Genomic DNA, 61,037 nt, shown 5'->3' with positions numbered 1-61,037 from the left:
ATAGCTGATTTCACACATGAACTCCTGACATTGTCCGGAGTTGCCCGCTCATACAGCCGGAAACATTTTGTATCAGATGCGTTCCCACCTACTAGAAATGCATACATGTGGCACACAGCTGGTTTAGGTGAGAGGTGGCACTTGGGTAGAGCATGCGGGATGTGGGACAGAAGTTACTGACAGAAGTTCCTGAATCTCTCCAGTTTGCCGTGTTCAGTGGGGTCTTCCTGTAAATGACCCCTCTTCTTCACCCTCGGATGAATGTATTCTTCTGTTAACATGCCAGTTGCATGATAGAAACATCATCAACAAGCCCACTCGCTTGCAGGGAAATCTCTGGACCATTTCCTGTTCTATTCACACCTCAGTTGAACATTACCCAGACTTCGTACTAGGCAGCTAGCAGGGTAAAGTCCATTTAATGTCCTGTATGACTGGACATTTGCAATCACGCATACAGCCCCTCTGGGTAACACCTAGAAAAGTTCAGGGTTGCAGTGCATGTCTGAAAAGGGCTTATGAAAAAACTACATACGTATAATACATTTAAAAACTGTGTGTGTCTGTGTATGTGTGTGTGTGTATATATGTATGTCTGTATGCATGTATACATAGTTTTTGCTTAGGCAGCCTTGATGGGACAGATGGACTTGCAGTCAGATATTTTAGACCCCCCTGGAAGCCAGGCTTCTCTGCACAATACAGGATTAACTACCAATAACATTAATGCTCATGACTGTCACATTGTGTTGGGTGGCTGTCGTTGACTGATTGGATGGAGTATATGAACTCTTGCGTTTTAGCCTATACAAAATGTACAGGACTCCAAAACGGTTCAAAAAACCAGCCTAAATGTTGTTCACCCACCGAAAGCAATTTTGACCCACAAAATCATTCAAATACGGCCAACTGGGCGGGTTCCCAGGACACTGTTCTGCTAACTTCATCGGAAAATTTCGGCCCTCGCATGGCATCATCTGATGCCATCTAGTGGTATGCATAAATAAATGTTATTTTACCCAGCATTCTCTGTGCGACCAAAGGAAAAATCCATGCGTGGTGTAACACAAAACAGATACACTGGGAAATTAATTAACTGCACTGCTGAATTTAACACGGATTCCCTCTGTGCTCTCCCGGGAAAGTATTTTGATCGGGATTCTTCTCATAAGCCATTGTCAGCTCATCAAATTCATATAGGCCTACGTGAGATATTCTAGTGGCATTTGAGTTTGTATGGGTTAATGCAGTGTGTTATACTGTACCATGAGGGTTATGCCACCAATATGCGAATGCATTTGTATTGGAAATAACTGCGACAGAATACTGACTTCGTATGGAAACTAGATACCGTTGTCTTTTAAGGTGGGGGAAAACCTGGAATTAGTCAGTGGAAAAAAACACAGGAATAGTTATTCACCAGGAAACAACCAATAATAGTAAGATTAGGGCAATATTGTACTCTAAGTGCATGTATACGTCTAATCTTTCTGTAGTAGATCTATTGCTGTTAATTTTCTATTATTAAATAGCGTGTCTTTCATATTATTGGTTGATATCCACGTGTTTTCATGGATACGTGTGAACTCAGCTGTGTCATATGACCGTTTTGATCCGGTCGACCCCCCAGGCACCGGTGAGAGTGAAAGGCAAGGCTGGAGCACTCCCATGAGCCAAGTCCCCCCTTTCGGCTCACCGTCGACCCCCCGAGTGACTGGCAAAGCGAGGCAGGCAGAAGCAGGGCGTTACTGCTTAGAGAAACTGGACACGACTGCACAGACTATTATAAATTGGTGTGATAAACCCCTGAGCTGCGGTAAATTATACAGACTGACTAAACAGCAATGAGAAGACAGGCAGGATGACATCCGGTACACTGCTGATTACCGCTTAAGTGGGGATGGTATTCCGACGTTGTACATCGTCTTCGTCTATGTAACCGTGACTGTTTAAATAACCACGATGAAAGTTTGATTATATATGGGTATTGTGAGATAATACTGCTTCTTTGCATTGGTTGTATATATTATACACACAAAAAGGCTACATTCATCTAAAGACTGGGGCGATATTTATGCAATGCAGTACAGCACCGTGACACCTCCAATGCATGATGCATCACGCCAGCGATGATGGCTTCATCCTGCATGTGTGATCAGGGAACCGGTCAGCAGGCAAGCAACCTTGACCCAGCAAGCATTATGGGTAAAATGCAGTGAGTAGAATAGAAAAACCGACTGAAACATAATCAGCTATAGCATTAAAATAAACTGCAAATGGGCGGCGTGGTAGACCGAACATATTAGTGGTAGTCACATTAATATTCATTTCTGATAATGAAACTCATTTTTGTTGTATACAACAGATTGCTTTTTTTCATTAGACTTAGATCAGCTTCTAAATCAATGGCAGCATAAGCAGAAATGTAACTAATGGCATTAATAGTTTTCATTTAAATTTCACGATGAAAGATGGTCTAATCTAAGATTTATTCTCTCATCTGATTGCTTGCATTACCCAGTGCAAATGCTGCTGGTCCCCTGCCCTTTGCCCTGTGATGGACCCACATCCCGTCCAGGGTGTCCCCTGCCCTGTGATGGACCCACATCCCGTCCAGGGTGTCTCCTGCCCTGTGATGGACCCACATCCCATCCAAGGTGTCTCCTGCCCTGTGATGGACCCACATCCCGTCCAGGGTGTCTCCTGCCCTGTGATGGACCCACATCGCGTCCAGGGTGTCTCCTGCCCTGTGATGGACCCACATCCCGTCCAGGGTGTCTCCTGCCCTGTGATGGACCCACATCCCGTCCAGGGTGTCCCCTGTCCTGTGATGGACCCACATCCCGTCCAGGGTGTCTCCTGCCCTGTGATGGACCCACATCCCGTCCAGGGTGTCCCCTGCCTTATGCTCTTTGCTTGCTGAGATGAGCTCCAGGCACACGGTGACCCTATACTGGGTAAGTGGTTATGGAAGATTAATGGAGTGGTGTAGGCATAGTCCGGCTTTTTTTTTTTTTTATGTTTGCCTATACCAATACGGGGATATCTACTGTACACATGACACTAACAAATAACAGCAGTATGGCAAATAAAAGGCACAAAATGAGATGCCAGCTTTCACAGCTCAGCATCTTTCCCTGATTGTTTACTTCTTCATCTTTCACCAAACAAGCTCTTATGAAGCTGAAGCTCCCCCTAGTGGGAATAAGTCTAATTTAATCATTTATCTCTCTTCATTATTGCAAGGCAACATGACAGGGGGAAAAATGCATAATACATCTTACCAATGGAAATAAATTTGACTAATCAAATATAAACAAGCAACAAGAACATATGGGGGTTGAATTGCTATTTTTGCTTATATGTGTACTACTGGTATGTAATGCATGGTGTCTTCTGTTCCATGTCTTGTGCTTCCTGAGGATAGGCTCAATACTTAGGACAAATCTGTATTAGATAAGTGATTATGGAAGATAGATGTGTGGATTTAAATGTGCTTTATCTCCATTATGCTATTGTGATGTTGCCATCCTGAATACTATTTCACCATGCATGGATGGTTCTGTTCAAGCTCTTTTTATGAAAGTGGGTATTTCTGAGTTATGGCCTCTAACCATTGTGTGTGTGAAGTCAAGGATAAATGTGTAGTATATGTATTTTTTTGTTTTATTGGTGAGGATTATGATATTACTCTGCTTTAGTTTGTCTTGTTGTACTTGCGGTAAGCCTTGCTGGTCAATAGATATGACTAACAACTGCTTACTTATGCAGCTCTGTATTTGTTCATAGGTGTTTATTGCCTGCGTTGTCGCAGTGAGACTCAGGCCAGGGCGCCAGGTGGGCTGCCAGTCGGGATGCCAGTCCATGATGTGGCACATGCTACCACCCCAGGAATACTCATTAGCCTGAATGCAGGGAGAACATGCAAATGTCATACACGCACACACACACATGCACACACATACAGACACACACACAAATACATAGACACACACGCACGCACATACACAAACATAGACACACACGCACACAAACACATATTATCAGATACACGCACACAAACACATACACAGAGATATACGCATGCACACACTTATACGCGCGCATACACGCACAGACATACACTGACACACATATATGCACACAAACGCACAAGCAAATATAAACACAGATACACGTACACACACACATTTACAGATGCACACACACACTCACAGGAATTGAGCCCACGGTTCTGGAAATGTGAGGCAGCAGTTCTCTCCAAGGTCATTCCTGTGATCTGAAATGTGCAATCGATGAAGGAATTGAAGAGATTTTATTCCCCATTGCATTAGTGTTTTAATTAATTCCCTCTTAACACTTTTGGCTGTTATAATAAAAGTTGGCTTTATATTTAAATAAAATCAATAAAATAAGCACAGCAATTTTACCATTTCTTGCATATCTCCTTTTGCTGTGTTTCACACAGACAATCTGTGAGGCTTTAGGCTTTGCTCTTTTACTCAGCATTACAGCATCGTTTACGGAGTGCATGCTAATCTATGAATTACAGTTTTTTGCGATTGCTTACACACTAAAATTAAAACTTTTCCACAATTACCAAAACCAAACTGTCAAGGAGCAAAACACCAGCCCAGATCTGCACAACTATAAGCACATTAACAGCTTCACACTTTTTGCAATACATTACACACAGTGATTTGCAAAACACTAAACACACTTATATACCTTTGACACTGAAATCGATCATAATGTTACTTCCTTGCAATATCAAAGCAAAGGCTTTCATATGAACACACCCATGAACCAATTAGTTAAACACAGCCACCAGGTGTGCACACACACAGGTGAATAATTATAGACACAGGTTCAAATAGCAACTGAAAGCATCAAAATACAAAATGCTACAACTACGTTAGTAATACTCATGGTAAGTGGTTGCATGACGAGGTGCAGTAATTATGTATGGTCTATGGAAACTCGTAACACATGATAACGTTACTTTACCGTATGGAGATGCCGAAGCTAATACCTGCCTCAGCATCCCAATAACGTGTGTCGCTGCGTTCTGTAACTTTATCTGTTTTATATTGACGGGGAAACAGGCAAGGGGGCAATGAGAATCGGTGAAATTATATTTATAACATAGATAGACTTCATCTGCCAATAGCGTTCGCTGTCAGAAACGGCATGACTCCGCCCCCAAACTGTCAAAACCTCCCCCCGGCAGAACGCGAGCGCAGAAATTTCCCTCGAGCGCAGAGAGCAACCGTAGGATATTATGATGAACGCACATGCAGCTCTTCGTCCTGTGGTCGCGAGTTTCACTTTAGCGCTCGCGAGTGGCATATTTACGCGTGTGAGTTTTGACTTTGCGCTCGCGAGTGGCATATTTACGCGTGCGAGTTTTGACTCTAATTTGACGCCATAGTTAGGCTTAAGGTTAGGCTTTGGGGTACTACATTGTTTATCAGAGGCACGTACGATGGAAGAGCAGACTGGGTCTAATGTTTATATAAATCTGTGGGCAGACCTAGCAGCTGCTGGCTCTGCCTTCCATAAATCCGGAGCGTGCTATCATGTCAGTGAACAGATGGGGATAGGCATGGTGGCAGATGGCGTGATCGATGATGGGCTGGTTCAGGCACTGCAGAACTTGTGGATACTGTACTGGTGAATGGAAAGTCATCGTTCTAAATAAAATATACCATGTTCTAGTGCCAGTTAGATGTATGTTCAATGAGCGCCCTTCCCTCTCTGCCCAGCTGCACTGCTGATGGTGTTCCCGCATTTCTCATCTGCCTGAGCTTCACATTCTGATTGTGCTGGACTGGCTGGGCCAACTTGATGAGCACGATACCCCTGCCCAGAGTCCCGGTGCCCTCCTCAGGGGGTGAGTCACAGGTATAACGCCAGTGCATTTGCAGGACAGGCACATCACCTGTGGGACCATGTCACTGTCAGACTCACCAGACTGATCAAAGTGGCAGCCAAAACGGTGAGCCTCAGGTCTGTCTGCTTATGTGATAAGCGTGAGCTGGACGGTTTGTAGCCTCCCCTCCTTCTACATCCCAGGGATGTCTGGGAAAGACCACCATTCCCAGCAGCACTCTGCTTCCAGCTTTTTCACCAGAGGGTTTATGAGATTTTGGTTGGGGAATCTCCATGAAAGATGCACATATTGGCAACCAAAATAAAGCAGAAAGCAACGTCCAAAAAATTATGATGCTGAATTTCATAGTAATTCCATCCCCAAGGTTCACAGTAGAGTGCCTGCATTGGCAAGTTCAATGTGGGACATTGTAGATGTGATTATATGGGTAAAGTTCAACCCACGTGTGGCAGTATCATGCTGTAACTGAACTTGAGTTTTAATTATTGAGTAGTTTATAATAAATAAAAATTTGAAGATGACCTTTAGAGTTCTGAGATACATACAATAGCGGTTCATTCACAGTTAAACAACTATGCCTTAGAATCTCCATTTGGTTTAGCATCCTTTTATCTTTAATGCCTTCAGGTGTTTGGCATGAGACTGTAGTATAGATCCTCCAGCTAAGGCTAATGGCCAGTTTGTTCCTCACTTTTGCACGTGCGCCTTTCGGGCTGTGGATGGTCACAGGTGGTGCATGCAAACAGCAGTGATATTCCACCAGACCAGCAGAGGGGAGATGATTTGTAACAAACACAGATACAAACAGTGTAGTGAAGCGGGTAAACTTTAATCAACAGTTTTAAACATTTGTTTGTGATAAATTACTTTTTTTCATTTTGTTATATAGTGATCATCAGGTCCACTGGTGTCTCTGTCTGCAGTTGTAGCAGAAGCAGTTTCCCTCTGGGATCAATAAAGTTATTTCTGATTATAATTCTGATTCTGCAAAGTTATCAGGCAAGGCTTGAGTATTATTATGGTAATATGGAACACTGCAGTATTTTGAAATCTTTGACAGAATTAGCCAGGACTCACCCTGCTCAGAGAATTTTATCTCTGGTATTTCAAAATGCCGCAATAGTACCGTATACCTAGTGGACTAGTATAGTATACTAGTACCTAGTATAGTGTTAGGAAAGTATGAACAATTACAGTTGCTCACCATAACTACTACAATAACAACAACTATTTTTCCTCAACTCTTTCATCGCTGACTGCTGATCTGTTAAAGTTCACACTGCCACCTACTGGAAATACCTAATCCATTATTTTGCACGTGTGGTCAATGTGCAGGGTTGTGCAAGGTTTCAGCTAGGCATAAAAATCTGGGCTACACGTACTCCAACCACAGCTGTCCATAGCAAATCCCTGATGATGAAATGTACATCATGTCCCCTTGTCCTCAACCGAAAGCGCATGTGTAAAAGTGAAGCATGAATTGGCTTTAAGACTCAACCAACCTTTAAGACCTTCAGAACAAATTTGTGGATTTTCACAGGTTCTCAAACTATGGTCCATGTACCCTTGGTGGAGCACAGGGTCCCCTCTACTGGTACGCAAACGAATGTACTTAAGCATCAGTTGTAATGGTGACACATGGGCAAGGGAACACCTCCATGGTCAACAATTGTCATCACCCTATACTCCGGGTCGATAACTTTGGTACATGGAGAGACTAATATTTTCTAATATGGTACACAATGTAAACATTTTGAGTTCCAGCTTAAAAAAAAACCCTGGGACATCATGATTACCATTTTAAAGAACTGTAAATAACAACCAAGACTATACCTTGGAGAATTTCTAAACCAGGAAACCTACATTGAAGTTTGCAGGTAAACAAGACAACACCCTGAGGTTTCTAGAACCAAATGGAAGGTTTCTCCCCATTTGGCCCCAGAGCAGTCGTGAAGGGAGGAGTGAAGCAGGACAGTGCCCATTGCAGGCAGGTTCAGAGAACGACCGCTGCCTTCTGCCAGGAAGCTTTATCTGGGAGGAAAGTCTGAAGTGAGCCGAAGCACAGTACTGTGGCTGAAGAACAGCAGCTGCGACCAATGTGTGACTGTCAGTCTGCGGAGATGACAGTATCCCTGAAGCTCGCGAGGAGGAGGAAGCGTTCTTATATATGGATGTCCTACACTGGTGGAAACTTCCCAGAAAGATTTAGGGCAGTAATTCAAGACTAAGTTAATTATTGAGTCTGTATTCAACTTGTATTTTCAAATTATTTTTTAAGTCTGAGCATTTGTTTTACACATTACATATTTTGCACATAATGCATTTTGTTTTAAACGATGTGGAGGCTCACTATACACACTGCATATGGAGAAATACTGGAAAATTTCATATGGTAAATGCATCCATCTGTCCAACCTGGACACGCCTTCTCAGTGCAGGGTCGTAGGGAGACTCTGTCCCAGGGAGCGCACGTGAGAGGCCACAGGCAGCTGGATGGACCACAGTCCATCTCAGGGATTATGTAATGGTGCATACACAAATTATTTTAAATGATTTTTCAAAGGAGCTGTTGGTTTTCAACAAAAAATGATTATAAACGAATAATTTATTGCATAAATTATTATTGAAGTGTTTTTAAAATTATAATTCTAAATTATAAATTAAAATTATAAATTATAATTATTGAAGTATCTTCATAAATTTTCAGTAAATAACAATCTTCATGGTGCATAAGATAGTACTTTATACAAATACACTGATTTATTTCTATAAATGCACTTTGTTAGAAATTAACCAAAGCAATGCTCTTTATAGATGTCAGATGAACAGCATGTTTTGCACAACAATGGGTGTCAGAAGCAACTCACAATTTTCTGCTGCATTTACATTCATTGCATTGTACATGAGTACCCTTTACTGAGGTGGAGTATTTGGTATGCTCATGGCAAGTATTATTACTCTCACACTGATATAGGGTCAGTGTTATTGTGTCACTCAGTCATGGCTGGAGGTTACGAAAGGTCAGCATGTTTAATATGAGACTCTTGGGTACTGAGGGGCATCAACCTTAGACACATGATCTTGTCCAATGCGTAATGTCCTCTGGTTGCTGTGTAGGAATGGTTGTGTTGGGTGTCTGAGAGAGAGGAGGGTGGCCGTGATACGTGCTGTGCAAGCAGATGTTAATGGGTGTAGAATAGGTGGTACACCTGGTCCTGCAAGATGGCTCCATAGGTGGTCACAGCTTTGGTGGTGTCATCGTACATGTCCCTGGGAAGGGCAAAGCACACACACATTTACCGATTTTTAAAAAAATGTGCTACATATTTCTGTCTGTGACTCATTGATCTTTCTTGGCTCTGCTACTCATCCATTCATTCACATTTTTTGGCATTTGTAACTTTTTATGTATGGGTATTCAGTAATTAGTAACCTTTATATATCACCTATCTTTCACCATGAGTATAGCCCTAGCTGCTTGCATGGTGCAAAAACTAAATTAACTGACAAACTAACCTTAACCTTAACCTTAGCTATCATAAATGGCTACCTGTCCAAAATATGAATTGGTCCAGGTCTATGGTATATAAACTTTAGTTTTCTAGTCTGTGGGTCTTTTACAGTATATCTAGTTTTAACAGTGTATAACAGTGTTTCTTGGCCTGCTTCTCAGGGATGTGAGCAGGGTGGGAGCAAAAAACATGGACTGTCTTATGGTCACCGAGGACCAGCTCAGGACAGGCTGCTCTATAATATGGATTATATGCTTGGCTGAGTCTTACTTGGCCTTTTCGTCCAGCTTCCAGCCCTTGACTTGTTCCATCCAACCATTAGCAGTCTGGACTGTGTTGTCCCAGTAGGACCAGAGTGTGTCAGTAACTGCTGTCCCAGTCTCCTCCGGAACTTCTCTTATGATACGTAAGCACTCAGCATCTGAAATCAGTGGGTGTCAGCCAGTGAAGGCGGAGTAATCAGAGCAGCTTCTGGAATAATATGACGCTGTGCTACCTGTCAACATTTCAGTGGAATTTATTTTATTTATAGTACTTTGTTGCCTTTCTTGAAGATCCCTCTCTCTCTCTCTGTCTCTCTCTGTTTGTCTCTCTCTCTCTCTGCCTGTCATGCTTGCTTTCTTCCTAACCTGTAATCTTCCAGAAAAATACAAACACCAACCGGAAACTGGCTTGTTTCCAAAGCGTCATGCAGCTGAAGCCCACGCCAAACTTTGTTTAATGGTAATACCCTTCTTAATTACAATGCATTCTCTCTCATGATAAAATACTGGGAATCTTAGGTGTATGATGTGTCTGTGGTACAAATTGCTGCTAAGTAATTAGCTAATAGAAAATTGTGCTGCTTTTTATTATTAGGTCATTTAAAATCATTTAAAAAACAAAGGCCAGTGCAGATATTGTAGTTACCGTAGGAGATCACAGCAACAAGCACAGCAATAGCTAGTAGCTTGTTCATGGTGAAGACTCTCACCTGGGGAGACAGCGACAGGTGGCTTACAGCATCATGGGTAAAGACGTGACACTTCCTTTGCCTGCCCACTAGGTGGCAGACCTTACTGCACTTCCACCACCTGCCTACTGTACGTCAACTTTTGTCCCAGAACCTGATTTTCACATACATACTCAGTCCCATTTTAGTCTTTATAGCTTCATGCCTGTCCAGTATTGATACTAAAAGATGCCAATGGTTGTTTTATACTCAGCTAGTATTCATAACATTTAATTATTAGAAAGGAATATAAATTTGAGGTGATAAATTCAAATTTGAAAATATATAGCTAATTCAACCTTTTATTGCCATTATTAGTACCACAATATAAAGAAAATTGTCAGGTAGACAGTGACTGATTGGCAGAGTGTACCATGTTGATATTACATTGTCAGGCAGACCGTGACTGATCGGCAGATTATACCATGTCAATATTACATTGTCAGGCAGACTGTGACTGATCGGCAGAGTGTACCACATCGATATTAAATTGTCAGGCAGACAGTGACTGATCGGCATGAGTGTACCACATCGATATTAAATTGTCAGGCAGACTGTGACTGATCGGCAGAGTGTACCATGTCGATATTACATAGTCAGGTAAACAGTGACTGATCGGCAGAGTGTATCATGCCTGATATGGTATTACATTGATAATAAATTGACAGTAGCTGAAAATAAGAGGGGCTGTAAATCTCCTTGGGACATATTCAGTGCCATTAATCTCCATTATATCTTTGTCTAAGTGGAAGAATAACAGGTCTACTTACTTTTCCCTTTTTCCTTCCCCGGAAACGTAATGGAAATGATAGCAGCCGAGAGCGATCAGTAGCTTACCCTATATATATATATGAGGCCCCAGCCGTTGACCTGTTGAATCCTAAGTCAAAGTGCATCAGTTTCTGATAAACTACTAGCTTATGACTGTTTTTGTGGTGTCTGCATGTGGATTGCAGCTCAATGTACTTAAGTACTGAACAGTGGGGGTGTGGGGGGGTGCAGTTGTTGATCACATTTTCAGGGAAACACATCTGTTTTGTCCAGATAGCCACAGTTCTCTTTTCCAAGCAGGTCCAGGTACTGTCCTGGTGATTAGGTGACGTGTCTGTGGCGATTTAGACTTAGGACTGCTGTGAATCAACATCACCCCGCAGTTAAGTAACAGCTTGGTGTGCACTTTAGGGGAACGGCGGGCAGCTCTGTGGAAAAGCACCCGTAGTGAACGGTGGCACTTTGCTCCCCAGCTGAGGCCATAGCTGTCAAGTCTCCCGTTTTGGCCAGGAAACTACCATATTTTACCCCTCTTTCCCGCCGTCCTCCCATATTAATATTTTCCCGTAAATCTCCCGTATTATAATATCATTAAAAAATTCCTCTGCCTCTCCAAACTGAACTGTCAGTAGCCTCGCGAGAACTGCCACCTGCAGTAGCCTGCAGGTCATTTACATTAACCAGGTCATAAATGCGGAGGTTAAAATGGCAATGCTGTGTGCCAAAAACAACGTTATTTTCACCTTCTGTGACAACTTCAACAAGGATACAAAGTCTGCAACAAATCTGTATAATAAGTCATTAGTGAATGCCAGAGAGCCACATGAGTGAACATAAGAAATTAAAAGAAAATGTGTAATGAAAATAAAATGTAAATGACAAGTGGTTATTTTAGATTTCTTGTACACCTGTCTTAAAATGTAAGGGATACTGGAGCTTGGTTGGGGTGGTGGGATGGCTCGCGGTGGGTGCCGGAAAATTTCCCTTATTTTCAAATCCAAAACTTGACAGGTATGGCTGAGGCTGAACAAAGAAATGATCTCTGCATGTCTCTCTTTCACTGGCATCACACAAGCAGCATTGCTTAGAAAATCCCCTTTATTTGGTGTAGCTACACCGGTGAATCTGATATCTGATAGTGGAATGTTCTGGATTGTATATCTCTTCCTCTTTGGCCCCATGACTTTGCCATTATTGGCCTGTTTACTCTTGCTTCTGTGCAAACCTCAGAGTCACATGTCTGCCTACTTAGCAGTTCTTAGCTGTTATGGATTTGCTCCAACATTCACATCACCCCCCCCCCCGCCCCCCCCCAAAAAAGAGGGAAAAAAACAGGTCATGACTGCACCTCACTCCTGGGCCTAGAGACTGGTACACAGGGCTGGAGTGTTAAGCAGCATCACAAAATCGAGTGCTGTTTGAAATTTCACTCGGTCAGCTGAAGTACTGCAGTGAAGCACCTTTTTGTAGTCGGTGTATAGGAAACCTCTGCTGTGTCTCTGCTTAAATGTCGGGCAGGAAGAGGAAACTCAGAGAAACCGTACAGTTTATGTATGACGTTTGTTAAGCAGCTACTTATTGTTGACTATGTTGAATCACAGAATAATAAATGATTTAATAAATTGTCAAATAAAGGATAAATTCATGGTTTAAGTGAAATTAATCTTTAAGTGAATGTTTCAGTTTTGAAAAATGAAATGAAATGAATGATTTTAAACTGAAGTATTTGAATATTAAATGTATAAAAGACAGAAAAAATAAAGGATGATTATAAAAATGATTCAGTATCAGTTTTGCACAATTCTCTCCATGCTAAATATTAATCAACCAGTGTATACCTTTTTTGTCAATATCCTTTATGTGAGTTTTCCTGCATAATCTTGCAGATTATATCTGTTTTACAATGAGAAACATATTTTTAGTATTCCAGGATTCCAGGAGAAAGGGTTCACTTTCACGTGTCATATCAAGTTTGTGCGACTGTGCATGAGATAAGCGGTTATGGAGGATGCATGGATGTTACATCAGGTTTTTGTGGCCCTGTAGAGGATAAATGTTTATGAAAGGTGGATGGATGTTACATAAAGTTTTGGGAGATAAATGGATGATACCTCAAGCTGTCTTTTCTCAAGGCACAAAGTGTCTTCAGTAGAGGGATATTCAAATTTTGCTTGTCTACCTCCTTAGATGGGATTATTTGGAAAAACATAACACAGCTATTAAAACAGTTTGCAGTTTGTAATTATTTTATTGAGCTCAGTATACAAATACAAATGACCTCTATTGTTGTTTCTCGCTTCATATATGAATAGGAAATAAGCATTTATGTACATGCACAATGTAAATTGCATTCTTTTGAGAAATATGGAAATTGCTGTAATTTCTAATATTATTTCTGTTATTTCCCTTTTTATGCATGATTGTTGGCAAGAGATTTAATAGTGCAGAGCATAGCCTTTTGTGCATTTTAAATCAGATTCTGCTATCATTGGGAAGTTGTGTCGTGTAAAACTGAAGCTATTGATAAGAAGTTCCTGTAAGCGGCGACAGATCCATTTGCTGCTAGGATCTCAGTGCTCGGCTGGCCACACGCTCTCCAGAGTAGCCCGGAAGTTCGTGATGCACTCGTCCAGGAAGGGTCCAACGTAGGGACGCACGTACTTCCCATAGAGCCCGAGCCCGGCAGAGCGAGCCTTGTCCACCAATGGCACGACTTCCTGGGCCATACCCCTACATGGACGACATCATCAGGGCACCTCATAATGCCTCTCTTACACTCCTATGCCCAGTTCCAAACAGAAACCTGAAGCAGTCAGGGAACAGCACTGCAGCTGCATGCTGAGCTGTGTATCTCCAAAAACAATGCATATATAAATAAATCCATGGATAAGAAGAAAGATGATGAGTCATACACAACAACATTTATTTTTATTGCTAGATAACTAACCTGCATTGAACTATACATTGCTAACAAGTAATTTGCCGTACTGAAACGTGAATTTATTAGCTTAAGAATTACAAAGATTGGGAGTTCTACAGTGTTTTGCAGATTCATTGGAAAAATTAGCGCTGTCGCTTATTTATTACCCTTTATGTTTACAGTCCTCGGAAATGCATGTCAGCTAGGGAGCGAAATAAGGAGATACTCACGTCACAATCTTAACTCCGCTCTGGACTTGGGGACTACCGTGTACTTCATCCACGTAGTCCTTTGCCGCCTTCGCATATTGACTTTCCTCCAGAAGGGGAGAGATGGCGGAGTGAGCCTTGTTGTACACCTGTGTGATCCTCTTGATAACAGCCCCCTTCAGCTCGTCATACTTGTTCACAAGCTCCTTGTCAGGCTCCGGGAGGTCGCACAGGCAAAGGGACACTGGGGGAAAAAGAGAGGCATGCAGATCACTAAGGGGTCCAAGCTCCTGGGAGGACTTGGCATGGAGGACGTGGCAGGAGATGCACAGAGCCACTCTTACCTTGGAGCGCGAGCAGGAACGCAATGGCAAATTTCCCTGACATCTGTGCGAAAGAGAAGGAGAGTGTTACCTGCAGCCCTATCCATTAGCATGCACAACTTAAGCACCAAATCACTTAGCGGAGATAAAGCGTGAAATCTTTGTGTGAATTATTCATGGCTGAAGTGAAGCCAACCTGTGAAAATAATGAGGGCCCAGAAATAAGGTAAAACAAGATTTTTTTTGTTATAAATATGGATAATGGTACCCATTCCAAATTGCCCCAAATACCTTTGAGATGATTGAGGATTGCAACGGATGACCAGGTTGATGGATGTGGTTCCAGTCAGTGCCCAGGTTTGTGGCAGAGTGGCCCGGCAAAATCTGCACCGTGATATAAGGGAAGTGTGTAAACAAACGTCACCTAATGAACCGCGAAGCTCACGGGGACCCACTGTCCTGGCCTAACAAATAGCTGCAGTCTGGAAGTTACACCCACACAAACACCCAAAGTCCACTCCATGTCAGACAGACCTGTTAACCCCCTGACGCTCCCAAATGCTAGATACTCATGTACTCGTATGTAACTCCTTTGTGATGCATGAAATTCAGATGTGGAGGAAAAGGGGGATAAGAAATATTTCATCAGTGGTGCAAAGGAACAGGCACCTGGTTTCTGCACCAATGCATAAGCAGAACCTTAAATTTTGGCCCCATTTGCTCATGTAATATAGGCTATACTTAACACAGTGTTTCATATTAGTGAGATTTGCATGTTAAAGGCTCACCACCATGTCCAGTTTTCTCTTGAATGTAAATTATTATATTTTAGAGATGGGTGCAACGTTTATGGGTGACATTTCTGTCTGCTTTTGTTTGGTGAGCATGTGCCAAAATCAATACTCTTTGTCCAGTGCAAGAGCACAGTGGAACAACCCAAAGGTCATCTGCAGATTTCCACATTCACAGAGCCAAGCTGCCCTCCCTGCTCTGCCCTTTGCTCTGAACAGCTCAAGCTCTCCGCCTCTGTCAGATCAGCAGCCTCCGCTCTACTGTTTACCTGTTACCTGTTTGTATTCTTATGTTTCTGCTTCCTTGTGAGCTGAACACAGAAAACTGCAGTGTCACTTAGTAATGCCACTCCAGTGATTTAAAGGATGTTATGTGGGAGTACATCATATGTAGATTATGTGTAGATTCAAGATTCAAGATATTTATTTGTCATGTACACATGACCCTGGTCATTCTGAGCAGCTGTGCATGATAAGAGAATGCCAAAATATACAAAATAACAATATAAAATAAAAAATATATGGAATATGTTCAGCTGTACATAATTTATACATAAGTGATAAGATAAAAGTGATTAAGCTGTGCAATATAAGTGCAATGTGCAAGAGACCTGAGAAATGTACTGACAATTTGGACAATATGAACTGAATGAAAACAGCGCTCATAGGATTGTGGGTACTCGTACACAGTGTGCACAGAGTGATGTCAGTGTTACAGTGCTGAAGAATCACTGTAGAGTCCAATGGGAGACCTAGGGGCATTGAGAACTGTCCTGGTTTAGGAGCCTTATGACCTGGGGAAAAAACTCCTCTTTGACTTTTCAGTTCTGGTCATAAGGCTGCGGAGCTGTTTGCCTGAGTTCAGCATGCAAAACAGAAATTTATTGGGGTGGGATGGGTCCTTGAAGATTTTTGTTGCTCTGGTTCTACAGCGGCTGGTGTAAATGCCTTGTAGGGAGGGCAAGGCAGATCTGGTGCAGCGCTCAGCTGCTCTAACCACCCTCTGCAGGGCTTTCTGGTCCTGGACAAAGCAGTTCCTGAACCATGGTGTAATGCTCATGGTAGTTATGCTCTCTACAGTAGCCGAGTAGAAGGCCTTTAGGACAGCAGGAGAGACCTTAAACCTCCTCAGCTGCCACAGATGTAGACCATCTTCATTACATGTAATCTCCACACACTCAGCATGGGGACATGTGATTTCCACAATCCCAGCATGGAGACCTGCGACCACTGCACACCCAGCATGGGGACCTGGGGACCTGCGATCTCCACTCACCTACATCGGGACATGTGATCTCCACCGATGCAACATGCGGATGTGCAATCCCTGCTCACCCAGCATGGGGACCTGGGGACCTGCATTCTCTGCACACCCAGCATGGGGACATGAAATCTCCACACACCCAGAATGGAGGCAGGATTCAGGTATGAAGGCAACAGTGCTCCCCAACGTAAATGTAAAACACTTGTTCTTTATCTATAGCTAGCCCTAATGATCCTTCATAAGCTGTAAGTGCTGTCTTACAGGTCTGCTCCTAACGTGAAGATGTTGTCCTGTTATTTGAACCTTTTGCTGCTCTTCCTAAATTCATGTGCGAATTAATCAGTGAGTTGTAGTAAGGTTTGAGTGTGTGCTGCAAACGGATTAGCTCGAGGGCCATGAGGATGTAATTCAAAGTACCTCCCCATCCCCATTGTGCTTCTTCTGTTGGCTGATGCCACTCATAAATATTAATAGGTGCCGTCAAGTCAATAGAGATCTGGAAGTATGCTTTGCTGCACGCTTGGAAATAGCTTTCCTGTGGCATTAACTGGTGTTGCTTTTTAGCTTTGACAATTTAAATTGGACAAAGTACTGCTTATCATCTGTAAGCAAATCTTTAAGCTTTAACAAATGTTTATGATACATTTCTCATATCTATCACAAAGCTTAGGCTCTTCCTTGGGAAAATACACATTTGTTTTATACATTTTTGTATGTTTATATGCTGATACTGTAAAAGGAAACAGGCAATAAAGGTTCAGGCGATCACTGCGTTGTAATGTGGTTTCAGGCTGCATGAAGGAAAAAAACAACTCGTGGAACATAACAACTGGTTTAATTAAGACAGAACAGCAGTTCAGCTGGCACAGAACCAGTAATTATAGATGAAGAGGAGACTGATTTACTTATATGTTCATATGTTCCTGATTCCAGGAACATCTGACTCAAAGTACGTTGTTCAGCAGGTTTGATGGTGTGCAAGGCAGTCAGGCTCAGAAAGAACTCTGATGCGTGACGTTGAATAATACTGCATAGTTACAACATACTCTTTAAAACCTGTAGGAATAAAGTAATGTGTATATGTTGCATTTCTGACCCAATTTTCAACATTCTTTACCTTCTGTCTTTGTCATCGGCTGTGAACACACTAAGGAATATGGTGAGATACCAGTCTAAATGAGACTTGTCTGAATGGCTCTGTCATAGATATGGGGGGAGCAAGACGTATTGCGTATTTCTGCTACTGGCAACTAGTTTTCATAATATTCCGTCCATTTCTTGGATATGCGCTCCCACATGGAGTTTGTGGTGTCAGAAGCCAGCTCAATGCATTTGTCTGCCATGGACTTGATATGGTCTTGGTAATACATCCTGCTGAAGTCTAGCAGGGTTTGTCCAATGTCCATTGCTCTCGTCGTGGCTGTCCTGGGGCACAAAACAATGCAACCGAAACAGTCAGGGATGCGAAGCAGCCAGTTGTATCACAAAACTCAATGACTCTTCATAATGGCTTTGGAAGGTGAAAATGCATAGTGAAGATCATAAGATAAAATAACACCACATGGTTTGCTGGGAAGGACTGAAGGCGGTTCTAATATGCTAAGAGTATTCTACACTGCCACTAAGGGAAGCCACTCACTTATCTACATGCTTATGGTGTAGATAGATAAGTATCCCTAAACTTTGTAGAATGGTTCTTAAGCTGCCTAGTGATTAAGGCAGTGCAAGCCAAGGTAAGGCGGCTTCCAGCGTGCCCCATCACTTTGCACCTCCTGGCGTATTTTTTACTTGTACAAATGGTAAATAAAGCATCATTCCATTTTCATTTTAAGCATCATCACCACCAGAAGAAGGGGATTGAAGATGGATAGATGATAGCACAGCTTATGAACAAACCATAATGTAGCTTGTATCCTTCATTGTTCCCTCTCCCACCCATCTTCACTGAGCTGCGGGAGTATGCAGGCTATGGTTCCTGAATGACTGTACCTGTAGTGCCAAGCTCACTTGAGGGGATGGTTCCCTCAAATTCTGACATGACTTTGAGCAGTATAAATGGGTACAGCTCGTAACTATTACAAAAGCTTTTGCCACGCAAATACAAATAATAATTCATATTAATAAGTTGTTCCCCATGCAGGGCTACTGATTGTTTGAAGTCCCAATGCGACTATGAACTTTTGGAATTCGTTCCCTTTTGCGTAGGTGCTGACTTGTCATGATACTGATAGACAGGATGTCAGTGGCCTTCTTCCAAGGTTGGGAAGTCAGGGCTGGGACAGAAACCTCAGAGTATGACTGTGACACCTACCGGTATGTATTTGCCAGCAGCTGCAGTGTCTCTGAGATGTTTGCCTCTGAGTTATCCCCATTCTCTGTGTCTGACAGTGACAGCTGTGCTGCAGACGACAAGGGAAGAGAGAGAAGCACATATGTGGAGAGAGACAGGTTTTTACCAAAACCAAAACTAAATGCAAAGATGAAGAAAGGTGCTGAAAGCAGTCAGAGGACAAATCTATCCATTGTCATGGTCCTGGGGGGTCTGGAGCTTAACCTGGGGGCTACGGACACACCATTCAGTAACTCCATTTCACCTTGGCATGTTTATGGACTGAGGGAGGAAACCTAAGAACCTAGATTAAACCCCACAACAACATGGGGAGAACATGCAAACTCGCAAAGGTGTGAGGCAGCGGTGCTAACCACTGTGCCACCTGAAGACAAATCTGAATGATAAAGATGCTTAAATGATTAAGATATAAGGTCAAACAAAGTTCAAACACCAGAGGGGGGAAAAGGAATTTAAGACAGAACTATAAGAATGTGCAAAAGCTTTTGCTAAATATTAATAATTATTTATAAATAATGTATGTTGATGCTTCCATGTCCCACTCTCGCCAGTGTGGGGAAGCAATAAAAAAGGCCAATAGAATGTTGGGTTATATCTCTAGGTGTGTGAAGTTTAAGTCAAGGGAGGTGATGTTACATTTATATAATTCCTTGGTAATACCCCACCTAGAATATTGTGTGCAGGTTTGGTCACCATACCTTAAGAAGGACATTGCTGCCTTAGAAAAGGTGCAACGGAGGGCTACGAGAATGATTCCTGGTCTTAGAGGAATGTCTTATGAGGAGAGGTTAGCTGAGCTGAATCTGTTTAGCCTTGAGCAAAGGAGACTAAGGGGGGGACATGATCCCAGTCTATAAGATTCTAACGGGTCTGGATGCTGTTCAGCCAAATGGCTATTTCAATATTAGTTTAAATACTAGAACTCGTGGCCATAAGTGGAAATTAGCGGGAGAACATTTTAAAACAAATTTGAGGAAGCACTTCTTTACACAGCGTGTAGTTAGAGTATGGAATAGTCTTCCTCCTAGTGTAGCGGAAGCTAAAACCCTGGGTTCCTTTAAATCAGAGTTAGATAAGATTTTAACAACTCTGAGCTATTAGTTAAGTTCTCCCCAAACGAGCTTGATGGGCCAAATGGCCCCCTCTCGTTTGTAAATTTCTTATATTCTTATGTAAGGCAAAGGGGTGGTGCAAATTGAAGTGGAGAGTGAACAGGGCCCCTGAAGATCCATTGCTCAATGTCATCTCACCTCAGTGCCCTGGTGCTAATATTCAGCATAATAAGTGCATTCTTTATATAGTCGTTTTTCTGTAGAATAGGGTGAAATGTTTCTATAAAATTGGGTGAGACAAACAGCTACAAAACCAAGCCATGCATGTAAGAACCTGCACCTTACCTGCCAGTAGCAGCAGCATGGTGAGCGTGATGAGACTCCGTAACATGTCTGCTAGGAACCGGGAACGAAATGTAGGTTCTACTGCACAGTGTGGAACCGGTGTGTTAGCAGAGGACAACAGACACAGGGATTACAGGCAGACATCTGAGGTACTCAAATGGGGTAGATAACTACAAAAATGTAGTATTTGCTATATTACAGTATGGACACCAAAGTGTCAATGAATGGAGAAGTACACAAAAAGTCTGATATAAATTTCTGTAAAAACATCTTTCAACCTATGACATTTTCCGTTGGACTACAAAGTCCTATGGTTGATAGGATTTTTAAATTAATGACAGAATTATTAGGCTTTACCTTTTTTTGGCTTCTGAGAGAAGTTGTCTATGTGCTGTTCAGTGGGTAGACTGACTGTAATTCGCCTCAACAAGGTATCAAGGCAAAGTAACAACGTGTGACGTAAGGGTACCTTAAAACACCGCAGCACCTCCGTGGCTATTTTCACATTTATGCTCACTACTACTGACCATCGATCACAATATTGTATTAATTTTTAGCTATATTTTTGCAAGCACCTATATTAAATTTTATGTTATTGACCACAAAATCTGTCATTAAGTATTTTGAGAAAAAGAAAACCTTTATATAAATTGGGAAGTAGCCTTTTTAATATACCTTTGTTGGTATATTAATTGTGGAATCACTAAAAATATTTGCAGTAATGTATGCTATTGTGTTCTGGGTTTCAGATATCCTATTTGATAAATCTCCAATTTGCACTGTGTGTGAGAAAACTGCACTGTTTGCATTACAGTTTTAGGTTAAATAAATCCAATAATGCATCGAAATTCTCAGAAATGTGTGTATTGAAAACCTTCGCCATACTCAAAAACATTTTACTGGTGGAACTTCTTGTAAGTCAGCATGAAATTGGGCAATCTTAGTATTCATTAACACAAGATAAATAGTGACTTTAACCTGCCTTTTGATTAAATTGAATATGGTGTGTTCTGCCTTCAGGTGAAATTCAGTTGTTGACTGGGCCTTCGCACAAAAACATTATTCATAATGGGTGTATCTATGAAGGGTTAAAGAGACAGGTCTGTGCCACGGGCCTCATGAGTGGACACTAGTAATTAATGAACAGAGAAGTATACTGACAGAGTGATGTCTGACTATGCTGGAAGAACCTGGCAAATATTAACTTGCTCACTTGGAAGAGAGCTATTTTCCAAACAGAAATACTTCTGTGAGTTGTATACAGCAGCCTTAAAGAATGGAGTACTTATGAAACTATAATTTAACACAATATTGTACTCCACATATGTGAAATTAGAGAATTTAATTCTGTCTGCAGGTTCGTATTTTATGTCGGATACAACTTCAAAAATTTATATTTTGTATTTGAAATACATGTTTTATACCAGAGAGAATTGTTGTTTTATTAAGTGGAGGCATCAGTTTGACCATCCAGATCTTTCATAGGGATAACACCCTGACATAATCATAATTAGTGATTAAGCTGTGCAATATAAGTGCAATGTGAAAGAGACCTGAGAAATGTACTGACAATTTGGACAATATGAACTGAATGAAAACAGCGCTCATAGGATTGTGGGTACTCGTACACAGTGTGCACAGAGTGATGTCAGTGTTACAGTGCTGAAGAATCACTGTAGAGTCCAATGGGAGACCTAGGGGCATTGAGAACTGTCCTGGTTTAGGAGCCTTATGACCTGGGGAAAAAACTCCTCTTTGACTTTTCAGTTCTGGTCATAAGGCTGCGGAGCTGTTTGCCTGAGTTCAGCATGCAAAACAGAAAGTTATTGGGGTGGGATGGGTCCTTGAAGATTTTTGTTGCTCTGGTTCTACAGCGGCTGGTGTAAATGCCTTGTAGGGAGGGCAAGGCAGATCTGGTGCAGCGCTCAGCTGCTCTAACCACCCTCTGCAGGGCTTTCTGGTCCTGGACAAAGCAGTTCCTGAACCATGGTGTAATGCTCATGGTAGTTATGCTCTCTACAGTAGCCGAGTAGAAGGCCTTTAGGACAGCAGGAGAGACCTTAAACCTCCTCAGCTGCCACAGATGTAGACCATCTTCATTACATGTAATCTCCACACACTCAGCATGGGGACATGTGATTTCCACAATCCCAGCATGGAGACCTGCGACCACTGCACACCCAGCATGGGGACCTGGGGACCTGCGATCTCCACTCACCTACATGGGGACATGTGATCTCCACCGATGCAACATGCGGATGTGCAATCCCTGCTCACCCAGCATGGGGACCTGGGGACCTGCATTCTCTGCACACCCAGCATGGGGACATGAAATCTCCACACACCCAGAATGGAGGCAGGATTCAGGTATGAAGGCAACAGTGCTCCCCAATGTAAATGTAAAACACTTGTTCTTTATCTATAGCTAGCCCTAATGATCCTTCATAAGCTGTAAGTGCTGTCTTACAGGTCTGCTCCTAACGTGAAGATGTTGTCCTGTTATTTGAACCTTTTGCTGCTCTTCCTAAATTCATGTGCGAATTAATCAGTGAGTTGTAGTAAGGTTTGAGTGTGTGCTGCAAACGGATTAGCTCGAGGGCCATGAGGATGTAATTCAAAGTACCTCCCCATCCCCATTGTGCTTCTTCTGTTGGCTGATGCCACTCATAAATATTAATAGGTGCCGTCAAGTCAATAGAGATCTGGAAGTATGCTTTGCTGCACGCTTGGAAATAGCTTTCCTGTGGCATTAACTGGTGTTGCTTTTTAGCTTTGACAATTTAAATTGGACAAAGTACTGCTCATCATCTGTAAGCAAATCTTTAAGCTTTAACAAATGTTTATGATACATTTCTCATATCTATCACAAAGCTTAGGCTCTTCCTTGGGAAAATACAAATTTGTTTTATACATTTTTGTATGTTTATATGCTGATACTGTAAAAGGAAACAGGCAATAAAGGTTCAGGCGATCACTGCGTTGTAATGTGGTTTCAGGCTGCATGAAGGAAAAAAACAACTCGTGGAACATAACAACTGGTTTAATTAAGACATAACAGCAGTTCAGCTGGCACAGAACCAGTAATTATAGATGAAGAGGAGACTGATTTACTTATATGTTCATATGTGAATGGAGTACTTATGAAACTATAATTTAACACAGTATTGTACTCCACATATGTGAAATTAGAGAATTTAATTCTGTCTGCAGGTTCGTATTTTATGTCGGATACAACTTCAAAAATTTATATTTTGTATTTGAAATACATGTTTTATACCAGAGAGAATTGTTGTTTTATTAAGTGGAGGCATCAGTTTGACCATCCAGATCTTTCATAGGGATAACACCCTGACATAATCATAATTATATATGCCTTTTTCAAAAATTTCTTTAATTGCACAAAAGGCTATGACACTTTTTCTTCTGTAAGATTCCCCTCTATTCATGCATATGTTCTTGCGCATTGAATAATGAATAATCTCCACTAATAAATGTTTTTAGTCCTTCTAGATTTTAATAAAAGCAGGATCATTATGATGATGCAATGTTTCACAGGCTTTTTGTTTCAGTTTTTATTGTTTTTTTTTTTGCATGTATTAACATTTCAGCATTGTTTTAGTCTGGCAGGTGATGAGTAATTTTAAACAACAAAAGGACTGAAACAGAGTACATTTGAGCAGAGCTTTCGGTCAGGGCACACCTAGCCAAGTCACCACAGCACCAGGGGAAATGGGGCAGCATAGAAAACAGGGAGAACAGGTAGAGAACAGATGCATCGTCAAATAAACAGCCTATTTCTGTTGGAAGGCCTCGTCTATCTTCTGCTTCATCTTGTCAAACTGCTCAGTGAACCAGTTCCTGTGATGGCAGAAATGGTCACAGTAAGAATCAAACACAGCGTGGAGCCCGCCTTTTGTGTCGTTATCTGTGGTCACAGGTTATAACATTCCTGTATGGTATACGTGTCGAAGGGTACTTAAGGAGACTCTCTGAAGAAGATTGTGTTATACTGTAGCTTAGCTGCAACAGAACATCCTTTTACCTGGTCTTGGCAGCGAATTCACTCTGATGGATCTGGTCCAGGGTGGACTTAGTCTTTACCGCGACATCATCAGCAAAGTCTTTCATCTGGTTCTGAAACTTAGCAAACTGCTCCTCCAGTGTGGGCTCCTCCGCTTCTGCATGTGGACAAGGAGGTATATAAGCCCAGCAAAAGCCTAACATTGCATCAACCCCCCCCCTTCGGTAGCCAGTGACCAGGGGGATGCCAGGCAGAAATGACTGATGCACTGCTTGGCAGGGTGGCACGTGGATATAGCTCACCTGAGTTGGCAATCACAGCCAAAACGAGCACAGCGATGGCGATTGACAGCCTCATTTCTTCACAGCACGGATCTGCGAGGCAATAAGATGTAATACAGGCATAATCAATACACTGTGTGCATTGTTCGCTTTTATGGTTATTTTGTCCTTTTTACATTGTGGTTACTGTTCATACAAATGCCCCGCTTTCCCGTGTGTCAGCATCTAATGACGTGAATAGCTGTTTCTAGGTGACTCACATGATAAATTATACCGTAAACTTCCTGAGATTTCTTTGACACTTTATGCACGTACTTAAAAAAAACTATCATTGTGCCCATGCACTTTTATAATGAGGTTCTCTTCTCTAAATAGTTTAATTGTAATAGTTTTAAAATCATCTCGCCGTTGTAAAATGTTTTATTTTATTGCTAATTTGCAACATGAGTTCTAATTATTTGAAATATTACTATATATAGCTATGCCATAAATTTCACTATACTGTTTATTTTTTGTCTGCAGGCATGCAGGGATTGCGTTTTAATGTGAAATATGTCAGATATGCGTATCTGCGGTCAGTGTAACGCGACATGTAGATGTCGCCCGAATACAGCCTATTTATAAGAGTATTCCACTGAAAACGGTTATCGGATACAATGAAACGAAATCACTTTGTACCTTGGTCCTAAAATATAATTGCAGTTACTAAACGCATAATTAAATCTACATCATGATGCGCTGCATAAAATAAACAATCATTAAAATTAAAATTAAATTAATTCCAAAATATTAACAACCAATGCAATCTACGCAGAAGTAAACACTCACCTGTTTTCTCAGTTTTCAGAAGTAAAACTTGTCTTTGTCTAACTGCTGTTTGCTGGCGCCGCTCTATATAGTCCTCACCAGCTCTCTGACGCAACTGATAACTACCGCCTCTGAACTGCAGTGACCTCTTCATTTCTCATCCTTCCGCACGCGGGAATCTCATGGTCCGCGATGCGAGAGCTCTCAGTATCGCTCTTCTTTGTTTATATGTGTGCCTCTTTTATCTACATTTGATGAAATCTAAACTAGTGAGTGATGTTATCATACCAATGTTTTTCCAATCCACATGTTTTACTTTAATAAGGTTTCGTGTATTTTTAGTGATAAATTTTAAAACGGTTTTTTTTTCCTAAATGAAAAACAAAACGACTGATGTGTATTTTTGGTGCATGATCAGTCTGCGCTAGTATAAGGTTGTATTGCAACTATTGTACAACAAAAAGAGTCATGCATTTGGTCTTGTAATGAATGAAAAGTTTAAAGTACAGCATTTATCAGAATTTCACAGATCTTAATATACCTGCACGTATATAGATCGATATGTATGAGCATGAGCGATTTACAAGCCACCATCTGGAGGCAGCGGCAGTGTTTAATCATTGTTATCTCATTAACTTTACTCAGCCTAATTTCTGTGACAGATATGTCAAAATTATTCAGTGTATCAATTAAATTATATATATTTCTTTGATTTTAACAAAGATAATTAATCTAGAAGGCTTTAAACTATATTTAGCTACTTTTCCACTGTTACCATGCCATGGCTCAGTACCTTTTTATATGTTGTTTAGTAAATTATTTATTTGTTCCTCCAGAGTTTAATTATCTAGTCATCAGGCATAGAAAATATATGAATATAGATTTCATGCAATGTCCAGTCAGCAATTTCCCTGTCACTGAAGCAGCTAGGTTTCTAGTACCAACTGTGTAGGGCACAGATCAATATGAATCAATCCGAAAAGCATCCAGCTAACAGTGAAAGGTTTGCCCGGTACTAACCGGTACTAACCGAGGATTGCAGGCTTAGTCTTTGTGTAGCTGTGAGATACTGGGCTTTGTTATCTGGGCAAAGTATTACAATGGTTTACCATATGAGACTATCTGTCGTTATGTAACCCCCCATCACCCCCGCCCTCCACCATATGTAACACAGTACAGATATCTGCATGGTTCAGATTTCAATCAACAACAGGTAGCAGATATACTGTAGATAAATCTTCCTCCTTCTGTTTGCCTTGGAGACATCTGGTACAGATTGAGTCATTCAAATCAGATGAGTATTAGCCAAAAAAACCATGAAATTGGTCAAACTGAAGACCTTTGCCTTAGAATGTCTACATTCTGGCAAAAATTAGGGGAAGCCAGTCTGTTTGTGGAGTCGAGTAAGCGTTTATGTGGGAGTGAGCTGAGGAAGCGGTGAGCCAGAGGAACCTCCTAAACATGGAATGGAAAGGAGATGCAAATTCCTTTAGTCATTCCTAGTTGCAAGCAAGGAACCAATGGCTGTCGTTTGGTGTCTTTTTGTGATGTGACTGTGCCCATTGTCTTGCATGGGATGGTTGCAATTCCGCTCCTTCTCGTGTTAGTCTGTCGTTTTGGCATCTCTTTCATTGATTGTGTGAGACTCTGCCTGTGAATGAGCCAGAAGGCAGTTTTATAATAGCTGAAGCCGTGAGGCGGTGAGTAATAACAGACTTAAAAATGGGCTGCAAACGAGCTTCTGCCTTAAGCATATTTGTCAGAGGAGATGCTCCGGGTTACTGTCGGTTAATTTCAACACCTGCTTGCCGTAGCTTGGTCAGACAACAGAGAGCCACATTGAGAAGACATGCTGACTGAGTGATTGTGGTTTTCTTTTTTTTTCTTTTTGAATCTTGTAAACACCCACAGCTCACAGGATGTCTGTTGTGTTGCTCAGAGAGGGGTAACTAACGGGCAAGGGTAGATTTACGTAGATCTTTAGAATTCTGTATCCACAGAGAATTTGCTAGATTACCAAGAATTCTAGATTCTTGATTGGGTTATGTTGGATACTAGCAGTTGTAATACAAGATTTGGTATAGTCCTACAGAACCCTTGGTACACTTGTCTATAAAGGCACAGTTTGTCTCCCATGAACACTTGCAGGATATAAGAAAACACTCATTGTTGTCTTTACATAAGGGAATAAATGCTGAGAGGAAAACCACTTTGAGTCAGAGAACAGCAGACTCTTTGAGCAAGGAAAGGATTTTAAAAATAGGGCTCAGATTGTGGATATAAAATGGGAAGTATCGGAAGTGAACAAGGACTTAAGTTAAGATTTTACAGTGCTTAGATGGGTCTGTCTTGTGACTTTGAATGAGGTCTGTTTAAATTGGTGCTGTTTAAATAGACAAAAGGTACTGTATGCTGTGGTGAAACAGGTCTGTCAATTTAGCTGTTTTTGTAGAACTGCTGTTCCGAAAATTGTCCTTTGGAAAATGAGTCTTGCATGTAAAAGGGCATTAGCTGACTGTCAGGGACGATCGTGCCATTTTCTGCATGCAGGCCTGTCTGTGCTATTGGTTCGTTATGGGAAGTATCTCAGGATACACATGTTTATTCGTTCGTGTGGATGGGATGAAGATAAGGCTCAGACATCTGAAAAGTAAAAACAAAGCAAAGCAAAGTGAAGCACGGCATGTTCTTACGCCCCGCGGGGGAGGGCTGGAAGGTATTTGAGAGTGAGGCCCAACATGTCAGGGCCAGTGGGACATGACAAAATGAGAAAAACAAGGCACAGAAATGTGAAAGCCAAGGTAAACACTTACTGTGATCCTAGTTATGTATTCACGGCAAATGGCGAAAAGGCAGGCTGGGTGGGAGGAATTATGAGACACCCCCTGAAAAACACAGGCCAGCAACATTCAGCTGAGATGTCAGTTGTTTGTTTTTTTTTATAACCCTTTTGGTTTGACTACATTTTAGCAATTGCCAAGAAGAAATGTGATTTAGAAATCGGCTTCATCAGTCCGCTTATGGCCATGGATAGCAATCTGTTACGTAACAGTATAAATAGCCAAATGGCCAATAACCAAATAATGGCAAATGAAGCTGGTATACGTCAGAAGAAATTGACAGAATTTACATCTTTTTGGTACATCAACATCGTAGGAGCCTTATTCACCGCGGTGATCACCATTTTGGCGTGTCACCTGAGCAGGGTCCCCAAGGTGAACTTATTCATTTGTTCTGATCCCACTCACTATGCATGATTGGCTGACATGAATGTGATGGTGCAGGGCTGGTCAGCAAGAATAACAATGCAGTTACTGGGATGCTTTGCACCCCACCACGCTACACTTTAAATAACGTAGATAAATATGTGCATTTCTGTATTTCTGTTAATAGTTCATGTACATCACTGTGTAATGCTTGCAGTGGAATGCATGCGTTTCGTCAGTGTGTAACCATGTATGTTGTGTAAGTTGTTGGCTTCCCTGTCTGTGCTGCGGCTAGTATTAAACCAATGCTGGTTGTTAATAAAATAAGTTCCATAAAAGAGCTGTCATCTTCTTTAGAAAGATGACTCATGCACTTGCCATAATATGATTATTTGCGCCCCCTAGGGTTGCGGTATGACATGGAATGAACAAGATGGCCTTGATGTTTTAAGTATGCGACAGATTGATCTTGCTGATGTATTCAATTTGTTTTTTTTAAATTGTTTAAATTATACGGCTACCTACAAGTCACATTTTACCAGGCAAGTTGGTAAGTAATGGAAGGTGTGTTGGTTTTAGTTAGATTAATCTCAAGTGTAAAATAAAATAAAAAAAATTGCTTTAATTGTTATTGAAATTATTCTTGCATAGTATTTAAGATTTGAATTACCAAGAGAATTCTATGTGGCCGGGGTCTTATCTTAACTGTGTCTGTACCTGTAGCATCTATGTGATATAAGCCATATGAACCTGATTTTAATTTTGATTTGGATATTTATTCAAAAGGTCTGTGAAAAAAACGATGCCAAACTCTTGACATACTGTAATGAATGCAATTCAGAAGAGGTTTTAGTGAATAATATGAGAATATAATCTCTGTTTATCACTGGTGTGCCATTCTGCAAAAGATGGAGAAATGGCAGAGATGTAAAGGCAGTGCATTATGTGCAGGTGACAATGATATAGTTTGAGGAGGCTGAGGGGCTCCCTCAGCCTCCTCAAACAGCTCTAAGAGTAAATAGCGGAGGGCCTGTCTGAGTAGCATCGTAGCTACTACCAGCTGCCAAGGGGCTCTCTGAGTAGTACTGTAGTTACCACCAGCTCTGTAAGTAAGCAGCTGAGGGGCTCCCTGAGTAGCACTGTAGCTACCAGCAATTCTGTGAGTAAGCAGCTGTAGGGCAGCTTTATGGTCTGTGTGCACCGTGATGGAGTAGCATCCTGTACAAGCAATCTCTGTTTTATGTTTTCTAGAATGGGTTTCAGGTTCACCATGGATCTGTATAGGATAAGTCATGGATGGATGGATATAATCTCTGATCAACAACACTTTTGGCCAAGAACAGGAAGCAGTACTGCTGAAAAATATCATATAATGTAACATTAGCAGTTTTGCAATAAATTAATGTAGTTCATACATGTCTGTACAGTAAAAAAAACAGTTATGTGACCACAATTATGTTGTCACATCTCGAACTGCAAGATTTAGCATAACTGCTAAACAAGTGTTAGCTATTATTCGCCAGAGGCACTGGGATTTTTGGGAAATAAATCTTCATTACGGCGCCACTAGAACCTTGGGTGCTTTAGGTTTTGCTTTGCGTTTCAGCCACCCACAACAAAAACACAGAAACCAAGCATATTTAATACTCTTTATTGGTTCAGCAGAAACCTTTTGCACTATGGCTAACACACTGAAAAGGTGTCAGCGAGGGCTACGTCATGAGGCTACAGCGTTGGTGCAATGCTGCTTGGACAAAGATAGTGTGGACCGCAGCAGCATACTCATGTCACGTCTCAGTACAATCACACACATGATCAAACATAGTACAGCGTTACAAAAACTAAGCAGTTCCATATTTCATATGCTAGGTCCTTACATACATGCAAGAATGTAACTTCTATTGCTTCAAGGACATCAAATATATAAATTGACTCCTACAACTCCAGGAAGCATTTTCATTGGAAATTGTTTATAAGGACAAGTTTCAGAGTGCGGTGCAATAGGCCAAGAGAAGTTAGTTTGGACTGAAATGGTATAAGCTGCTTGTTTGTGATGCTAAAGCAAATTGGGGGGTCTGCCCTAACCCCCCCATCAGGCAGGAAGTAAAAGAACAACTCAAGTGCACCGGTAATTTGGCAATATGCTAACAATTCACTTCTTGAGGAGCAATGACATGATACTGCAAAATGCCTTGTAAGATGAGTGGGACACTTGTAAACCCATTCCCCCTACACAGCCCCCACCAAATGCCACATCTGTGATATTAAGAGCTAGCCTGGATCTTGTCCATGACCGTCTGAAACTGCTCACGGATCTTTGATACGTAGGGGTCGAACCACTGGCTCATCTCCTCCAGCTTTCCTTCCAGGGTGGTCCGCAGGTCCTCAGCGGTCTGCTCTAGCTGCTCGCGAATGCCCTCAGCCTGGGACTCAAATTTTTGCCCCAGGTCCTGAACCTGGGATTGCAGTAGCTGGTTCAGGTTTCCCAGTCGCTCCCCGGTGCGCTGCCGAGCCTGGTTGAAGTAGGGCTCAAGGTGGTCCTTCACTGACTCCATGTTCTGGGAAGAACGGGACTGCATCTCTCCAAGGTAGGTAGCTACAGTGCTGTGGGGTGGAAGTGCGAGTTAGGCTTGCAGTCAGCAAGACAACATCAGCTTCTGCTATCTGATTTCTGCCTGTGAGCCTAACAGCTAAAGTGTAGGAACTGGCTAATGTCCTTTGAGGTAATGAATCTTAAAAAGGTAGATTTAAAACAATCTCTACATGGACCACACACTAATTCTCCCTTGCTTAGTATTCCTGAGTATTCCTGTCCTGTCCTCTGGGATGCCAGTGCCATTCGCCTTACTTGCGGATCTCCTCAGTGTCCTTGCCCAGACGTTTCTTGAGCTTCCTGGTGTAGATGTTTATCCTGTTCTTAACATCATCTACATTCTGGTCCATCATGGTCTTCAGCTCCTGCACATATTGAGCAGTTCGGTCCTTAGCATCAGTCATGTCAGCTTTCAGCTTGTTGACGAGCAGCTGGAAGTCCTGGCCCAGTTGGTTTGCTGTGTCTTGGGTGTAGGGGCCCAGTTTGGTCTGGATGTCATCCTTATAGTTGTTTAGCTCTGCCATGGTGTCCATTATCAGAGTGCTGGGCAGTAGACAGGTGACAAACAGGACAGCGTAAAAAAAAAGTGTTGCAGGAGCAGAAAGTTGGGAATTGTATCACGAAAACATGCCAATGAAGAACTGAATAGACGAGTGGGTTTGGGGCAAGGGACAGTGGTGATAGAATAAATTATATACAGTATACACATATATAATCCTAAATGCATATGCAATGGAAAAAAAACACCAGAAAATGTATGTACTAGAGCTAATGTTCAGGAGGCCTTGTTACCAAGAGGCCTGGTAGGAGGGATGTGACAGCAGCTCTACTCACTCCAGTTCTCTGCTGATCTGATGACCTTTGATATCTGTGACCACTCCATCGGCCTTGGCGTTAAGGTCTGATACATAGTGCCAGAACTGGTCCACAGTCTCCTCCCATTTGGTCTTGGGCTCATCCTGAGGCACTGCACGCGCCTGGCAGCCTTTAGGGAGCAGTACAGTGAACAGTCACAAAATTAATGCTAAATAGTTATTGACCATTTTTATAAAAGATACATATCTACTTCCTGATTAGCTAGCCAGTTGCAGTGCAAACTGATGCTCACAGATGATTCTTGTGGGTTTGGTTTGGTGTAGTTCAATGGAAACCGTATATTTCATTAAAGTGATGAGCAAATTGAGAAGATTCTTATAATCGGTACACCAAATGTGTCTGTACTTTGTTTTTTTTTTTGTTTTTTTTAAAAAAAAAACACTATTAGGTTTGCACTGGACAGTTGTCCTTCATTCCTGTTGCAATGTGTCCTGTAAACTGCAGTCATCTCTGCACTTACTGTTTGCACCAAGCCACAACCAATTCCAGTATGTTCACATACTGGCAATAAAGTGTTCTGAGTTCTGAATATCATTGATTTAATTATTAATTATTTAATTATTACTGTAACCACGTGGGTAAGGAAAACCTGCCTGAAATCACTGCCAAAACGAGAATCACTGCAATGGACTTCATGCTGATGTATGGGCAACACACCTGTGAGGAAACAGACATAGAGGTCATTCAGTTTGCCTGTACCGTGTATCAAAAGGCCAGACAAATAGACCGCAGATCCTCAGGAATGACATCCACATAACAATGGGGAAAAGATCAGTGTAAATTTGAATGGGCAGGAGAAAAGCAAGCTGTAAATGGCAAAGGTGGGAGCTATCTGGCGCTTCTGGGATCTCCCTTAATCACTCTGCCATTGAAGATCATGACTTTGTGTGCTCTTTAAAAGAGCAGCTTAATGGCCGCTATTATTTCGATAAATACAATTTAAAAACATATTTAGATGCAAAAGCAGAATAGAACAGTTCACAAGCCGCAGGTGTAGTATGATAATTATCGTATCTCAAAAGCATCTACATCTCCTTTACAACAGTCTTTGCTATTACTGAAATCGTTCAAATCTTATTTTGCTCAATATTCCTATTTACATATGTAGTCTAAGCGAAATACTCTTAATTCGTCCCCCTGTTCGATTAGCTTGAAAGGAAAGTTACGTGAATTTCCATGATGAAAAAGTTAATAATGGCAAATAAAACATGCTCTATTAAATGGTAATATATACACATATAAGTACCACATCATCATAAAACCTAAATAAAGTAACCCTGTCACATAAGAATTTTACAGAATAACTCATTGCCGGATTTGCAGCAAACATATTTATGCGCAGTTTCATAGTCACTCACCTAAGTTGCGTCCTTCGTTCTCCTTGCCTCACAGCCGGGACCGCTTTTATACCTCAACGGGGCGTCCCGAGAGGTGCGCGCGCGTGACACTTATATCACTAATACTTGTGAAGTGTCGAGCGATGAAGTGGCGTCCGGGCGTCCGAAGTTCTCCAGTCTTTGCTGTTCTTATGCAAAGCGTACAGCGCCTTGTCACGTCTGTCACTTAGTAATTTAGTATCATGCATGTCTGTCGTTGTTGCATGCAGTTTATTTTGCTTTTCACTAGCTCTAAACAGTGCGTGTTATTTTGCTACGTAAATTTTACAATTTACATTCCATCTTGCTTAATAATTATGTAAATAAATTATGTTTTTCTCTGTTCTCTAAAGAAATGTACGTGTATTTGAATGAAGAATTATATTTATCTATGAACAAAATGTTTAGTGTCAACAGAGTTTAACATGTATTTCAAAAATAGTTTAATGTTGCATTTTCTACCATTGTTTAGGTTTTATCGGAGTTTCAGTTTCGGTTGATAACGGTGGTTAACTGCAACGCAAGTTTATAGCCTATAATCTTGCGATACGGTGTTACATCAACCTTTGAACGGACCAGCTGAATGACTTAAGTTAGATTATCCAAGTTTATAATTGAAATTCCCCTTATTTTTAATTTTAATTCATCTAAGCTACATGAATACCCAGATCGCCTTCATGGTATGTGTGTGTGTGTGGGGTGGTGTGGGGGGGGTTCAGGTCTTTACCTATGGGATGTTAATGAATAAATTATTTTGTTTTGTATCAAATGTCAGACTTCTTGCGGGTTTGGTTGGGTGTAGTTCAGAGGAAACCGTTTATTTCATTAAAGTTCTGTGTAAATTGAGAAGGTTATCATGATCGGTAAACCGTGTGTTTGCGCATCTGTCTTCGTGAGTGATTCAGAGGGAAGGATGTTTTGTGGTCCCTTTCTTTTCTGCTGAGTATGGATTTTGTTCTAACATGAAAAACCGCATAGCCAATACGACCTTTATTACGGTGTTTGTAAAAAAAGAAGTCATGAGTCGCGGATGCAGATGACCACAGTGGTGATAAATGTCAATGTCAGCTCCCAGCAAGTGACATAAAGTTCGTCATCCTCACTTAGCGAGAAGGCTCACATATTTGAAAATATTATTATTTATCAATGGCATCCAAATAACAAGAGACCACATTTTGAAAACCATCTGCAAATAAATTTTGATGATTTTAATATAAAAAATTTCTGCACTGTTGTCCCTGATGTTTTAAAGATATCCTTAAACGTTTAATGAGTACAGGCAAAAATATAATTATTATATCAGTACTTATAATGGGGAACATAGCAATTACATTAATGAGTACAGCCTGTTACACACCATCCGTTTTATAGGGTGGCTTATTTCTTAAAGGCCAGTCCCAGGCAGCAGGAGGGACTGCGTAGTTTCTTCTGGAGGTTCTTTATCCGCACTGAAAAGGCCATATTATCACCCACCACCACCACCCAGCAGAGTGTGAAATGCTCCTCACACCGGGAGGGGGTGGGATGGTGATGTGGATTTCCCCTCAAAAAATTGCACCCTACACTCTATGAAAAAAGGTAATATGTGTACCTTTATTGTTTGTCACTGGGGCTGTACCCTTGTAATTGCACCTTTTAAGGTACAGAAATGGACTCTGAGGAACATCCCAAAGGTACAAACAGCATTATTGTACCATCAATGGTACAGAAATGTTCCTCAGAGTCAATTTCTGTACCTTGAAAGGTACAATTACCTACAGCTATCAACCATTTCTCCAGTACAGTTGCAGAGAACCTGGAGCCTTTAGATGTGATATTTAATATGTGTGTGGTCATCATGTTTTGTCACCACAAAACAGCTAACCAAACTTTCAAAATGATTTACAAAGTATCCCATACATCGCAGTGATACGACATTGTTGTGTTTTTGGTTGCCACTGTACATGATTTTGTTGTCATTTTGTTGTTCTTCTATTGCCATTTTGCTGTTTTTGTGTTACATAGTGCTGTGTGATTTTTTTATTTGCTGATGTACTCTGTCTTGACATCAGAGGAAGTTACATATCCATTGCGAGTGCTTTCTCTTGCCAGTGAACTTTACATACGGTAATGTAGAGCTTTGCTATGTTGAAACTAGGGTCTTTGACATGAATCAGTACCAGTTTGTTAAAGATGAAAGATCAGTCAGTGACAAGGAGAAAGTGAAATGATTGCTTCATGGAGCTGTAATGAACTTTGCCCAGGTTTGCTTCAATACCACCTGTATCTGAACCTACACTCAGTGAATACGTGAATACTTTGTGATAGTAGCTAACAAAAGGATAGGAGTGATTTGTCCTGGGATAAATGTAAGACCTATAGCAGGACTTACAGTCTTATCATTTTATTTATACACTCTCAGAAAAAAGGGTAAAAATGTGTACCTTTGCTTGTCACAGGGCCTGTACTCTTGTAATGGTACCTTTTGAGGTAGAGAAATGGACACTGAGGAACATCACAAAGGTACAAACAACTTTACTGTACCATCAATGGTACAGAAATGTTCCACAGAGTCCATTTCTGTACCTTAAAAAGTACAGTTACCTACAGCTAAGGGTACAGTTGGCAGACCCTTGTGGGTACAGCCCCAGTGACAAGCAAAGGTACAAGTTTATACCCTTTTTTCTGAGAGTGTAGGATTATAGCTATGCTCAGAAGTAAGTGTATTGCCTCAAGCGGAATCTCCTTACTGTTGCAACACATCACACTTTGTGCTAGTTTCTGGAAGTGCAGTGAACTGAAATAACCTCACAGCCCTGAGGACCCAGGAACAGGGAGGAACTGCTGTCTTTCATTTCCCTTTGCAGCTGGCCGGCTGTCTCTGCCCATCTGTTCGTGCAGAGTAATGTCTACGTCAGTCTTTTCGAGCAAAGGGTATGTTCTGATTTCTTGACATGAGTGGAAAGTTTGTTCCTCTTCATTGAAAGATAGGCATTGTGCCATAAACATGTCAGGTGACATATTGCAAATGTCTTGCACAAACATAACTTTATAGAGTGTGGGGGAGTTCAATAATGCATAGCTATCTGAGGCTACAGCCTAGGGGCCGCCCCACCTTGGGATAAATGAGACAGGCTGCCACATTTATTTTTTGAATCAGTGGACACTGCCTTTGTGGTCTTCCCAGGTCTACTGGGAAAATACTGAGAGACCCCTGTTACTACCCTTTTTCTTTGTAGGTTTTAGTCTGTCCATTTTACAGTTTTTCTCACTTACTGTGGCACATTTCATGAAACATAGTCAACATTTTCAATGCCATGAAATCATTTCTCAAAACATTTTATGCATTTAACACAACGCTATGGTTTGGCTGCAAAAGCCTGTAATTTATCCAAAACAATTAACTCATGTCTCAAAAACTAATAATTCCACCAATAAATTAGTCAGTTCCACCAAAATGAAATGTACCGTCTGCATCGTAATAATGCTTAGATATATTGTCAGTATGTCAGAGTAAGGATGTCAGTGTAACCATGTCAGAGTCCTGAGCTCCACAATTCTGAATGATAGTCGGTTCCCACTTTCTCATTGTCACTGATCATTTTCATTAGCAAACTGATACTTATTCATGTCAAAGACACCAGTTCCTACACTGCAAGGCTCTACATTACAGTATGTAAAGTTCAGTGACAAGAGAAAATATTTGCATGCATATGTAACTTCAGATCCCAATACACAGTACAATAGCACAACAATGCCATATTACTACAATGTAGGGAGTGTTTTTTTTAATCATCTTGGAAGTTTGGCTGTTTTGCATGTGGTGACTAATACAATGATCACACACATATATAGTTTTCTGGGTAAAATGATCTGTTGCAATGGGAAATTACATAATCTATTTTGACCAACAAGACTAAAGCAATGGAAATTTGTTCCAATTGATGACAGTTTTACGAAACCATTTGTATATATGTACTAAAACATTTGGAAACCTGTTTGAAGCAACGAGAATGATGTTCTGCTGTGCAGAAGTGACATTATGGTTTGGGGATCACACTTGTTGTTTTAGAAATGTTAGTTGTCATTTAAGAAATTTAAGTCATGTTTTGTCATTATTTCAGAATGAATCATTCAAAATGATTCAAGGCTGAAGAAATCAAAAGAAAGATGAGCTAAAGTTGAAGGGTTACAGTGATTTGTTTAGTGATTTATACTTTGAAAATGGGATTTGGCTGATTCAGTTATTTCATCCATGGGTAAATTACGGCTCAAGATAATGATATCCTGATTGGCCTAAGTTATATTTTTGATTGACGGGCGATAATATAAAAAAACAGCAGCAAAAAGTCTTTGCAAAAAACTGTGCTAATCATTAATGGTAGTGTTAGTCATTCTCACCCGACCAACTGGTTTTTTGTTCCCACAAAAGCTGTCTTCTTCCTCAACAAACAAGGAGAATATATTATTCTGGGGCTTGTACAAACCAGCAGCTCTCAACTGGGGTAGTTTCAGGTGCCACAGTATTCCTCAGTCATTAAGTCAAGACCCTATGTTTTTTTTGTTTTTATCTATATCTATCTATCTATCTATCTATCTATCTATCTATCTATCTATCTATCTATTCATCCATCCATCCATCCATCCCACAAAAATGGCATCATTTGCGACCACTAAAGGCTGACCTTACAAGACATTTTCAAAATAATTTTTTTAACCACACAATCCATGGCCGATGAAAATAGTTGAGAACCACTAGTACAGATCCTTCCGTTCTGCCCTGATAGCTCCATGGGCTGAGCCTCTGTTCAGAAGGTTGCTGGTTCTAAGTCCTGGTCTTGGTAGAATCGTATCATATCTGTGAGCAACTGTAGTTTTTCTGAATTGTTTTGGACAAATTCTCAAATGAAAATGGTACTCCTCATAAGCGAGTGTGTAAACCTGCACACCTCTATATCAGTTTCTCACAACAAAATGTTGTTTCTTATTTTTTGTTATTCATTTACAAATGATTTAGTTTTTGTTCTTGTAAGATTAGGTATATTTACTTTGAATTATGCCAAAAATCAGTTGTATTAGTCAGCTAAAATTAAATATACACTTCTCATTTTACTTCTACTCATACTGCATAATATTTAAACATGTGCATGGTGTAAGTCGTCACATGCAAAAATGTTAATGCAGTTGTGGATGCTTCCTATGATGACATCCTAGTAAATTCTTGTAGAGGGTGGATGAGACCCAAGAAGATTTTTTTCCTCACTGTATTCCAAGAGAGGATATCAGATGTGATGTAAATGAAGACAGGTGGCCAGACCAGTGACAGGACATCCATGATGTAGAATTGACCTTCTATTTCCAGCATAACTATGTAAAATACAGTACCTTTGTACTGTAACAGATTTCTGTTTGGATCTATGGGTATCATTGTCATTTATATTGTCCTGAATAAAAATTATCCACCTTATTAATGTTACAGTATTCTTGTCTTGCAGAAAATATCAATGTGGAAAAAACCTTGTAATGGTTTCTAGAACATAAGTACATGTGGTTTGGTGCATTCACATTTTGGTGGCATTGACTAAATGGCTGACAGGACAACTGCATTACTTCATGTTACTGGTTATCCAAATTATTCTGCTGCAGTGTACAGCCTGTTCTGAGACATGCACAAGCAGATAAGAGAACCTCAAGACTGTTTAGAGAAATTGTCCAAAATAACCGAAAAAAAACTGCAGAACAAGACCATCCATCCATCCAACTCCAGGGGTGCTGCATAATGGCTGACCAAAGCTGTGACCCCCAAGCTTGCTGTATATATCTGTGTGTCTCATGGAGAGCTAGGTGGGATAGGCAAAAGGAGAATTTCCCCACAGGGATTAATAAAATATTGTCCTGCTCTAATTTAACTCTACTCCTTGGAGCATTAATGAATAGGCATGGTAGGTAATCTGAGAGTCTCAATTTGTTGGCTGAGGGTTATGGTCCTGTGGATTGAGCTGAAGTGAATAGCGGAAGAATGTTGTTTTATTATGCTGAACGGGGTGGGGGATTTTTGGCAGTGAGGCACTAGTACATCTTCAGACTTGAAGAAACAGATCAAAACATGCCTCTGCTGGAATCTGCTTGAGTTGGAAGGGGAGCAGCCCTTTTGTGTGTGGGGGACGTGCCTGCCTTTGTCACTGTGGGGAGGAAAGGACAACAGGCAAGCCAGTAGATGGGAGATTAAAGAGGCAAGCACACTGATTATAGGTAGGAAAATATGCCCATATACATACATGCCCAATAGCCAACACCACCATGCCAGTGTAGTATCCGCTTTCAGATAAACCAATTTTCAATAAGACAAAAAATTTGAAAGACTTCATATTTACTTGATTTTTTTTTCATTTAAAACAGAGTAGAAACAGAGACACATTATGAGCTCCTCTTTTGTTTCAGTGCAAGATTAAAGCAGTTCATTGTCATACAATGAATGAGTAGAATATAAACAAACATGGTAATAAATATTTAAATATAGAATTACAAAGCTTAACTTTGTTTGAGGAGGCCTTTGTCTGCATTATTATATCAGTATCCCATGTTTGTTTGCCTTTAACGTCATTCAGTTGCTAACAGATCGTGGGAGGCATAGTATACAGGACTCTTAGAACTAGTGCATATTCAGACACGTTTTGAAAAGGATTCCCAGAGTGAACTCAGCTGGGTCTTCAGGTCCTGGGCATAGGGGTCCAGCTTCTCCCTCAGTTCTTCAGCATAAGGTTCCAGACTCTGCTGGACCATCTTTGCTCTCTGAACCATCTGGCTGTGGATGTTTTCAGCTAGAGGAGCCACGTTATCCTTGAACTCCTTCAGATGCTGATCCACTTTCTCCCGGAGCTCCTCAGTGTATGGGCCCAGCTTGGTCTGCAGCTCCTTCACGTTCTCATCCAGGTTGGCCTTCAATTCCTCACTCTTCTGGAGCAGGGTGGTCTTCAGGGCTTCGGTGTCCAGGGAATCAGCATAAGGGGCCACCTCCTGCTTCAGCTGCTCCACCTGCTGCTGGATTTTGGCCCTCAGCTCCTCAGCATAGGGTTCCAGCTCACCTGTCACAGTGCTCAGCTCCTTCTCAAGGCGCTCTCTCAGGAGTTCGGACTCCTGGGAAACCCTGGTAAACATGTCTTGGGCGAGTGGAGTCAGCTGACCACGCAGAGCCACCGCATATTGGTTGGCCACATCAGTGCTCTCTGTGATCCTGGCACTGGGTGAAATTACAGACATACAGAGAAGTGTTAGCATAATCCAGCAATGCAGATACTGATGAACTATTTGATTTACTCTCACTTCTTCAATTGACTCACTTGACCACTTGGCCCAGCTGAGACTCCCTGATCATCTTCAGAGTCTCCTCAGTAGTTTGCGTAGCCTTGGCAACATACTCCCAGAATGCATCTGTCACCTGTTCCAGCTGTGGTTTGGGCTCATCAGCCCACAGAATATTGGCATGACAGTCTGCTGGGATAATAGTAATAATAACAATACTTTACTGATCCCTGTGGGGAAACTGTATTTTTGCTCTTTATAAAACAGTTGTAGATGAGAACAAGCTTGTCAGCGAAGGGCAGCCACCTGCCGCAGTGCCTGTGGAGCTGGGGGTAAGGGCCTTACTCAAAGGCCCCCAGACATGTAACTATTCCACCAAGGCTAGGGCTCAAACTGGCAACCTTCCGATCACAGGGATGGGCTTAGCCCACTGAACAACACGTTGCCCTGATGTGATGCCCTGTGATCTGGTAGCAAGTAATCCATCCGTCTTTCTATCTTCCATAACATAAGAACATAAGAACTATACAAACGAGAGGAGGCCATTCGGCCCATCGAGCTCACTTGGGGAGAACTTAACTAATAGCTCAGAGTTGTTAAAATCGTATCTAGCTCTGATTTAAAGGAACCCAAGGATTCAGCTTGCACTACGTTATCAGGAAGACTATTCCATACTCTGACTACACGCTGTGTAAAGAAGTGCTTCCTTAAATCCAGTTTGAAATGTTCCGCCGCTAATTTCCACCTATGGCCATGAGTTCTTGTATTTGAACTAATGCTGAAGTAACTATTTGGTTGAACAGCATCCAAACCCGCTAGAATCTTATAGACCTGGATCATGTCCCCCCTCAGTCTCCTTTGCTTGAGGCTGAACAGATTTAGCTCAACTAACCTTTCCTCGTATGACATTCCTCTAAGACCAGTAATCATTTTTGTGGCCCTACGCTGCACCTTTTCTAAGGCCGCAATGTGCTTTTTAAGATATGGTGACCAAACCTGCACACAATATTCTAGGTGAGGTCTCACCAAGGAATTGTATAATCTTAGCATTACCTCCCTTGACTTAAACTCCACACACCTAGAGATATACCCCAACATCTTATTGGCCTTTTTTATTGCTTCCCCACACTGGTGAGAATGGATAACAATTTATCCAGTCCGAGTACAAATAATCTTCGTCTGTTGAGTCAAGTGAACCTCTTATATTTAAAGATATAATTTGCTACAATATTTATCCAAGCCAATAAACATATACACATATACATTTTCTTTTGCAAAATCATAACTTATCTATTGGTGAATAGATAAGAACTATCTCATGAATTTATAAATTAAAATTGCATTGCTGACATAGATACTATTCAAAGAATAGGTAATATAACTACAGTAGTATGGTATTATAAATGCTATAATATTGGGTCAGTGTCTGGCTCACTGGGCTAAGCCTCTTTGCCTGTGATTGGAAAATTGCTGGTTCAAGCCTGGCCTTAGCGCAGGGGTCTCCAACTCCAGTCCTGGAGAGCTACTATCCAGTAGGTTTTCTATCCTACCTGGCTTCTGATGAGTCACACCTGCTCCTGGTATTTACCTGAGAACAGGTGTGGCTCATCAGAAGCTGGGTAGGATAGAAAACCTACTGGATGGTAGCTCTCCAGGACCGGAGTTGGAGACCCCTGCCTTAGCGCATTTGAGGGTCCTTGAGCAGGACCCTAAACCCCCAGCTCTCCAGGCCTTGCTATGGGTGGCTACCCTTTGCAGCCAGCTTGCTACAAAGAGCAAGTTGTGGGAGGCATCAAGAGAATTTCCCCACAGGGATCAGTAAAGTACCCCTTGTTATTATAACATCATGGTAATAGCAACAACACAAAGTGCTTACCAAAAAATACTGCAAGTGCAAGTACCACAAAAGCCTTCATGATGGTGTTTCCTAGAAAAACCAGTAAACTTATCAGTCAAATCATAAACAAAAGCATTCCAGTTTCAAAATGTCTTCTTTTTACATATTGTTTTACATATCTCCTGTCTTACCTGAGTTGAGATTGAGGTTCTCTGTGTCAGAGTGCCAGTGTTTGGCTGTTTATATAGGGAGCTGAGACCTAAAGTCTGGGACCCAAAGTCCAGTTAGGAGCTCCCTGCTGTCACTGCAGCCACTCCTGCACCACATCACATCACATTCAGAACTTCCCTGGACTGGAACATGATGACTCACAGATACTATGCACAGATGCTAGATCATGACCAAGCATCTAGGCATCTAATCTCACTTTTGAAGATTCTACTGTACATACACTCCTTTTCTAAAGTAGCAAATGCTATACAGAGAATATTATGCATGTCAGAATTGCTTGCCTAACCAAACGGTCTGTGATTTAATCTACCAGTTTCACTTGGTCCTGAGATACACAAAATTCCACTTTGAGAATATCCATAATGATTTCATTGTTACTGTTATTTGGTGCTCTCAGTGTGATGTCAACATCTTGCAGCCAATATAAAAGGGCTTTCTGTAGAACATTCTGTCTTCTGTATAGGTTTTTATGATTAATATCCAAGTATCCATTTATCCAGCAAAAGCGTCACGTTTGTTTTTATTTCGCAGATGGTTTTGTTCTAAGTGATATACGTTTGAGGCATCACACCGTGTACAGGGTTTATTAACTGTGAAATTCTGTGACATAGTTTATTGTTTTTTTATTATGAAATGTGAAATGAAGATCCGGTTTCCAAGGACTTTATAAGTGGGGTGTAGAGGGGGGCCAAGTGCCTATGGTATGCAGCATAGGGCCCAAGGCAGCAGGACACCCTGGGCAGAATACCAGTCTGTTAGAGGGGAAACACACACTCACACACTATAGACAAGTTAGAAATCATAGTTCACCTAACTGCACCTCTTTGGTTGGTAGGAGGAAACAGGAGTACCCAGTGAAAACCAACACAACAAGAGGGTAGCAGGCCACAAACACAAAGGGAGGATTCAAACCCACCCAACATGTAGCGAATATACTGTATCCGCATGGTGTCCGGGGTGAGCACCATCTGAGCTGGAGTCCTGGTTCAGTCCATGGAGGGGTGACATCATGGATGTGACTTACAAACTGTAACATTCTGGGTGCAGACTTCAATCTGCCACCCTACACAGGCTGATGTGGAGGACTGACTCATTGATGGACTTTAGCTTTGCCCTTGACCACAGATTACACCTTGCCTTTAGCAAGCAAGTCCGCTCTTTCTTTTTCTATAATGTTAGCACGCCCAGGGGGGGTTGGGCAGCCAATTGACCTTGGACCCCCAGAGGTTTTTTTCTCCCTACTTGGAAATTTTTGTTTCCTCTCCTCCTTTGTCATCTGGCTTTCTCTATTTTATTTCTTTCTTTCCTTTTCCCTGTTTTTGTATTATTCTGTCTTAATGATATTGAATGTATCACAGGACGCCCATGTAAAGCACCATGGGGCGAATCTGTTATGAAAGGCACTATATAAAATTGGACATGCAAACACCACAAATACAGAAGGAGGATTCAAACCCGCAGCCCCTGAGATGCAGGGCGAGAGTGCAGCACCCTGTGCTCACCCACATTGTGGTCTCCTTCAGGACAGCATCAGGAGGCCTTAAGCATAGGGACTCACTTTCAGAAAGTATTAATGAACAACTGAGAGAGGAGGATTCTGGCCATCATCAGCAAACCAGAAGACAGTGTGCCTTCATTGGCATGTCTATATGGTTACTAGACCTGAAATTTAACCGTGAACTTTTCTCCTTGTCCAGTCTATGGACTGGATACCTAGGGCCAATCAGGGAATGACTATCTTCTTTGGAGGAATTAGGGTAATTTCTATGGCAACAGGGATTGAGCAGTGATGGGACTGATGACATGACATGTATATAAATTTTTTTTTGAAAAGCTGCATCCGTGAGGATGGGGAAGAAAATCTAATTGCTATGGGGAGAGAAATGTTTCCATGAGTAGTGGGGGAGTGTATCCTTTCCATTACTAATGCCACAATTCCAGGACTGATAGAGTCAGGATGAGAATATCAGTGTCCTCCATGGAAAAGCAGCCATTGGAGGGGGTGTGATCAGAGAGAGGGCTGGAAGAGTATTCCATGAAGTAATGGGAGCCAGCCAGTTTGACAGCAAGACATTGCTGGTTTTTAGAGCTGCCCTTTGTCAGTCACCCCCACAGCTCACAGTCATGGACAAACTCCCCCCGTCCCTGATGACACTAGAATGCTCTCAAAACAATGTTTTGATAAATCAGTGCTTAAAATATGTCAATTTATGGCTGAATCTGTCTGCCACCCACCTGGATCTCTGCATACCTCCCCAAGTACTATAACTGCTGCAGCCGGTAATTTCAGTACAAATAAATGTCACTGTGATTGGCTGAAGTATGAGGATGAGTGCATTAGTCACTGAAAGGCAGCCCCATGCAAACTGATTACCTGAGTGCATAGCAGGTGTATACCTAATAGGATGAAGAAGACCGGCTCTTCCTTGGGTTTTGGCAGCAAAGCGGTCTACCAGTGGCCTATTGTCAAAGTCAGTGTTTGTTAAAACTTAATGAGTAACCCTGTCAACAGAAGGTGTGTTATATCTATCATATTTTGACTTTTGGCTTTCCGGTAGCCATTAACTCAAAGGGGCTTCTCCAGTCACTATGATTCTCCTAGCTTTCCCCAGTATCTAAATCTAAATCAAACTTTATGAACTATATTTTTATTTTGTTTTCATTTGTTATGAGAGGGGCTCAGCTGCCATGCCTAGGAGGGTATGAATGTGTTGTCTGTCTTAGCTGTTTAAATGGGTGCAAGTACTAATGGATCATATTTTGTAAGCTAGGAATGATCAGCTATCAGAAACTGACTGTCTGCTTGGGGAATGTCTGCCTCTCAGCCCTCCCTTGTGAACTCCAGCTTCTGGCCTAACCATGCTTGCAGGAGGATGATATTTAGAGTACTTTCTCGAGCTTACTCTGCTTCACCAGGTCTCATAATCTACCTCCTCAATATGGTATGTGACCTTGAAGGACACTTGTCGTGAAATTACAATTTGTATGAGATATAGGGAATTAAACGTGAATTTTATCCCTTATTGTAAAAAATATCTAATTTGTTTCCCTTGTTGTATGTCTTTTTAAAAATATTACAGTATCTGCTCTTGTAATTTTTTTTCTTCTGAGTTTAGCCCTCACTTTTCTTTTTCAAATGGGTCTGGACACGGGGCACAAAGTTCCCGTGAGTCCTGGTTGTAATGTAAAGTAAATAGTGAAAATTCACAGAGGATGGAGGAATTTCCTGAATGACAAACAGTGATAGGTGGATTATTTTGTTCCATTTCTTCATAGTGATGTGAATGAAGTTATGGACTTTTGCGGGGTCCATGGACTAGACTATTATTCTGCACCTAGTAAACACTGCTTCAAATCACTTTAACCTCAAAAAGCTTGCACAGTACCCTCAATGTATCTGCCGTAAAATTCAGGAAGGATCTATGGTGTGAATCTTATTTGGGATAAAAAGTGAAACAGTTCCCCAGAAATAGTGTTTTCTGATATGCAATTGGATGCACCTCATACCATAGTCTACAATAATTATAAAACAGTATAAGGATTGTGATGAAATCATATTGTGAACTAATTTAACAGGATGTTTCAGGTGTTTTAAAATATATTTATTGTAAATACCTTTTCATTCATTACAGTGTGAAGTCAACCATATACATTTAATGCAGCAATCACAGAACCAAACATACATTGTATGAGTAAAATAAAGTGCTCAAAATTTTAGAAACTAATATCTCAGAGTGGTCTCACAGTTTGGTTTTGTTTCAAATGCAGTGTGGTCCTGTTAGTGTGTCTGTATTGGCCAGGCATTTTTTTTTGACAAAGCAGGATCAAGAGAAATTGTATCTCTGAAATGCTCACTAGCAGTGTTCAAAAAGGCTTTGGAGTTTTGTGTGTTTCTAACTGCTACTGATGAAGGATTCCCAGAGTGAGCTTAACTTGGTTTTCAGGTCCTGGGCATAGGGGTCCAGCTTCTCCCTCAGGTCTTCAGCATAGGGTGCCAGACTCTGCTGGACTGTCTTTGCTCTCTGCATCATCTGGCTTTGGATGTTTTCAGCCAGAGGAGCTACGTTGTCCTTGAACTCCTGCAGACGTTGGTCCACTTTCTCCCGGAACTCCTCAGTGTATGGGCCCAGCTTGGTCTGCAGCTCCTTCACGTTCTCATCCAGGCTGGCCTTCAGTTCCTCACTCTTCTGAAGCAGGGTGGTCTTCAGGGCTTCAGTGTCCAGGGAATCTGCATAAGGGGCTATTCCTCCCTTCAGCTGCTCCACTCGTTCCTGAATTTTAGCCTTCAGCTCATCAGTGTATGGCTCCAGCTTACCCTTAGCCGTGCTCACATCCTCTGCTAGACGTTCCCTCAGAACCTCTGCTTGTTTGAAAATCTGAGTTAACGTGTCTTCGGCCAGTGGGGTCAGCTGACCACGCAGAGCCACTGTGTATTGGTTAGCCACATCAGCACTTTCTGTGATCTTGGCACTATTTAACACAGAGAAAGACAATGATGAATGTTATTTACTACAGTGGGACACAAACACTAACAAGTTTCTTTTCATCTCACTTTGTTAATTGACTCACTTGACCGCTTGGCCCAGCTGAGACTCCCTGATCATCTTCAGAGTCTCTTCAGTAGTTTGCGTAGCCTTAGCAACATACTCCCAGAATGCATCTGTCACCTTTTCCAGCTGTGGTTTGGGCTCATCAGCCCACAGAATGTTGGCATGACAACCTGCTGGGATGTGATAGAGAGAGGGGTAAGGAGCATGCGCTGATCACAGCACATTGCCACACCCACCACACAACAAACCACCTCAGGCATGAGAACCTGAGTGAAGCCATGTGGCAGGTAATATCTCAGCACCACATTAGTCCAAATGTAACAGTGTGAGTTTTTTTCCTGTGGCTGGAGTGCCAATCCTGCCAACAACCCCAAAATTTCTCTGTAAGTTGGAGGACCTGCTTGCAGGGCTGGATGTAGATTAACATCATGTCCAGGATGAAGCAATTGCAGGTTAAGGGCTTTGCTCAAGGGCCCAATGGAGTAGAACTGCTCCAGGCATTCACAGGATTTAAACCAGCTACCTTCCGATTGCTGGCATAGATCCTTAGCCTCAGAGCCACCACTCCACCCACAATGTAATAGATCTGATTGTAATAATCCATGCATCTTTTCATCTTCCATAACAGTTTATCCAGTAAGGGTATAAATAATCTTTGTCTACTGAGTCAAATGAACCTCTCATAGTTTAAGGTATAATTTACTACAATAGTTCTATAAACCTTTGCTTTCATATAACATTTCTTTACAGATGCTCAGATGTTATCCATAGGTGAAATGTTACACTTTGCAGTGAATTTATGAATAAAAATTTCATCAACAATGCCGATATTCTGCAGAAAATAATCAATTCATATGATTACATTATAGTAATAGCAACAGCAAAAATTGCTTACCAGAAAATACTGCAAGTGCAAGTACTACAAAGACCTTCATGCTGGTGTTTAAGAGGCGTTTCCTAGGGAAAAAAAACAGCAAACTATCAGTCTCCTCATAAAGAAAAGCATTTCAGTTTCAAAAGGTCTTCATTTTACATATTCTTGCTAAAAGTCAATCTCCTGTCTTACCTGTGTTGGGATTGAGGTTCTCTGTGTCAGTGTGCCAGTGTCTGGCTGTTTATATACCGAGCTGAGACCTAAAGTCTGGAACGCAAAGTCCAGTAAGGAGCTCCCTGCTGTCACTGCAGCCACTCCTGCTCCACATCACACTGATATCCGCACTAGACTGAACCCTGATAACACACAGATAGTGCCACAATACATATGTACTGTGCCAAGCTTTATCCCCATTGCAGGCGAATATTTAAACTGCTCTTGGGGCATGAATGTAATAATAATTTTTTTGTCCAATGGTACATTGTCTTAATTAAGAATATAATTTTCCATTTTGCTTTATTAGATTTTTCTCATCTTGCGTGTTTATTTTTATATTCAAATGCATCATGTAAGGTTCCTCTGACAGAACAATTAATGATTCCTTGCTACAACAATTGTGATTACTTATTATTCATTTATATGAGTCTCACATATGAATTTGGCAATCGGGATGACAGTAGACGAAAGATGTTTAAATGTTTGTTTGTCTTATAATCAGTTCAAGGTGATGGATTTTGCCCTTTGAGATGGAAAGTAGGCAAGTTGTTGTAAAACATAATTAGTGCTACTAGATTCTTCACAATAAAACTCAGTTAGTCAACGATAACAGCTAACAGTAATGTAGGGTTAAAGTCCTTCTTATTAAGCTCATGAATCACTCCAAATGTGATTCTGAATTTGTTACTCCATCGATCATAGATACTGTATATTTTCAAAATACAATTTGTCTGAATAACATATGCACATATAAACATAAACATAAGCGCTGGCTGAAAAATGTTAGCTCTGATAATCAACAATCCGCTAACTCCCAAGTTTAATTCGACAATGATAAAGACAATGATACAGCACTAGAAAATTTAGCAGAAACTAACAATAGCCGCTAACCTTTGTTGCATGAACTTAGCTTCAGTTTGGTTTTGGGCTCTGAAACCCTGAAACATACCTATGCCTCATTTCTACCAATGAGGTGCTGCAGCTGGGGACTACTGCAGGGTGCCCGAATCCAACAAGTTATGTGACTAAGCAAGACGTCCAGCTTTGTGATACAGGCCCCTGTTGTCTGCTTAGTTTAGGGTACCCCCGTTTAAATGGAGTTTATCTTCATTCACTTGCATTTAGCCCAGACTACCTTAAAGACGAAAAGTTATTGATCAGTCACTTTTTGTTTTTACCCATAGACAACAGCATGTCAAGATTGTTGCAGATGTGCTCACAACAGACCGGAACAAATATGTTTCATTTTAAGATTTACAAATGTTTTTGACTGTCCGGGCTGCTGCTACTGTAATTAGTCTTTGTATGAATCTAGTAAGAACTGAGTTTGAAGTGGATGTTACCCTTCACAAATGATTCATCTTGCCACCATTATTGTTTGATTTTCATCGACAGGGTATCGAGGTGCAGCCGTAACGTTAAGGGCATTCATTATGGAGGGCTAGAGGTGACATCCCTACTATTTGCAGGTGATGTTGTACTTTTAGCTTCACCTGTCGCGGACCTCCAGAATGGACTTATGAGTTCAGTGTAACGCCAAGTGTAAAGCTGGAAGAATGAGAATATGCCCCTATTGGAAGAGATTTGATTGCTCCTTTCAGTAAGACTTTAGTGCCTTAAATACCTCTGGATACTGCTCCCAAGTGACTGTATGAGGGAGTTTCAGATTGACAGCAGAAACAGTTTGGTGGCTGCAGTTTTATAGGCACTGAACAGGTCTTAAATAATTAAAGGGGAGCCCAGTATTCATGCTTACAGATAATCAGTCCCTGTCCTCTATGGTTATTAGCTGAGGGTACAGATTTAAAAACATATTGTGGTGCGAGTTGCTGAAATGAGGTTTCTCAACACGGTTGCCTGTCTCACTCTGTGTAAGATGTCCAGAAATCTGCAAGGACCTTGAAACTGAACTGTGGTTCCTTCAAACTGACAGTGGTCTCAACATCTAAGGATGCCAACTGGGGACATTTTGGTCCCCAAAGATGATCTATGCAAACCCACCCACATACACATGCACATTTGTGGAGACTCCACTTCCCCAAACCACATTTTTTGAGACTGTGGGAATACTGTACTGGAGTACCTGGAGGAAATTCAATGAAATACAAGGATGATGTGTGAATTGCACAGGCAGAGTGTCATTGCACACCAGAGACAGAAATGTTATTACACTATATGGTCAGGTTATAAAACATGAAAGAATAACCTTGGATTTCATGGTGTTACATTGTGATGGTTTCAATATACAGATGACAAAGCATGTGTCGACTGGTGAAGAGGTACACTGTCCTTAATGCATGTGTTATTGTGAACTGTCTAGGTTCAATTTTTCACCCAATTTGTTAATATTTAAAAATGACAAATCAACAAATGAAGTAGACAAAAGACAACAGATATTCATTGTGACAGTTGTATTTCTGTAAATTAAAACACAATTGCTGGAGTAATGCATTCAACAAGAGAAATACTACATCCATCTATGAGATAGATACATACATATGCGTACAATAAATAGTTACTGTTTATTGAAATAATTGCACGGTAGCATTTGGAACATTTACATTTACGAAATGAAAGAATGTCAACTTCGTAAGGCAGGACTTTGAGAACTGCTCTAAAATATTATTAGATTATAAGCTATTTAATGCACGTAAGCCTATGTCATATATGACTTTGGATTATGTAAGTAAATATCATAGCAGGCAAACTGCTGCTGTTTTCCAAAGTAATGTATTTAAACTGAATCTTAGGTTATACAGAAATATTACTAATGCTAGACAATGCACAAAAAGTTTGAACAAATGATTTATTTAAATAAATTAGACAAACCAAGAATTGATGGTTACAATGCAAAAACTCATATTTACATATCTGTGAAACAAATTGAAATACATGTTTGACAAATGAAGTCATCCTTTATACTTGAGAAAAAGGGTTGTATATTCAAATGACATTCAAATATATATTCTTGACAATGTATTTTTTACAATTGTCTATGTCTCACTTAATTTGAGGCATTTTTGATACTCCTTGAAATATAGAATACATGAGAAACTGTCCTTTAATGCATAACAATGCAGAAATGCAATCAAGCACATGTGTATGTACTGTATGGTGTGAAAGCTGTTTCTGATATAGCTAACTGTGGGGGCAAGGGACAGGATGATATCTTTTTATTTCTTGGTAAATGATTCCCAGAGTGAGCTCAGCTGGGTCCTCAAGTCCTGGGCATAGGGGTCTAGCTTCTCCCTCAGGTCTTCAGCATAAGGTGCCAGACTCTGCTGAACTGTCTTTGCTCTCTGGACCATCTGGCTCTGGATGTTCTCAGCCAGCGGAGCCACGTTATCCTTGAACTCCTGCAGACGCTGGTCCACTTTCTCCCGGAGCTCATCAGTATATGGGCCCAGCTTGGTCTGCAGCTCCTTCATGTTCTCATCCAGGCTGACCTTCAATTCCTCACTTTTCTGGAGCAGGGTGGTCTTCAGGGCTTCAGTGTCCAGGGAATCAGCATAAGAGGCCACCTCCTGCTTCAGCTTCTCCACCTGCTGCTGGATTTTGGCCCTCAGCTCCTCAGCATAGGGTTCCAGCGTAATCTTGGCTGTGTTTATGTCACTCATCAAGGAGTCTTTCAGTACCTCTGCTTCTTTCAGCATTTTGATCAACATGTCCTGGGCCACTGGTGTTAGCTGACTGCGCAGAAGCATGGTGTACTGACTCACAACATCCGCACTCCCTGTGATCCTGTCACTATAGATTCGAAAAGCAAAACATTAGAACACCTGTTGAGGAGTATGATATAGTCAAATTTCTACTGTAAATAATTCCTCCATGTCAGTCATGACTTACTTGACTTCCTGGCCCAGCTGAGACTCTCTGATCATCTGCAGAGTTTCCTTGGCAGTGTGCGTTGCCTTTGCTACATAGTCCCAGAATGCACTGGCCACATCCTCCAGATGTGGCTCTTTGGCTTGGCAACCTGGAGGACATAAGAATGACAGATGGTATTAATGGCAGACTGAAGTTTTAATAATTTGATACATGCATTGTAAACCAGTGTCTTTTTTGTATGTAGAGTTGCTTATTACAGCAGGATGACCTAAGTATGAAAAATAATTTATCTTCAGATCCAGTTTCAAAAATATTTTACTAACTATTTTAGATTTACAAATAAAATTTATTGTCTATTAAAACTGTTAATTGACTTTGCTATTTTCAAGTCTGACCAATTAGAGACCAGTAGTATTAGTGCATTCAGTTTGGGAACACTGGTGCAGAGGATTCACTTCTACTGTATCCAGCTACTCGCTTACCAGTGAGAACTGCAAGGACGAGTACCACAAGTAGCCTCATAGTGACAGCTTATATCCTGGACAAAGCAAGAATAAATAATGATTGGTTTTCATCTTAAGAACGTCTTTCAAGTAATTATGTTCAGAAAGGAGCTATGTGTAGTCGACTCGGTCAGAACTTACCAGTGTGTGTAAAGGGTGATCTCTGCCTGCGCTCCAGAGTGCGACTACATTTATAGCTATCAGAGATCGGCAGTTCGGGACCCAAAGTCCAGTAAGGAGCTCCCTGCTGTCACCAGAGCCGCTCTTGCTCCACATCACACTAACACCCGCACTGGGCTGAACCATGATAACACTCAGATACTGGGCCCAAAAAGGTCATGATAGGTATTAGCGTCAGTTAGACCCTGATAATACATTTGTCTCAAAACAAGAAAACCCAGAATGTATGAAGCTGCAGAATTCCACTTTTGTTATACAACATGATACACACAACTATGTATAAGCCAATATAGACACAAGGGAAGCTCGAAGACTTAAGAAATGTTATTTTTCATCGTTTCTTTCCTGTCATTTTATATTATGGAAAAATGTTACATCTACAGTCCTTCATTAAGAGTGATCATTTGTGAACCTTAACGATATTCTAAAAATATCATGTCACACTGAAGTGGTCCGATGTTCAGTGGAGAAAAGGTTCCACATATCACTGTCCTGCAGAGTTAGATTTGTCGAGTTTGCCTGGGAGAGTAAAGTACATCCATTCATAATCAGTCCGGGAAGCACTTAGGTGCTGCTCTATCTTTGCTTCACCGTATCAAGCTTTGCTGAGTTACGTCATGCTGATTCCTGACATTACTCTTTTTGTGGGGAAATTTTTGGGAGGAGCACCATGCTGGCTAAGCAGGCAGCAGTATGACCTCCTCTTTTTGAAGGTTTCCTCCAGGCAATCCTGTGACATTTAGTTCGGCTGATGCTTCTTTATTGCCTTTGAAGAGCATCATAGAGGATTCCGTACCCAGCACTTTCTGGGATCAGCTCCAGCCTTGAGGTGAGCCTGCATTGGACAAACTCCCCCAAAAGTAGGCCAACGAAAAACCAACCAAGCCGAAATAAAGTCGTCAACCAAAAGCTTCTTTTAGTGGAAGACAGAAGGGTTCTAAGCAGCTTCTGAGGTATCACACTTGTCAAGTCCGGACATGATAGAAATGGACAATGTCATTTAGGGGCAGCTATCATTATCAAAAGAGGTCATATACATTATCAGAACAAGACACAGTGGAGAGGGGGATTATGTTCATATTGCAGTGTCTTGTCCATTTGAGTGACTCTGAATGCATCCTGATGTTCGTTGCCTAATAACAACTGACACCAATGGCCAGGTTAAAATGGGAGATGTCCTAGGTACAATTTACAAGTACAGTCTAAGGCAGGGGTCTCCAACTCCGGTCCCGGAGAGGTACCGTCCAGTAGGTTTTCTATCCTACCTGAAGCCAAGTGGGACAGAAAACCTACTGGATAGTAGCTCTCCAGGACTGGAGTTGGAGACCCCTGGTCTAAGGGGTGAACACCTCTATTTCACTGCACACATCTATGTTGTATGTTTGTTTTATGAGAAATAACCTTGAAACTTGAACTTTAAGTGCAGAAAAATAAAGCTGGGGGAGATCCACAAGCCTGGAGGTGTGCGCTGATAGCGCTGATCGTGGAGCCGCTGTACCACGCTCAGACACTTCTCAGTTTTAACCTATGGGGACAAAGGACACATTGGGATACTTATACACTCACCTAAAGGATTATTAGGAACACCACACTAATACGGTGTTTGACCCCCTTTCGCCTTCAGAACTGCCTTAATTCTACGTGGCATTGATTCAACAAGGTGCTGAAAGTATTCTTTAGAAATGTTGGCCCATATTGATAGGATAGCATCTTGCAGTTGATGGAAATTTGTGGGATGCACATCCAGGGCACAAAGCTCCCGTTCCACCACATCCCAAAGATGCTCTATTGGGTTGAGATCTGGTGACTGTGGGGGCCATTGTAGTACAGTGAACTCATTGTCATGTTCAAGAAACCAATTTGAAATGATTCGAGCTTTGTGACATGGTGCATTATCCTGCTGGAAGTAGCCATCAGAGGATGGGTACTGTACATGGTGGTCATAAAGGGATGGACATGGTCAGAAACAATGCTCAGGTAGGCCGTGGCATTTAAACGATGCCCAATTGGCACTAAGGGGCCTAAAGTGTGCCAAGAAAACATCCCCCACACCATTACACCACCACCACCAGCCTGCACAGTGGTAACAAGGCATGATGGATCCATGTTCTCATTCTGTTTACGGCAAATTCTGACTCTACCATTTGAATGTCTCAACAGAAATCGAGACTCATCAGACCAGGCAACATTTTTCCAGTCTTCAACTGTCCAATTTTGGTGAGCTCGTGCAAATTGTAGCCTCTTTTTCCTATTTGTAGTGGAGATGAGTGGTACCCGGTGGGGTCTTCTGCTGTTGTAGCCCATCCGCCTCAAGGTTGTGCGTGTTGTGGCTTCACAAATGCTTTGCTGCATACCTCGGTTGTAGCGAGTGGTTATTTCAGTCAAAGTTGCTCTTCTATCAGCTTGAATCGGTCGGCCCATTCTCCTCTGACCTCTAGCATCAACGAGGCATTTTCGCCCACAGGACTGCCGCATACTGGATGTTTTTCCCTTTGCACACCATTATTTGTAAATCCTAGAAATGGTTGTGCGTGAAAATCCCAGTAACTGAGCAGTTTGTGAAATACTCAGACCGGCCCGTCTGGCACCAACAACCATGCCACGCTCAAAATTGCTTAAATCACCTTTCTTTCCCATTCTGACATTCAGTTTGGAGTTCAGGAGATTGTCTTAACCAGGACCACACCCCTAAATGCATTGAAGCAACTGCCATGTGATTGGTTGATTAGATAATTGCATTAATGAGAAATTGAACAGGTGTTCCTAATAATCCTTTAGGTGAGTGTGTATACAAGTCAAAAGGTTCTAAATACTGACTCGTGCATACGCAAATCTATAAGCTGACAGGACACGACACGACGACACGACGTCACGACAACGACATGGTCAGAAAACCATGTGACTCCAGGCTTCTCAGCTTGTACCCATCCTAAAGCACTATCAAGCACAACGCACCGCCCTTGCCCCTACGTGCTTAAAGTGGCAGTACCTATTTTTATCATTAAAATGCAATGGCACTAAATCTAAGTTTTATCCATGTGCATTATAAATTCTAAATTATGAATTATGTGAATCATGAACGTATATGAAATATCAAATATAAACTTAATTTAAATTCCAGTGTGTAAAACAAACACCTGGCACCTACAAGTTGGATTTGTCACCAGTCCAGAAGTGTCTACGCTCTACGCAATGCGGAACAGAAATAGGCTTTCATTTTACTGAAGTCACTCACTGCAATGACTCTGGAAATAAAGTACCCTATGGAATTATGGAAATTTAGAGGAATGAATATATGTATTACCATTTCTTCCAGTTAAATGATTTATCTGTCAGGTCAACTTTAGATTTTGTGAAACAATGATTTAGTCTCTGACCTCATTGTGGGGGCCACTTCACATGCAGACTTTATTATTTATTTGTTTATTTTTTTAATTATTTATGTAGCATTGTTTACACCACAGGGTTTACAAAGTGCTTAACAGACATTTAAAATAAATGGATTACAATAAGCATGACAATAAGCACAGAAAAAAATAGAATCACTTTCAATAATAATAATAATAATAATCATCATCATCATCATAAAATGGTACCACAAATGTGGGACTTTAACCACCTATGTTCTTGGTGTGGTACTTTAGATGACCCTCTCTGGTCCTTGTGCAAGGGACCTCGAACCCCTGCTACACTGGGACGCAAACCCAGTCTCCAAAATGTCTTGATATGCATGCCATATGGCTTATAGATTTAGAGTGGGATATTGTAAAAGTTCCTGTACATGTAATGAGTCCCAATACTTTTGTTCATATAGTGTAGGTCTGGACCAAATAGGTCCTCCACTTATTCTCACGTGGGCCTCCAGGTCAGTCCTCGATACCCTTAATGCTCCCTGAATCCAGATCGAATAAGAAACTGCTATTATACACCCTGACATATATATCCATGGCTGATAGTGGTCACAGTCTTCCAACACAACAAATCACAGAGAGAGGCATGGACTGGATACTGTCAACCCTGCTCAGGCCCCATCCTTTGAGTGTTTTTTTTAGAAATCTTTTTCTTATTTGCATATTATATATGTATATCTCCTCACATCCCACCCTCTTTCCTTCAGCCAATCAAAGAAGTGACGCTCTCCTGCCGGCTCTGGTCTGATGTCTCCCTCCCACCAACTGCACACATGTTTTTCTTTTATTTGTGTTTATGAGTATCTGATTACCCCACCAAGGGCATCACCCTTTTGCTTGTCCCGACACGTCACCCCGAAGCTGTCTTCCCTGCTCTTCACCGACAGCCAGCGTGGAGGGGTAGAGTCCATTGACAGCAGGGCGCTGGCCTGTCACACTGGTACATGTGGGCTTGATCACATGACACACACACACACACACACACACACACACACATATATATATATATATATATATATATATATATATATATATATTTATACATTGTATATATATATATATATATATACATTGTATATATATATATATAAAGCATAAATAGACAGGGAAAACACATTCACACATTTTATAAACACATCCTTTATTAGACATATAAGATGGTTTGATATCAATACTCAAGCTTTCTTTAGAGACCAGTGTGAAAGCCATGAATAGACTTCAAAAAGTGATCTGTTCTGAGCTTTGGAACAATATTTGGTCCTGTGGGTTCTGCCTGAAGAATATTCCAGATAAATCCTAAAAACAGAGGGTTGTTGCATTGTCCAAACTGTCCTTTCATATTCTACTTTGACTGTCCCCAACATGTAGCTGCAGAAATCAGTCTCTGTAGGGCTAAAAGCAGAGACAGCTGGTAGTAAATTAGCTTGGAGACAGCTCTCTTACAGACCACTGATAGGAGGGGGGGGCTGCTGACCTGTATTCAATGGCCATTTGGAGAAGCACAGTAGCCCTACTGCTTGCTAATACACCAGCCAGTATGTGCATGTTGTGTTGTATGCTAGAAAATGGCAGAGAGATTATAAGTACAGCCTTTGTGAATTTTACATGGGGGGGGGCAGTTGGCTGAGGAATGTGAAGGAACCGGTTGCGTTTTGATGAGGGGCCAGACAGTGCCACCATTTGAGCAAGCCCAGTCCTGCTGTGTCTGCTCCATTCACACGCATTGTTTTCATGCAGATAAGAGGCATCCAGGCAAGCCGTCTCCGCTGAGGGGGGCAGTGCCTCACCTGGACCCCACTCAAGCAGAGACAGGCCAGTAAACAGGGGTCTAGGGGGGGCGGAACTCAGCTTGTGTGGAGAGCAGATTGTGGCATTTGGCCCCGAATGCCCTGGAGGGTTTATCTGCAGGAGTTATGTGAGTTTTGAAACAGGGATAGGGTTTGAAAGTGATTAGTTTTCATTGTTGACACACCACTGCACACAGTGCACAAAGTCTGGCTTGTGCTTGTAAGGCATATCTATTTTCTATACATTCTACCTAGCATAATTATCATTGTCGTCATCAACATCATCATCTATTCATCTCTCTTTCGATCATACTGTTTAAAATCCTTTCATCTTCCAAAACCCCTTTGCCCCTAAAGGGTCATGGCATGCAATAAAAGAAAGAGGTGAGATAGAAGCAGTTGTATGTCCATCCATCCATCCATCTATTTCCTAGCCACGTATCCTACACTGTTGGAAAAATAGTATCAATTTGTACCATTATTTGTCACTGGGGCTGTACCATCAAGGGTCTGCCAATTGTACCGTAGCTGTAGGTAAAAGTACCTTTTAAGGTACAGAAATGGAGAAACACTTTTGTACCATTGGTAGTACATTAATGTTGTTTAGTGTGACAGTATCATGGGGGTTGGACTAGAGCCGATCCCCGCAAGCAAAGGTCAGAACGCAGCTGGACACTATAGGTGGGATATTTTTTCAAATATTTATGCCCAATATTTTGCTGTAATGCTGTAATGAGTTGCTCTTCAGATTGAGTTTAGAATAGATTTTCAAAATTTATATGGAAAAGTAACGCTTACGAATCCTTTTGTGACTGTTTCCCAAAACAAAGCTAAAGATAATTGTTCTCCTTATAAGAATGGAAACAACAGATGGCAGGGGAGCATGTGCCAGAGGCTTAGTACAGAGTTTTGCACTTACTTAATCTCATTACTAAGCAGAAACCTCAGATTCGCACTGTCAAGCTAGGTAACGTTCTCATAAAACGGTACTTGTTCTATGGTAAAGAAAATATGATCTATATGTCTGCTTGGATGTTAATTGATATTTAAGGCCTTCGCTTAAAAAATGCAGGTTACCGTCTGTTTGTTTTAATGAGAATGATGATGAGGTCACGCTGTTTTACCATCCCGTTTTGCAGCATATTATATATACCCAGTCAAGGAAAGAACACCACTGCCACCTAGTGGAAATATGTTTAAATTAGATGTTTTGTGCAGCACTTCACAGAGCGAAAGACTTGAAGCGCAATGAGCGGTAGAACTTAACCAGTAGGGAATGAGTGGCAGATACCAAAAGTGGTTGATGGGGAGGCCGGATTAAATAATTCCCGAAGGAAAATAATTCTACTTGAATGTAATTAGTTAAAATTTAAAAAGTTGTTTTATAAAAAATGTTTATTAATATCGTCAGGGACATTGCTAGAGATTTTGGGCCCCATGAAGGCATATCATATTGTCATCATCCCCCCGCCCCAGTCCAGACCAATCCAGTTATTTTCCAAATTTTGTAGGCCCCCTGTCACTTAGGGGCCCTTGCAATCGTCCTAACTTTCCCCAACCTTACGGCACCCCTGAATATCGTCAAGATTTCAAAATGCCAGAATAGCATTACCTTTGAAAATACCACCATACTTTTTCTAACCCTAACCCTAGCCTCAGTTTGCTAACTCTAACCCTAATTTGGGGCCTTAGGGTGAAACAACAGGTTGTTGGAAAGCAGGAAATATGCCACTAAAGCATGCTAAACTGTGGTTTCCTATCCTACTGGGGAGCAGATCTGTCATAAAAATACATGTTGATGTATGGATATCCCATACTTTTTCTTACCCTAACCCTAGCCCGAGTTTGCTAAGCCTAACCCTAACCCTAACTCTAATCAGGATAGTTTTCAGCTATGTTCAGGGATTTTTGTATTCGCTCCTTGACTTATGCCCTTTGGTTGTTTGCCTGGGGGCATCCATGGCGACCTCTGGAAGGTCCCTGCACAACATGGGCCCTGACCTTGGCTTTGGGCTGTGGATATTTAAAAACCTACTTGGCCAATGCCTCCGGGGGTTTGTTGGGATGCTTCCTGGTTGCTTTGGGGGGGTCCCCCTTAAAATTAATCCAACTCTATTCAAGGAGTTAATCCAGCCTAATTCAAGGAATTTAATTTTATGTGCTGCACTGTACATTTTTGATCAAATTATTTTTTCAGAAAGTTAAGGGACTGGCATCCTGTTAAGGATGTTCTGTACCTTATACTGTACTTTAACTTATGTACTTTAATGTACTACGATTTACACTGCTGAAAAAAATTAAAGGAACACTATTTAATCAGAGTATAGCATCAAGTCCATTAACTTCTGGGATATTGATTTGGTCAGTTACGTAGCAGAGGGGGCTGTCAATCAGTTTGCTTTGGTGTTAATGAAACTAACAACTAGTGCACTAGAGGGGCAAGAATAAGACGACCCCCAAAACCGGAATGGTTTAACAAGTGGGGGCCACTGACATTTTTCTGACTGTTTTTTCCGCTAGTTTTGCATTTGGCTACAGTCAGTGTCACTGCTGGTAACATGAGGCGAAACCTGGACCCTACAGAGGTTGCAGAGGGAGTCCAACTCCTTAAAGGATGGCGCATCAATATATGCCATCGTCAGCAGGTTTGCTGTGTTTCAGAGCAGTGTCGCAGGGCCATGGAGGAGATTCCAGGAGACAGGCAGCTACTCTAGGAGAGCTGGACAGGGCAGTAGAAGGTCCTTAACCCATCAGCAGGA

The 61,037-nt window shown here is 41.4% G+C and overlaps 7 protein-coding genes across 8 annotated transcripts; all 7 read right to left on the bottom strand.

The window, feature by feature from the left end:
* Nucleotides 1–6,703: 6,703 nt before the first annotated feature.
* apoc2 (apolipoprotein C-II) lies at nucleotides 6,704–11,321 on the bottom strand. The gene is made up of 4 exons (XM_023833212.2): nucleotides 11,167–11,321; nucleotides 10,315–10,378; nucleotides 9,676–9,826; nucleotides 6,704–9,163 (listed from the first exon to the last, which is right to left on the bottom strand). The coding sequence occupies exons 2-4, from the start codon at nucleotides 10,361–10,363 to the stop codon at nucleotides 9,076–9,078; spliced, it is 288 nt and encodes a 95-aa protein (XP_023688980.1). The 5' UTR covers nucleotides 10,364–10,378; nucleotides 11,167–11,321; the 3' UTR covers nucleotides 6,704–9,075.
* A 2,074-nt stretch (nucleotides 11,322–13,395) lies between these two features.
* apoa2 (apolipoprotein A-II) lies at nucleotides 13,396–15,072 on the bottom strand. The gene is made up of 4 exons (XM_072715911.1): nucleotides 14,911–15,072; nucleotides 14,641–14,683; nucleotides 14,318–14,540; nucleotides 13,396–13,897 (listed from the first exon to the last, which is right to left on the bottom strand). Exons 2-4 carry the CDS (start codon nucleotides 14,681–14,683, stop codon nucleotides 13,738–13,740), a joined length of 426 nt encoding a protein of 141 aa, XP_072572012.1. The 5' UTR covers nucleotides 14,911–15,072; the 3' UTR covers nucleotides 13,396–13,737.
* Nucleotides 15,073–17,492: 2,420 nt separating this feature from the next.
* On the bottom strand, nucleotides 17,493–20,809 carry apoc4 (apolipoprotein C-IV). The gene is made up of 4 exons (XM_072715910.1): nucleotides 20,779–20,809; nucleotides 20,422–20,502; nucleotides 18,986–19,073; nucleotides 17,493–18,099 (listed from the first exon to the last, which is right to left on the bottom strand). Exons 2-4 carry the CDS (start codon nucleotides 20,465–20,467, stop codon nucleotides 17,925–17,927), a joined length of 309 nt encoding a protein of 102 aa, XP_072572011.1. The 5' UTR covers nucleotides 20,468–20,502; nucleotides 20,779–20,809; the 3' UTR covers nucleotides 17,493–17,924.
* Nucleotides 20,810–23,913: 3,104 nt separating this feature from the next.
* On the bottom strand, nucleotides 23,914–25,703 carry apoc1 (apolipoprotein C-I). The gene is made up of 4 exons (XM_023833195.1): nucleotides 25,552–25,703; nucleotides 24,745–24,816; nucleotides 24,464–24,599; nucleotides 23,914–24,279 (listed from the first exon to the last, which is right to left on the bottom strand). The coding sequence occupies exons 1-4, from the start codon at nucleotides 25,682–25,684 to the stop codon at nucleotides 24,213–24,215; spliced, it is 408 nt and encodes a 135-aa protein (XP_023688963.1). The 5' UTR covers nucleotides 25,685–25,703; the 3' UTR covers nucleotides 23,914–24,212.
* Nucleotides 25,704–30,371: 4,668 nt separating this feature from the next.
* Nucleotides 30,372–33,679, bottom strand: apoeb (apolipoprotein Eb). The gene is made up of 5 exons (XM_023833311.2): nucleotides 33,564–33,679; nucleotides 32,799–32,862; nucleotides 32,164–32,314; nucleotides 31,585–31,872; nucleotides 30,372–31,340 (listed from the first exon to the last, which is right to left on the bottom strand). The coding sequence occupies exons 2-5, from the start codon at nucleotides 32,839–32,841 to the stop codon at nucleotides 31,001–31,003; spliced, it is 822 nt and encodes a 273-aa protein (XP_023689079.1). The 5' UTR covers nucleotides 32,842–32,862; nucleotides 33,564–33,679; the 3' UTR covers nucleotides 30,372–31,000.
* Nucleotides 33,680–40,006: 6,327 nt separating this feature from the next.
* On the bottom strand, nucleotides 40,007–42,994 carry LOC111854818 (uncharacterized). 2 transcript variants are annotated; one of them, XM_023833210.2, is made up of 4 exons: nucleotides 42,891–42,994; nucleotides 42,739–42,789; nucleotides 40,901–41,054; nucleotides 40,007–40,800 (listed from the first exon to the last, which is right to left on the bottom strand). In XM_023833210.2, exons 2-4 carry the CDS (start codon nucleotides 42,776–42,778, stop codon nucleotides 40,224–40,226), a joined length of 771 nt encoding a protein of 256 aa, XP_023688978.1. In that variant the 5' UTR covers nucleotides 42,779–42,789; nucleotides 42,891–42,994; the 3' UTR covers nucleotides 40,007–40,223. The 2 variants fall into 2 exon arrangements, with proteins under 2 accessions (XP_023688978.1, XP_023688979.1); XM_023833211.2 differs by having other exon boundaries at nucleotides 40,901–41,051.
* Nucleotides 42,995–46,510: 3,516 nt separating this feature from the next.
* LOC111854841 (uncharacterized) lies at nucleotides 46,511–53,113 on the bottom strand. The gene is made up of 9 exons (XM_072715926.1): nucleotides 53,043–53,113; nucleotides 52,881–52,936; nucleotides 52,417–52,546; nucleotides 51,746–52,317; nucleotides 49,520–49,562; nucleotides 48,547–48,567; nucleotides 48,376–48,437; nucleotides 47,500–47,650; nucleotides 46,511–47,400 (listed from the first exon to the last, which is right to left on the bottom strand). The coding sequence occupies exons 2-9, from the start codon at nucleotides 52,918–52,920 to the stop codon at nucleotides 46,824–46,826; spliced, it is 1,596 nt and encodes a 531-aa protein (XP_072572027.1). The 5' UTR covers nucleotides 52,921–52,936; nucleotides 53,043–53,113; the 3' UTR covers nucleotides 46,511–46,823.
* Between the last annotated feature and the right edge of the window lie 7,924 nt (nucleotides 53,114–61,037).

This window comes from Paramormyrops kingsleyae, chromosome 9, assembly GCF_048594095.1.
Source record: "Paramormyrops kingsleyae isolate MSU_618 chromosome 9, PKINGS_0.4, whole genome shotgun sequence".
Lineage (NCBI taxonomy): Eukaryota > Metazoa > Chordata > Actinopteri > Osteoglossiformes > Mormyridae > Paramormyrops > Paramormyrops kingsleyae.
This window is presented reverse-complemented; position numbering and strand designations above follow the sequence as displayed.

What these genes read in the sequence shown, in the direction of transcription:
- apoeb (XM_023833311.2), bottom strand. Translation starts at nt 32,841, where the DNA reads ATGAAGTCCATTGCAGTGATTCTCGTTTTGGCAGTGATTTCAG. An exon ending in CAGATCAGCAGAGAACTGGA is followed by an intron (nt 31,873 to 32,163) that starts GTGAGTAGAGCT and finishes TCTACTGCCCAG; the next exon opens with CACTCTGATAATGGACACCA. An exon ending in GACACTGAGGAGATCCGCAA is followed by an intron (nt 31,341 to 31,584) that starts GTAAGGCGAATG and finishes TCCACCCCACAG; the next exon opens with CACTGTAGCTACCTACCTTG.
- apoc1 (XM_023833195.1), bottom strand. Translation starts at nt 25,684, where the DNA reads ATGAAGAGGTCACTGCAGTTCAGAGGCGGTAGTTATCAGTTGCGTCAG. An exon ending in TCTGAAAACTGAGAAAACAG is followed by an intron (nt 24,817 to 25,551) that starts GTGAGTGTTTAC and finishes ATTGCCTCGCAG; the next exon opens with ATCCGTGCTGTGAAGAAATG. An exon ending in GAATTCGCTGCCAAGACCAG is followed by an intron (nt 24,280 to 24,463) that starts GTAAAAGGATGT and finishes CTGCCATCACAG; the next exon opens with GAACTGGTTCACTGAGCAGT.
- apoc4 (XM_072715910.1), bottom strand. Translation starts at nt 20,467, where the DNA reads ATGTTACGGAGTCTCATCACGCTCACCATGCTGCTGCTACTGGCAG. An exon ending in CATGCTGCTGCTACTGGCAG is followed by an intron (nt 19,074 to 20,421) that starts GTAAGGTGCAGG and finishes TGTCGTCTGCAG; the next exon opens with CACAGCTGTCACTGTCAGAC. An exon ending in CTGCTGGCAAATACATACCG is followed by an intron (nt 18,100 to 18,985) that starts GTAGGTGTCACA and finishes TTTGTGCCCCAG; the next exon opens with GACAGCCACGACGAGAGCAA.
- LOC111854818 (XM_023833210.2), bottom strand. Translation starts at nt 42,778, where the DNA reads ATGAAGGCTTTTGTGGTACTTGCACTTGCAGTATTTTTTG. An exon ending in TGCACTTGCAGTATTTTTTG is followed by an intron (nt 41,055 to 42,738) that starts GTAAGCACTTTG and finishes CTATTATCCCAG; the next exon opens with CAGACTGTCATGCCAATATT. An exon ending in CAGCTGGGCCAAGTGGTCAA is followed by an intron (nt 40,801 to 40,900) that starts GTGAGTCAATTG and finishes AATTTCACCCAG; the next exon opens with TGCCAGGATCACAGAGAGCA.
- LOC111854841 (XM_072715926.1), bottom strand. Translation starts at nt 52,920, where the DNA reads ATGAGGCTACTTGTGGTACTCGTCCTTGCAGTTCTCACTG. An exon ending in CAGCTGGGCCAGGAAGTCAA is followed by an intron (nt 52,318 to 52,416) that starts GTAAGTCATGAC and finishes TCGAATCTATAG; the next exon opens with TGACAGGATCACAGGGAGTG. An exon ending in TGCACTTGCAGTATTTTCTG is followed by an intron (nt 47,651 to 48,375) that starts GTAAGCAATTTT and finishes ACATCCCAGCAG; the next exon opens with GTTGTCATGCCAACATTCTG.
- apoc2 (XM_023833212.2), bottom strand. Translation starts at nt 10,363, where the DNA reads ATGAACAAGCTACTAGCTATTGCTGTGCTTGTTGCTGTGATCTCCTAC. An exon ending in TGTTGCTGTGATCTCCTACG is followed by an intron (nt 9,827 to 10,314) that starts GTAACTACAATA and finishes CACTGATTTCAG; the next exon opens with ATGCTGAGTGCTTACGTATC. An exon ending in AAGCTGGACGAAAAGGCCAA is followed by an intron (nt 9,164 to 9,675) that starts GTAAGACTCAGC and finishes TGCCCTTCCCAG; the next exon opens with GGACATGTACGATGACACCA.
- apoa2 (XM_072715911.1), bottom strand. Translation starts at nt 14,683, where the DNA reads ATGTCAGGGAAATTTGCCATTGCGTTCCTGCTCGCGCTCCAAG. An exon ending in GTTCCTGCTCGCGCTCCAAG is followed by an intron (nt 14,541 to 14,640) that starts GTAAGAGTGGCT and finishes TTTTTCCCCCAG; the next exon opens with TGTCCCTTTGCCTGTGCGAC. An exon ending in AGCGGAGTTAAGATTGTGAC is followed by an intron (nt 13,898 to 14,317) that starts GTGAGTATCTCC and finishes TCGTCCATGTAG; the next exon opens with GGGTATGGCCCAGGAAGTCG.